The sequence below is a fragment of the Stegodyphus dumicola genome, chromosome 2 (genome assembly GCF_044657685.1).
Source record: "Stegodyphus dumicola isolate Sdum_Otavi_A_Nest chromosome 2, ASM4465768v1".
Lineage (NCBI taxonomy): Eukaryota > Metazoa > Arthropoda > Arachnida > Araneae > Eresidae > Stegodyphus > Stegodyphus dumicola.
Genome location: NC_140769.1, coordinates 144,718,975 through 144,791,063, shown reverse-complemented (window position 1 = coordinate 144,791,063; position 72,089 = coordinate 144,718,975). Strand labels below are relative to the sequence as shown.

Here is a 72,089-nt window from a genome sequence, read left to right as displayed (position 1 = left end):
ATAAAACAGGTCGCTGAGCATTTTGAAATCGGACGATACGGAGGGAGAAGGGGTTGGTTTGGTTTTAATGTGTTCCAATTCCTTTTGCAAGTGGGCTTTTTCGTCCAGACATCGATCTAAAGCGTGTTTGGCATCTTGTAAATCCAATGACAGACCTCTTACATAGTCTTCGTCGACCGTCGATACGTGCTTTCGTTTATATTTCGAAGTATCGGACATTTCTACATCCTGCGGAGCTACGAGAGCTTTAGCCAGTTGGTTTTCTAAAGTTTGGTTTCGAGACCGAGACACTTCCAGTTGGTTTTGTAAATCTTTCACTTCCCGCTGTAATTCCTCCACTTGATCCGTAGGATACGTAATGGCCGGTACAGTAGTGGGTTCTTTCACTTCGGTGATGTGAGGACGTTCCTCCAACTGCCGTCGATATAGGTCTCGTTCCTGCTCGAAATATATAATCACCGAATTCGCCAATTCTTCAATGGGATCCGGTATGTTCGGAAACTGGGCTCGAAGCGTGACAATTTGTTTATAAACGAGATCTTGAAATTGTCGATGCTCGTGAATCACGTTTTGGAGTTGATGGACAACGGCTTGCGGCCAATCTTCTCTTTCATCACTAGGGTCATTCTGAAGGATCGTTTTTAGGAACGTGGTTAATTTCGTTTTGGCGTAGAGGCGTTCGTTTTGGCGTACTCATTACATTTCGTATAATTACTTTCGACTTGATCGAGTTTCTGTTTCAATTCGAAACGTTGTTCTTTGGTTTTACGGAGCTCGACTTCACAATCGTTGCGATTCTCGACCTGTCGAGCCCATTCGATCATGCTCGACGCCAAATTATCGAATTGAACGACCGGTATTTCGGGAAAATGACCTTTCAGTTGCGCCAATTGCGTTTCGAGGGTCCTCTCTAGATTTTCTTTGAAATGGAATACTTTTTCGAGTTCCGAGAGAATCTGATCGTAATCCGTGGCCCCAAAATACACATTCCATTTAGTCCGTATCAGAGTTACCAAATTCGTTTTCAGGACCTCCAGTTTCTTTTCCAAAGCGATGCGTTGCCGTTTTTCATGTTCTAGACTCTGCTGTAATTTTTTATGTTCTTGGCTACGATCCCGATGGAGTTGAGCTTGGATTTGTTGTAGGACCTCCTTCGCTTCGTTCTGGTTCTCAATCGATTGTTGAAGATCGTGCAATCGTTGCAAGAGGGTCGTGTCTTCCATCATGCTTTTAGAGGAAGAAGGGAGACTGTGAAGAACGGAATGAGCTAAATTGTCGGGCGTTAGCGATTGATTTAAAGCATTCCCGAGAAGTGTTAATTGGTTCAAAAGCTGGGTTTGCCAATTTTGTAAATACTGGATATACGTTTGAATTTGCTGGAAGAAAAACGTTTTCCAATCTTGGTTCGCACCTAAAGGTTTCCAAAATGAGGGGGGAAGGATCGTCTGTAAAAACGTCATAAACTGCGTTTCGTGGAACTCCTTCATTTGTTTAGCCATTTCGTCTCGAAGAATCGTCTCGATATGAGGATTTTTCTTTTGCAGCGTGTCAAGAACGCGTTGAATACCTTCCTGGAAATGTGTTTCGGACTCGATTTTCCATTTTTGCAGGAGGTCGGTTCGTTCTTTCTGACCCTGCTCCAACTGCTTTTCCAATATCCGTTTTTCGTTTTGACAAAGGGTCAATTGTCCTTTCAGTTCCTCGTTCAATTGCTGGACGTGCTGTTTTTGTTCCGATTGATACGATGTTAAAAACTGGTCGAGGGTTTCTTGTAATTGCTCTAATTTAGATCGCGACGACTCGATCATGAGCTGCTGAGAAGGAGGCGATTCGAGCGGTAAAGTTTCAATGACCGTAGTCGTAGAAGAAGGAGGAAGTTTCAGTTGCTCGATCGTTTCTTGTAAAGCCATTTGCAAAGGGCGGATTAAACTTTCCGTTCGTTGCATCCATTCTTCAAGTCCCGCTTCGTAGCGTTGGTGGAGCATTTGCCATTCGTTCATCAAACGGTTTGGAAACTCGATATTATTATTATTATTATTATTCAATTGTTGTTGTTGTTGTTGTTCTACTATTTGCCTCTGCCATTGTATTTTTTCAGACTCGTGCGTTCTAATTTGTGTCTGTAAGGTTTCATGATCTCGTCTCAATTGCTCCCACTGAGTTTGTAAGGTTTCGTGATTCCGTTTCAGCTGCTCCAACTCAGTCTGCAGGGTTTCTTTCTCCCATGTAAGGCGTTCCAATTGTCGTTGCAAATCCACGACTGAATGCTCTTTTCCGAATCGAGCGGTATTCACGTATTGTTCTTTTTCCGCTAGAAAATAACGCATTTCGTTCCTGTGCTCTTGTTGGAGCGTCTCGATTTGTTTCTCAAAAGCTTTCCGATCTGCCTCCAATTGAGTTTCCAAAGAAGCGATTTTGTTTTCCAGGTCCTGCGATTCCATCGGAACAATCTCTTCCAAATGCAAGCCCAAAATGCGAAACAAGAAATCGATGATGCTCGAACTCTTTTTATACAGTTGAGGATAGAGATGGAGTAAAGGTCGACTCAGGAGAAAAGCATCGATCACGTCGTCTCGAAGATTTTGTTTGAGACCATCGACAACATTTAAAGATATAAAGTGGGATCGGACTGGTATTGAATAAGACATCGAACCAGTTCTCGTAACATTCTTTTCTTTTTGCTTTTTTTAAATCATTAAAAGGTAGGCTACTCTGTTCAAATCGAGCAACATATATTGATATTTTTCTTCGGAGCGGGACGATAACCAAATCATGACTTCTTTCAAGTAGCGACGATTCTTTCTAAAGTGGGAAACGTATATTTTAAATCCTTCTCGGGTCCATAATTCATTCTTTCGGTAAAACGGTAGCCAATAATTACATTGTTCACGATTCACGTCGAGGAACGTTTCATGATGGAATGACGCAATCATGGGCGAAACATACATCACTAAAGACATATTCAAAACGACAAACCAAACACCGGTTAATTTCGTGTCATCAAAAGTAATTTCACAAGTATAAAAGTCCGATGGAATAGAATCCGTATGCAGGTAAGGTGGAAGGGAGCGTTTCCACAATTTATGAAGTTTGGCAGCCAATTGATCACTCGCAGCTTGTCCCGTTAAATGTATGAAGTGGAGGATGAGCATGGGATGTAAATAGTGATACCAGTTGGACCACGATTCCCAGACGTGCGTATTTCGTTTGAAAAATCCGAGGCGCATGCAATGCTCTAACTGGAAAGGTTCTCTTTTTATGTAGGTCATCGTCAGATCGCTTAAGGCGCGAAAAGCCATATTGCGAGGAAGTACTTTCCAGAACAAGGAAAACGGATTGATGGTCGAACAAACAAATAAGGTATTATTTTCATAGGAGACCTTGATAAAATCTCGAGAGGGAAATAAACTTTGTAAAAACTGATCGGTCGTATGTCTAGAGACGTTAATCCAACGAGGATCCTCTTTTGTTCCATGCACGCAAAAGACTAAAGACCCACGAGGAAACGGATAGTCTTTGTCTAAATTTTCTCCTTGGAAAATGAGTCGATTTTCACTGACCACGAGAATGCAAGGTGCTCGAACGAGACCCGGGCTAAAATGTTTCAAAGTATCGACATGGAAGATGGGTAGTTTGAAACGAACAGCTATAAAATAATATTGTCTATAAACATTTCCATACGCTTCCACATAATCCGAAACATTGTAGTACTTTTCATTATCCATGACAGAGCTTACTTTATCTCGCCTTCTTCCTCGAAAGGAATAAGTCTACAGAGCCAACTTACACGCTTTATATATACATGAGAGATGACGTCATTCAAGGACATAAACAAGGACGTTTATGTCTAGAAAAGTAAAAGCTGGCTGGGAAAAATTTCTCAGATAATCTGAAATGTATATTTAAAAAAAAAAAAAAAAAAAAAAAAAAAAAAAAAAAAAAAAAACTTTTTGTTAATTTTTATCATGTCTTTTGGACATGATAAAAATTAACTGTCCCCTCTTTTTGTCAGGGAAGGATGTCTCACTCTCTAAAAAATATACCTTGACCCATTCTTTTATTGGAGTTCTATTTTTAGAAAGGATGAGTCATGTTCTATTTTCCGAAAGTGTGAGACAACATTCCCAGACAAAAGGGGAAGGTAGTTAATTTTTATCATGTCTAAAGACATGATAAAAATTAAATCTAAAATAAAATTTTATCATGTCTAAAGACATGATAAAAATTAAATCATGTCTAAAGACAATTTTATCATGTCTAAAGACATAATAAAAATTAACAAAAAGTTTTTTTTTTTTTTTTTTTTTTTTTAATATCTACTTTAGAATTTTTTTCTGAGTTCTGGCTAGAAAGAACACTGGTTTATCTATTTAAGACGTGCGAAACGAATTTCACTTTAAATCATTCTGTGCCGTGAATTCAACAGTATATAGGAACAGACTTTATGAAGGTAAAAGTGCTCAGTTTATTTATTCTTTAGAGGAGCACGTGGAGATTTTATAGGATATTTACTTACAAAGCATTGCTTGTATTTTTTTAAGAAATATTAATCAAGTTAAAGATATATAATCATGTCGCAGAGCCTCCATTATTTAACAAGGATTAATTCGGTTGGAGATGCGCGCAACGATGCTTACATTTTCTACCAGATGTCGGGAGGAATCTTTTACTGTAACCGAAAAGACTACGCACAATTTTCTCGATTTTATACTCGAACGTCTGCCGAAAATCTTTTTTTAACAATGGATCTTTGCTCGACGACCCATCATTCCCTTATCCTAGATATTGATATTAAAACCGAATGCGATGCATTCCTTCCTTCATCTATGCTCTACGATTATGTAGATTCTGTTATTCTCTCAACCTTAAATTTTACTTTTTATCCCTTAAGCATTTTACTTTTATTGTGGCTATTCGTCCAGGAGGTGGTATTCATGTCCATTTGCCGGAAATTTTGATCGCTCATGATGATTATATTCAATTCTGCAGCCAACTTCAACCCCGGTTCTATCACGAAACATCTGAATTTATTTTCCAGTTGGACGTTTTAGCGAATGCGACGCTTGTGAATTCGTCCAAGCCCTATACGAATAAATACGAACCCATGCTGATTATTTATGTAGACGAACAAACTACCTGGCGTTTAGATTTGACCAATCCCAATGCTTTCAGCATGCGATTGTTAGGCATTCAATCAAAATTTAAACGTCGCAAGGATAATACCAATTCCTTTTTTCGTAAACTGCTCCACCTCCAGCCAATGGATATTCAAAAACAACTTTATGAATATATGATGCCTGTGGTGACACTGTACGATCCTTTGTATCGAGTATCGTATCCCACGCTTATTAGCAAAGATGAGGAAGCTGGACCCGACGATGAAAAAGTGGCTACGTTTGTGTATAAACTAAAAACCCCGATGTATATTTACAAAGGGAAGGATTTTGGAACCGAAGGTCATCATTGGTTAAAAACGTTTTACTTTATCAAGTTTAACGGGTTTGTGATTTCAGACTTTGAATCGAATAACCGGGCTCTAAAACGATGGTACCGGGAAAGTCAAAATTCTATCGTCATCGAAAACGATGTATTCCAGACGGTGAATCAAGCTCTTAAGTTAGACAATCCTAGTTTGCATTCCGATCCCAATCCCCTTCGTACGATTATGCAGTACAATCAAGGTTACTATTTTTTACCTGTCTTTTGTGCCTTGTGTCAACATTTACGAATGTCCTCCCATACACTCGCATCCCATTTGCGTACGATATTAGAATCTCACGAACTCATAGATTCTGTGGAAAAAATCAACAGTAAAATTATAGATATCATTTCCCAAGATTTTACTCTCGACACGATCCTCTTTTGTGGTTCGAATCTCAATCTTAAAATTTACAAATTTAAAGATAAACTGGAAGCTATTATCAAAACCATGAAAGGCGTTATTTTATATTCGGTGTCTGGAGATCAGCTCGTGGAACAAATTCATCGAATTCAAGAGCGATATTTTCCGATTCTCGTCATTACCATGCACAATTCCTGTAAGAAACCTCAACGCTATATGTGGAATAATATCCACGAGTACTGGCAAGAAGTGCCCCACCAGATAGAAATTCTAAACCTGATGAATGCCATCTGGTCCTCCATTCAGGCCTATGCTCGGAATCAGTTTGCCGATAAAACTAAAAACATGTGTCCTTTCACAGACATTATGAAACAGGTCAACATTAATTATGTGGTCTCGTCCATTCTGAGTCGAACCAACATTCATCGTAAAATCATTCAAATGGATCGACATAAATGGCATATTCGAACCCACGATGGGGTTCTGAATCTCTTGACGGGTCATGTAGGAGGGACGGCTCCGGAATTTTACCTATCGGATCGACGTCTGGGCATCAATTTTAGTCGACACGAGTTGATGCAATTTCGTCACGATCCGGATTTGATAGCCATCTATCGTTTATTAACCGACCGGAAATTTTTTCTACAATACCTGAAAAGCTGTTTTCTCGACCTCACGGACGATTTACTGGATACGCTGCGGGAAAAAGTGCGCGAGTTTCATGACAAACTGGAAACCAACCCGCTCATTCAAAGCATGCTTCATTTTTATGTGCACATGTGTAAATATACGTGTTTCGAATACGATCTGTTCATGTACCTTTTAGATGTCCCGGCCAGTCTTCTCATTGCGACCAATTACGGTCGCAAATTTTTTATTTTGAAAGGCAACACGCGCAATGGAAAAAGTAAATTCTTTCAAATGATCTCGAAGGTCTTTGGAGGCTATAGTCATGGTATTCGAGCCGTCAATTTACAAACGACGAGTGGTCAAGGACTATCAGCCCAACCCGAACTGGCCTCTCCTTTTAAGAGGTTGGAATGACCCTGACATTTAGATGGGGTCGCGATCCCGACAGATGTCGCGCGAGTATAAAAGTGTGTATCCTCCGCGAGATTTCTTCAGAGAACAGAAGAAGACGTGAACTGAGCTTGTAAGTCCCTTTGGTCCTATGAATACGGTTTAATCATAACTTCATTTAAAAAGACCTTTGAAACTTTGAAACTTCTTAACCCTTTGAAAAGAAAAATGTCTGTTTCAAGACGAAGACTCTAAAACGTTTTATTGTTTTTTTTTCCTTTCTAGATCTTCCCTGTTATACATATATACCTTTTCGATTCTCTTTTTTGCTCCTGTTTGTGGAAGACATCACCGTATTCATCGCCATGGCGTGTTCAGAAAACTTTATCGTGCTCGATCTAGAGGGTTTCCAGTCCTACAACCACAAGAAGGGTGAATTTACCTACGTTTTAAAAGAATTGGGCTATGCGACAAAAGATTTTTTGACCGTGGGATCGTTGACGTTTGCTCCTCCTCACCCCTTCCACCAACTGAGTGAAAAAAACCAAAAGACGAATGCCTGGCTGACGAGAAACCGGCACGGACTTCGTTGAAACGAGGGTCATATTCCCTACAATTATTTAGGACGCATTTTCCAATCGCTCACTCACAGCTTCTCCACGATTTATGTCGTGCGATGCCAGAAAGCTAAATTCTTTGCTAAAGCCTTGGATTATCAAAAACCCGTGACGGAAATTTATGTGCCAGATGGAATCATTTGGAAGTATCGGGGAAAATGTGCCCGACATCATCAAAGGAGGAAATATTTCCATTGTGCCGAAAACAAAGTGCGCAACTATCGATGGCATATTACGGAAGGAGATTTTCATATCAATCACGTCTATCCAGACGGAACGGAGAAAGAGGAGAGGATTCAGGAGGAAGCAGACAATCCTCTGCAAGCTTTTGATAAGGCCTACGATCAGTTAGAGAAGGATCCGTACCAAAAGCGTACGATAACCTCATCCAGAAATGGGATAATCTGTCCTGTTTCCAAGTGATGGAACATCCGGATGAGCATACGCCTTTCCACTTGATGGGCTCTTCTACTTCGTCAACTTCCTCCAATAACTCGAGCAAGACGGAGGGTTGGGGAGACATACCTGAAAATATTCCCCATTACAATCCAGCAGCCAGCTGGGACGAACCTTCCAAAGAATCTCATTAGACCCCCAAAATAACTTCAGAGGATCCAAAGACAAAATCCACTGAGTGTTGGGACAATGAACGGACGACTCATGCTCCAAAATCCACTAAGACTATGTCCACTGAGTGTTGGGACAATGAAACCGAAAAGACGACAGAGAATTGGGATGACCATTCTCAAAAGTATTTGAATTGATATATACATAAACTCAGGAGAAAAAAAAATAAAGAAAAGATTTTTAGAAATAAGTAAGGAAAGGTTCTCCGCTTTCGCTATATTTATGGAAATGGACTAAGAAGAGAGAGAGACGAATCAGAAGACCAAAAAAATGGGTCTTGGAAGGAATGAGTGCAAATGCATTCGATTCCTTCCGAGACCCATTTTTTTGGGTCCCTCTCTCATCCAATCTTGGAAAAGAACTTTGTCCTATTTTTCTAGGTCCATTCAAAGAGAAATGAATCTATCCATAAATTTTCTTAAAAGAAAAAAAAAACAAAAAGATTCTTTACCTCTTGACGGTCCAAAGTCGAGAATCTTGAAAAACGTCATCCACTCTCCATCCAGTCAAGCTTCTCTGTAGAAAATCTAGTAGGTGCATCTGCATTCTTGAACACCCGGCAGTTATTATTGGACGCGAAACGTCGAATGCTGAAATAGTTAACAGTGAACCCATTCTTAAAGAAACGGGAATGTTTTATTCATCCAGTCGAGTGCGGAAAAATTTCTGAGAGCCGGAGAAAAATTTCTCTAGCTGAAAAAAAAAAAAAAAAAAAAAAAAAAAAAAAAAAAAAAATACCCCCCTTTTAGTCTGAAAATTGATATCTTCAATTTTTCAAAAATTGAAGACATCAATTTTCAAATTTTCAGACTAAAAAGGGGGGTAATTTATTTTTCAGAAACTTTTCCCAGCCGACTCGATGTGAATAAAACTTTACTGTTTGTTAAGAATGTTATTTCATGGATCGATTTCAACCTATCGAGTTTCGCTTGAGTTCCGGCCGTGCTGTGGGCCCACCTGGATACAAGTTTTCCCCTTTTGGAATAGAATAAAACTTTACTGTTTTTTAAGAATGTTATTTAATGGATCGATTTCAACCTATCGAGTTTCGCTTGAGTTCCGGCCGTGCTGTGGGCCCACCTGGATACAAGTTTTCCCCTTTTGGAATAGAATTTCCGTCAAGGTAGGCTACTTTTCCTCTTTTTGCATTTTTCATGTCATTTCATTTGTATTACAATATACTGAATACGGGCGTTCGAATTGATTTCTAGGCTATTTCTATACAAATGGAGCTCGATCCAAGAAAGAAATGATGTCTTTTTTTTATTTTGTGGACTGCCAATTTGTATTGGAATATACTGAAAACGGGTGTTTGAGTCGGTTTTCAGTATATTTCAATACAAATAGAGCTCGATCCAAGAAAGAAATGATGTCGTTTTTTTTTATTTTGTGGACTGCCAATTTGTATTGGAATATACTGAAAACGGGCGTTTGAGTCGGTTTTCAGTATATTTCAATAGAAATGGAGCTCGATCCAAGAAAGAAATGATGTCTTTTTTTTTATTTTGTGGACTGCCAATTTGTATTGGAATATACTGAAAACGGGTGTTTGAGTCGGTTTTCAGTATATTTCAATACAAATAGAGCTCGATCCAAGAAAGAAATGATGTCTTTTTTTTTATTTTGTGGACTGCCAATTTGTATTGGAATATACTGAAAACGGGTGTTTGAGTCGGTTTTCAGTGTATTTCAATACAAATAGAGCTCGATCCAAGAAAGAAATGATGTCTTTTTTTTTATTTTGTGGACTGCCAATTTGTATTGGAATATACTGAAAACGGGCGTTTGAGTCGGTTTTCAGTATATTTCAATACAAGTGGAGCTCGATCCAAGAAAGAAATGATGTCTTTTTTTTATTTTGTGGACTGCCAATTTGTATTGGAATATACTGAAAACGGGCGTTTGAGTCGGTTTTCAGTATATTTCAATACAAATGGAGCTCGATCCAAGAAAGAAATGATGTCTTTTTTTTTATTTTGTGGACTGCCAATTTGTATTGGAATATACTGAAAACGGGTGTTTGAGTCGGTTTTCAGTATATTCCAATACAAATAGAGCTCGATCCAAGAAAAAAATGATGTCTGTTTTTTTATTTTGTGGATTGCCAATTTTGTATTGGAATATACTGAAAACGGGTGTTTGAGTCGGTTTTCAGTATATTCCAATACAAGTGGAGCTCGATCCAAGAAAAAAATGATGTCTTTTTTTTATTTTGTGGATTGCCAATTTTGTATTGGAATATACTGAAAAGGGGTGTTCACGTCGGTTTTCAGTATATTCCAATACAAGTGGAGCTCGATCCAAGAAAAAAATGATGTCTTTTTTTTATTTTGTGGACAGCCAATTTTGTATTGGAATATACTGAAAACGGGCGTTCACGTCGGTTTTCAGTATATTCCAATACAAGTGGAGCTCGATCCAAGAAAAAAATGATGTCTTTTTTTTATTTTGTAAACAGCCAATTTTGTATTGGAATATACTGAAAACGGGCGTTCACGTTGGTTTTCAGTATATTTCAATACAAATGGAGCTCCATCCAAGAAAAGAATGATGTCTTTTTTTTTATGTTGTGGACAGCCAATTTTGTATTGGAGTATACTGAAAACGGGCGTTCGAGTCGGTTTTCAGTATATTCTAATACAAATGGAGCTCCATCCAAGAAAAAAATGATGTCTTTTTTTTATGTTGTGGACTGTCCTATTTTGTATTGGAATATACTGAAAATGGGCGTTCGAGTCGGTTTTCAGTATATTCTAATACAAATGGAGCTCCATCCAAGAAAAAAATGATGTCTTTTTTTTATGTTGTGGACTGTCCTATTTTGTATTGGAATATACTGAAAATGGGCGTTCGAGTCCTTTTTCCGACTATTTCTATACACATTCCACTATATTAAAATGACGTCATGGTTGAGACCAAACAGAGTCGTCCCCGGACAGAGTCGTCTCCGGACAAAGTCGTCCCCGGACAATTTTATACCGAATTTGTATAGAAATATACTTAAAATGGGCTTGGAGGGGGGGCGCTTTCTAATATATTCCTATATACATTCGGTTGCATTCAGAAACAAAAAGAATGTCTTTTTGAGTGGACAGGATGACTATGGAAACTGGATCTCTCTCTCCCAAGATTGGATGAGAGAGTGCCTCCTATTTGTATTGCAATATACTGAAAACGGGCTTTCGAGTCAATTTCTAGACTATTTCTATACAAATGGAGCTCTATTTACGAAAAAAATTATGTCTTTTTTATTGTGTGGACAGCCCTATTTGTATTGCAATATACTGAAAACAGGCGTTCGAGTCGGTATCTAAAGTCTTCCTATACAAATTCCACCATCTATATAGAAATGATGTCATCGTTGAGTCCAAACAAAGTCGTCCCCGAACCATCTTGATGACCAGACATATTGCCTTTTCAACAGCCCGTATTATTCTGAACAAAAACGTGGAATACTTTTATAGAAAAGAGAAGAATTGAAAGTGAAAGTCAAAAAACAAAATGGGATCGGCTGGGAAAAATTTCTGAGAGCCGAGAAAAAATTCTGAGTCAGAAAAAAAGAAAAAATATATAATATATATATTATATAATATATATATTATATAATATATATTATATAATATATATTATAAATACTTTTTGTTAATTTTTATCATGTCTTCTAGACATGATAAAAATTAACTCATCCCCCTTTTGTCTGGGTATGTTGTCTCACCGTTTCTAAAAATAGACCAGAACCCAGTCTTTTCTTGGAATTCTATTCTTTAAAAGGATGAGTCATGGTCTATTTTTAGAAAGTGGGAGACAACATTCCCAGACAAAAGGGGGGTGAGTTAATTTTTATCATGTCTAGAAGACATGATAAAAATTAACAAAATTTTTTTTTTTTTTTTAACATCTCAGAATTTTTTTCTGAGCTCTGAGAAATTTTTCCTAGCCGATCCCATTTCGTTTTTCGACTTTCACTTTCAACTCTTCACTTTTCTATAAAAGCATTCCACGTTTCTGTTCAGAACAGTGTCTCTCTCTACCCAAATCTGGAACCCTAGTCACGAGAGAATATGAGACTAGAAAAATAGTTTAGCTTATTGATCTAAAAAATGTCCCATGCTAGAACTCAGAATTATAATCAGAGCGGGGCTTTCCAGTATCCACTTCCAAGATTTTAGATTTGCCTCTCCCAAGATTGGAGGAGAGAGTGGCCCAAAAAAATGGGTCTCGGAAGGAATCGAATGCATCTTGAAATGCACTCATTCCTTCCAAGACCCATTTTTTTCGTCTCCTGATTCAACTCTCCAGTCTATGGTATAGGGAAAGCGGAGAACTTTTCCCCTTCTTTAAGCGACTGGAGACCATATCGCATCATCATCATCATCATCACCATCATCCTCTTTCTGATACTTTTCAACGAAGGCTTGATGTCTCTGGATGATTTTGGGGAGATGATGGATCCCGAATTGAGTGATGAAAAAGAGAGGACTCTTTTTCCTTTCTTGTTCGTCTTGCACAGTCTCTCGGAGGGTGATATACGTTTCCCCGTCATCCTCAATTTTCGTCAGAGGTCTCATGAATATTTTACACATCCAAGGGAAGAGCGACTTGTTATGCAGGGATTTCGAAGCGACGAAGGCCGCTTCATTCGAAGTGAGGACAATCTGGTTCGGTTGACCCCATTCTTTGGAGTAGTTGTCCAAATCGCCTAGTCGAAGAAAATGGTGTCGATTAGGGAAAAAGACTTGGAGAACACTTGTCGTATGCGAGACGTTCGTAGGCAAGAGAGTCAAGATATCTTTGGCATTCCAGTACAGGAATCCTAGATCCACATACGCGTGCACGTAATAGTCATCGTTATATTCCAGTTTGAGCAGCATGGCTTTTGTGTTTTTTTTTCCGTTCTCAAGGCAAAACACTCGTCTGATATGAACAAGAGCTCGCTGGCGATCCGTTTATATAGACTCCTCAGAGAGAGAGAGAGAGAGGGAGAGGGGAGGAGGAACAAGGTTGATGAATTCTAAAATAAAAAAAATGATAAAACATGAGTGTTTGTAAAGGTCATAGAGAGATGATTATAAAGTTGTTTTATTTTTTATTTCCTCAAAAGAAAAAACCAAAAGGGTCCCATTCCATACGACATAACCTTTGAGAAGGTGACGGGGTCATGTGTCTACAAAGTTGATAAACTCTAGAATAAAACAAAAGCTTTCATCACGTAGCTCTCGAGAAGAAAATGACAGGGGTCTCTAGGAGAAGGTCATAGGTAGTATACAAAGGATGGTTGTTTTTTTCTTTCGTTCCTCTCAATCCCATGACCTTTGAAAAGGTGACGGGGTGTCCTTTAGAAAAAAAAAATAGAAAGTCATAGAGAGAGAGAGGTAGACAAAGTTGATTTTTTTTCTAGAAGTCAACCGTCACGTCACCCATCACGTGGTCTTCTCGTATATATAGAGAGGCGAGTGGAAGACAGACTCTATTTCCCAGAGAGAGAGACTGCTGTGCGTATCCATATTTCTACTCAAGATGATGATCTGCGTCTTATATAATGAGTTTGTGAGCATTCGCTGTTATGTGCATGACGGAAGATTGTTTTGGAACGCTACGGACATTTTGCCTCAGATTCATACTTCCAGTAAAAGAACCTGGGACATTCTCTCCGTGTTTTTCGACGAACACCACGTCTTCAGGAAAATAAAAGATCTTGAGAGTCTCGGCAGTTCTCAAGAGGGATATGTCCTCTCCAGCGAAGAAATGTTACATCTGGCCGAAAATAATCCTAAAAATAATCAGCTTCTGGCCTGGGTGTATAGCATTTTAACTCAGCCGCTGGTTCGAGTTGTACCCAATCAACCCGTTTACCGACTGCTCTATCCGGGGGAGAAATTTCCCTTCATCACCCTCTTTAATCTGGGAGTGCGCTACATACCGCCTCATCCAGGCATGACGGATTCTTCTACTTACCCTAAACAATATGCCAGCGCTTATTGCCAGACAGACCCCCGTCAAGAAAAGGTCGTCGAGACTCAAACGGATCTTCTGGTGGTCTCTTTAAATGTCACTAAAGTTATCACCTTCTAAAAAAAACCACCACCACCACCCAAAAAAAATTTGCTCCTCCTCCAAATTTTTTTTATCTTCTCGAAAGAAAAAAAAAGAAACTTTTCCATCTAGCCTCTTTCTTTCAATCCCTCTTAAGAGAGAGAGGGAGGAGAAAAGAAAGAGAGTTCTGAGGAGGCAAAAGAAATGGGTCTGGAAGGAAACGGGTGCATTGCGAGAAAAAGAGGGTCCTCTTTTCTTTTCTCGAAATGCACTCTTTTCCTTCCAGACCCATTTTTTTTATCACTTCTTCAAACCAATCTTGGAAAGGGGGGGATACATTAAATTGTGCGTAAAGTCCACTTCGACCAAGACTGGATTTTGTTTTAGAAAAGAAAACATAATGTTATATATAGATAGCTAAATCTTTATCATGATATTCTTTAAGAATTTCTTAGCCATTTGTCAAAGAAGGGGACTATAATTGAAGAATTTATGAATTTGGGAACATGTCACCCATGGCAAATCTAAAATCTTGGAAGTGGATACTGGAAAGCCCCGCTCTGATTATAATTCTGATTTCTAGCATGGGACATTTTTTAGATCAATAAGCTAAACTATTTTTCTAGTCTCATATTCTCTCGTGACTAGGGTTTCAGATTTGGGTAGAGAGAGACACTGTTCTGAACAGAAACGTGGAATGCTTTTAGCTTTTATAGAAAAGTGAAGAGTTGAAAGTGAAAGTCGAAAATCGAAATGGGATCGGCTAGGAAAAATTTCTCAGAGCTCAAAAAAAAAAAAAAAACTTTTTGTTAATTTTTATCATGTCTTCTAGACATGATAAAAATTAACTCACCCCCCCTTTTGTCTGGGAATGTTGTCTCCCACTTTCTAAAAATAGACCATGACTCATCCTTTTAAAGAATAGAATTCCAAGAAAAGACTGGGTTCTGGTCTATTTTTAGAAACGGTGAGACAACATACCCAGACAAAAGGGGGGTGAGTTAATTTTTATCATGTCTAGAAGACATGATAAAAATTAACAAAAAGTTTTTTTTTTTTTTTTTTTTACATCTCAGAATTTTTTTCTGAGCTCTGAAAATATTTTGCCAGCCGATCTCATTTCGTTTTTCGACTTTCAACTCTTCTCTTTTCTATAAAAGCATTCCACGTTTCAGAACACTGTGGGCTGTTCAAAAGGCAACACGCCTCCCTCTCTACCCTAATCGGGAATCCTGATCCAGGTGTTCCCCGCTTCACGCTACCTATCTTCACCCATTTCTAAAGAATCTTAGAGAAAACTAAAAGCGAGATTGCAAAAAAAGAAATAGCCTCCAGTGAACACAATTCCAACGACAGTGGATAGCTTTTTGGGGTCCTTCCAGATATATTACCGGTGACCGATAGGTTGTTCAGGGTCTACAGCACAGACTCAATGTTTCTAAAAATAGACCAGAACCCATTCTTTTCTTGGAATTCTATTCTTTAGAAAAGATGAGTCATGGTCTATTTTTAGAAACATTCCTAGACAGCAATCCTAGACAAAAGGGGATAGTTAATTGACAACATTCCTAGACAAAAGGGGATAGTTAATTTTTATCATGTCTAGAAGACATGATAAAAATTAACAAAAAGTTTTTTTTTTTTTTTGACTTGGAATTTTTTTCTCGGCTCTCAGAAATTTTTCCCAGCCGATCACAAACACTCATGTTTTATCATTTTTTTTATTTTAGAATTCATCAACCTTGTTCCTCCTCCCCTCTCACTCTCTCTTTGAGAAGACTATATAAACGGATCGCCAGCGAGCTCTTGTTCATATCAGACGAGTGTTTCGCCTTGAGAACGGAAAAAAAAAAACACAAAAGCCATGCTGCTCAAACTGGAATATAACGATGACTATTACGTGCACGCGTATGTGGATCTAGGATTCCTGTACTGGAATGCCAAAGATATCTTGACTCTCTTGCCTACGAACGTCTCGCATACGACGAGTGTTCTCCAAGTCTTTTTTCCTAATCGACACCATTTTCTTCGACTAGGCGATTTGGACAACTACTCCAAAGAATGGGGTCAACCGAACCAGATTGTCCTCACTTCGAATGAAGCGGCCTTCGTCGCTTCGAAATCCCTGCATAACAAGTCGCTCTTCCCTTGGATGTGTAAAATATTCATGAGACCTCTGACGAGAATTGAGGAGGACGGGGAAACGTATATCACCCTCCGAGAGACTGTGCAAGACGAACAAGAAAGGAAAAAGAGTCCTCTCTTTTTCATCACTCAATTCGGGATCCATCATCTCCCCAAAATCATTCAGAGACATCAAGCCTTCGTTGAAAAGTATCAGAAAGAGGATGATGGTGATGATGATGATGATGATGATGATGATGATGCGATATGGTCTCCAGTCGCTTAAAGAAGGGGAAACGTTCTCCGCTTTCCCTATACCATAGACTGGAGAGTTGAATCAGGAGACGAAAAAAATGGGTCTTGGAAGGAATGAGTGCATTTCAAGATGCATTCGATTCCTTCCGAGACCCATTTTTTTGGGCCACTCTCTCCTCCAATATTGGGAGAGAGAGAAAAGAAATTTATCATCTCCTGTCCACCCAAAAAGAAACTATGTATTTTTGTTTTTCTGGATGCGGCCGAATTTGTAGATGAATCGTCCAGAAACCAGCCCTCAAGCCCATTTTCAGACTATTTCTATACATATTCGGTCACCAAGATGGTCCGGGGACGACTTTGTTTGGACATCATCTCTATATAGATGGTGAAATTTGTATAGCCATTTCTAAAGAATCTCAGAGAAAACTAAAAGCGAGATTGCAAAAAAAGAAATAGCCTCCAGTGAACACAATTCCAACGACAGTGGATAGGAAAAGTGAAGAGTTGAAAGTGAAAGTCGAAAAACGAAATGGGATCGGCTAGGAAAAATTTCTCAGAGCTCAGAAAAAAATTCTAAGATGAAAAAAAAAAAAAAAACTTTTTGTTAATTTTTATCATGTCTTCTAGACATGATAAAAATTAACTCACCCCCCCCCCTTTTGTCTGGGAAAGTTGTCTCCCACTTTCTAAAAATAGACCATGACTCATCCTTTTAAAGAATAGAATTCCAAGAAAAGAGGGGACGACTTTGTCCGGAGACGACTCTGTCCGGGGACGACTCTGTTTGGACTCAACCATAACGTCATTTTAATATAGTGGAATGTGTGTAGAAATAGTCGGAAAAAGGACTCGAACGCCCGTTTTCAGTATATTCCAATACAAAATTGATTGTCCACAACATAAAAAAAGACATCATTTTTTTCTTGGATAGAGCTCCATTTGTATTAGAATATACTGAAAACCGACTCGAACGCCCGTTTTCAGTATATTCCAATACAAAATAGGGCAGTCCACAACATAAATAAAAGACATCATTTTTTTCTTGGATGAAGCTCCATTTGTATTAGAATATAGTGAAAACCAACTCGAACGCCCGTTTTCAGTATACTCTAATACAAAATTGGCTGTCCACAACATAAAAAAAGACATCATTTTTTTCTTGGATGGAGCTCCATTTGTATTGAAACATACTGAAAACCAACGTGAACGCCCGTTTTCAGTATACTCCAATACAAAATTGGCTGTCCACAACATAAAAAAAAGACATCATTTTTTTCTTGGATCGAGCTCCATTTGTATTGTAATATACTGAAAACCGATGTGGACGCCCGTTTTCAGTATATTCCAATACAAAATTGGCAGTCCACAAAATAAAAAAAGACATCATTTTTTTCTTGGATCGAGCTCCACTTGTATTGGAATATACTGAAAACCGACGTAAACGCCCGTTTTCAGTATATTCCAATACAAAATTGGCAGTCCACAAAATAAAAAAAAGACATCATTTTTTTCTTGGATCGAGCTCCACTTGTATTGGAATATACTGAAAACCGACGTGAACACCCGTTTTCAGTATATTCCTATACAAATAGGGCAGTCCACAAAAAAAAAAGACACCATTTCTTTCTTGGATCGAGCTCCATTTGTATTGAAATATACTGAAAACCGACGTGAACGCCCGTTTTCAGTATATTCCAACGAACGCCCGTTTTCAGTATACTCCAATACAAAATTGGCTGTCCACAACATAAAAAAAGACATCATTTTTTTTCTGGGATGGAGCTCCATTTGTATTGAAATATACTGAAAACCAACGTGAACGCCCGTTTTCAGTATATTCCAATACAAAATTGGCAGTCCACAAAATAAAAAAAAAGACATCATTTTTTTCTTTGATCTAGCTCTATTTGTATTGAAATATACTGAAAACCGACGTGAACGCCCGTTTTCAGTATATTCCAATACAAAATTGGCAGTCCACAAAATAAAAAAAGACATCATTTCTTTCTTGGATCGAGCTCTATTTGTATTGAAATATACAGAAAACCGACGTGAACGCCCGTTTTCAGTATATTCCAATACAAATTGGCAGTCCATAAAATAAAAAAAAGACATCATTTCTTTCTTGGATCGAGCTCTATTTGTATTGAAATATACTGAAAACCGACTCAAACACCCGTTTTCAGTATATTCCAATACAAATTGGCAGTCCATAAAATAAAAAAAAGACATCATTTCTCTCTTGGATCGAGCTCTATTTGTATTGGAATATACTGAAAACCGACTCAAACACCCGTTTTCAGTATATTCCAATACAAATTGGCAGTCCACAAAATAAAAAAAAAGACATCATTTCTTTCTTGGATCGAGCTCTATTTGTATTGAAATATACTGAAAACCGACTCAAACACCCGTTTTCAGTATATTCCAATACAAATTGGCAGTCCACAAAATAAAAAAAAGACATCATTTCTTTCTTGGATTGAGCTCCATTTGTATAGAAATAGCCTAGAAATCAGTTCGAACGCCCGTTTTCAGTATATTGTAATACAAATGAAATGACATGAAAAATGCAAAAAGAGGAAAAGTAGCCTACCTTGACGGAAATTCTATTCCAAAAGGGGAAAACTTGTATCCAGGTGGACCCACAGCACGGCCGGAACTCAAGCGAAACTCGATAGGTTGAAATCGATCCATTAAATAACATTCTTAACAAACAGTAAAGTTTTATTCACATCGAGTCGGCTGGGAAAAGTTTCTGAAAAATAAATTACCCCCCTTTTTAGTCTGAAAATTTGAAAATTGATGTCTTCAATTTTTGAAAATTGAAGACATCAATTTTCAGACTAAAAGAGGGTTTTTTTTTTTTTTTTTTTTTTTTTTTTTTTTTTTTTTTTTTTTTTTTTTTTTTTTTCCAGCTAGAGAAATTTTTCTCCGGCTCTCAGAAATTTTTCCGCACTCGATTGGATGAATAAAACATCCCCGTTTCTTTAAGAATGGGATCACTGTTAACTATTTCAGCATTAGACGTTTCGCGTCCAATAATAACTGCCGGGTGTTCAAGAATGCAGATGCACCTACTATATTTTCTACAGAGAAGCTTGACTGGATGGAGAGTGGATGACTTTTTCCAAGATTCTCGACTTTGGACCGTCAAGAGGTAAAGGATCTTTTTGTTTTTTTTTCTTTTAAGAAAATTTATGGATAGATTCATTTCTTTTTGAATGGACCTAGAAAAATAGGACAAAGTTCTTTTCCAAGATTGGATGAGAGAGGGACCCAAAAAAATGGGTCTCGGAAGGAATCGAATGCATTTGCACTCATTCCTTCCAAGACCCATTTTTTTTTGTCTCCTGATTCGTCTCTCTCTCTTCTCAGTCCATTTCCATAAATATAGGGAAAGCGGAGAACCTTTCCCTACTTATTTCTAAAAAATCTTTTCTTTATTTTTTTTCTCCTGAGTTTATGTATATATCAATTCAAATACTTTTGAGAACGGTCATCCCAATTCTCTGTCGTCTTTTCGGTTTCATCGTCCCAACACTAAGTGGACATAGTCTCAGTAGATTTTGGAGCATGGGTCGTTAGTTCATTGTCCCAACATTCAGTGGACATAGTCTCAGTAGATTTTGGAGCATGAGTCGTCTGTTCATTGTCCCAACATTTAGTGGACATAGTCTTAGTGGATTTTGGAGCATGAGTCGTCCGTTCATTGTCCCAACACTCAGTGGATTTTGTCTTTGGATCCTCTGAAGATATTTTGGGGGTATCATGAGATTCTTTGGAAGGTTCGTCCCAACAGGCTGCTGGATCGTAATGGGGAATATTTTCAGGTATGTCTCCCCAACCCTCCGTCTTCCTCGAGTTATTGGAGGAAGTTGACGACAAAGAAGAAGAAGTAGAAGAGCCCATCAATTGGAAAGGCGTATGCTCATCCGGATGTTCCATCACTTGGAAACGGGACAGATTATCCCATTTCTGGATGAGGTTATCGTAAGCTTTTGGGGACGGATCCTTCTCTAACTGATCGTAGGCCTTATCAAAAGCTTGCAGAGGATTGTCTGCTTCCTCCTGAATCCTCTCCTCTTTCTCCGTTCCGTCTGGATAGACGTGATTGATATGAAAATCTCCTTCCATAATATGCCATCGATAGTTGCGCACTTTGTTTTCGGCACAATGGAAATATTTCCTCCTTTGATGATGTCGGGCACATTTTTCTCGATACTTCCAAATGATTCCATCTGGCACATAAATTTCCGTCACGGGTTTTTGATAATCCAAGGCTTTAGCAAAGAATTTAGCTTTCTGGCATCCCACCACATAAATCGTGGAGAAGCTGTGAGTGAGCGATTGGAGAATGCGTCCTAAATGGTTGTAGGGAATATGACCCTCGTTCCAACGAAGTCCATGCCGGTTTCTCGTCAGCCAGGCATTCGTCTTTTGGTTTTTTTCATTCAGTTGGTGGAAGGGGTGAGGAGGAGCAAACGTCAACGATCCCACGGTCAAAAAGTCTTTTGTAGCATAGCCCAATTCTTTTAAAACGTAGGTAAATTCACCCTTCTTGTGGTTGTAGGACTGGAAACCCTCTAGATCGAGCACGATAAAGTTTTCTGAACACGCCATGGCGATGAATACGGTGATGTCTCCCACAAACAGGAGCAAAAAAGAGAATCGAAAAGGTATATATGTATAACAGGAAAGATCTAGAAAGGGAAGAAAAAAAACAATAAAACGTTTTAGAGTCGTCGTCTTGAAAGAGACATTTTTCTTTTCAAAGGGTTAAGAAGTTTCAAAGTTTCAAAGGTCTTTTTTAATGAAGATATGATTAAACCATATTCATAGGACCAAAGGCACTTACCAGCTCAGTTCACGTCTTCTTCTGTTCTCTGAAGAAATCTCGCGGAGGATACACACTTTTATACTCGCGCGACATCTGTCGGGATCGCGACCCCATCTAAATGTCAGGGTCATTCCAACCTCTTAATAGGATCGGAATGAAAGAAACACTTTGATAAAAAATATATTTATGAAAAGATATCTGAGGGTCGTGAGAACATTTTCTCTCTCCCCCCGCCTATTTCAAAAAAAAATAAAAAGTCTTTCTTGGATCGCGTCAAGATTACAAAACAACTCACAGGACTTGTTTATCTCTATCTCGTCAGGGTCACCGTTTCACATAAGAAGATGGATGGACCCTGAACTTTAGACATGATAAAAATTAACTCTACCCGCCTTTTGTCTGGTAATAGGGTCTCACCGTTTCTAAAAATAGACCAGATCCCATTCTTGGAATTCTATTCTTTAGGAAAGGAGGAGTGATGGTCTATTTTTAGAAAGTGTGAGACAACATTCCCAGACAAAAGGGGGGTAGAGTTAACTTTTATCATGTCTAAGACATGATAAAAATTAACAAAAAGTTTTTTTTTTTTTTTTTTTTTTTTTTTTTTAAGGTTGAAAATTTTTCTGAGAGAGCTGAGAAAGATTTTTTCCTCCCAATCTTTTTCGACGATGAAAAAGGAAAAACTACTGATCCGATCTCCCTACGCTTTAGGGAAAAAACACAAAAAATACTTATGAAATATTCATGTGTTGAAATTGGCTATTCAAATAAGTGACATTTTGTTTCTCATTGGAACTGTTCAACGGCGAGTCCACTCGTCTCATTCTTTGGGGTAGGGGATGAAAGTACAGCGGTTTGTTGAAATCGATGATAGTTTCCTCTTTAGTCGGCGGAACTGTAAATCTATCCCGTCTTAACTCTTCTAATCTCTTTGAAAGTCTTTCCACTTGCTCTGCTAAGGTTTCCTCGGTACTCATGATCTCTCTTAGTTTAGGGAAGTCTTGACGTATTGGCTAGAGAACAGAGGGTCTTTTTCTCTCTATACATATATCATGTGGGAGCGTGTGATTTATAAATCCTTGTGAAATCTTTCTACGTCTTGTGTAACTTGGAAGATTCGTCTTGTGTAACTTGGAAAATTCGTCTTCTTCTCGTCGATTGGGCTGGAGTTATGGAAAAGAAATGGGATTGGAAAGAAATCAACACATTACAAAAAAAGGAACTTTTTTTTTCTATTTTTTTCTCTAGGGATTTACATACCATTTCATTCATGAACATTCAAGGGTTCTCTCCAAGACCAAATTTTAGAAGAGGACCACAAAGAGTACACTTGAGGATCCTCTTTCAGGTCTAGGTGAGATAAGGGTTGAGACCAATATTCTTGGGTCTCTAAAGCATCCCAACTCAGACATTTATTATTATTATTAGAAAGTTCATCCTCCTCCTCCTCCTCCTCATCGTCGCACGAGTTCTCCTGGGGAGATACTTCCGCCTCCTCTTCGTCTTCGACAGCTTTGCTCTCGGAGGGGTAACAATGTAATTTCCGGAAAACGTAACTAACCTCCATCAAATGGTATCTAAAATTTCTCACCTTGTTCTCGGCACAATGAATCATCTTTTGGAAATATTGGTGTCGCGTGCATTTCGACTTGTTCCGCCACTCGGTTTTCCCTGGGATGTAAAACTCGTAAACGGATCGCTGGCAGAGCTTGCTGAAAAATTCGGCTTTATCGTATCCATTGACGTAGATCACCTCCACATTTTCGGTCAGTATTTTCAGGATCGTAGGAAGATGCTCGTAGGAAAGACGACCCTCGGTCCATTGCAGGCCGTGTCGGTTATTTGTAGTCTGGTTGACCACAGCTTGATTGCGGGACGATAAGTCATCGTAATGGACAGGAGGGAGAAAAATCATGGATCCGCATAAGGTTAAATCACAATTGATGTAGCCCAATTCTTTCAAGATGAAACATATATCTCCCGTCTTTGGATCATAACAGTGAAAGTATTCCATGTCCAGAACAATGTAGGAATCTTTGAGAGGTTTGGCACTCAAAATGTCCATCTTCTTCAATTGAGGAAAAAAAGAAAACAAAATTATCTCTCTCTCTCGCTGTGTGTCCTGAAGGAAGAAATGGATAGCGTTCTCTCGCCGTCTCCTCTTTTATATATAGAGAGAGAAGGTTGCACGTGACAGGTCGTATGAATTCTGGGAAAGGTCACATTCGTATATATATTTGTTTTTTGAATAATGTCGTGCGTATCTCAGTACACATCCATCATAATAATAATAAAGGTCACCTTGGAAAAAAAAGAAATAAAAAACATGGAACTCGTGCTCGACTTTGAAGGTTTCTACGATTCTCAAGGAGCCTTTATTGTGAAAGAATTGACTTACGTCACATTGGACGGTACTTCTCGAGGGGTATTTGTTTTTAAACCCCCGTTTCCATGGCAAATGCTCACCGAGAAAGAAAAACGAACCGCTGTGTGGGCGAGTGATTATTATCACGGCTTGTCGTGGTACGAAGGAGAAATTCCGTACAGTTATTTTCCATGGGTGTTAACGATGTTGACGGAACCCTTTTCCATGATTTGGGTGCGAGGAGAAATGAAACGGCGGTTTTTAGAGAAATGGTTGCAAAGATCCATTTATTGCATTTCGGGATCGACGCAAGAGATTCTCAAATACAATGGGATCGAACACATGAATTGTCCTAACCATACGAAAGGTTTTTTCCATTGCGCTCTACAAAAAGCGGTTCGATATCATTATTATTTAAAGACACAGAGAAGAAATTCGCAAGGTCGATCCTGCACAATTCAATCTTGACAGAACTCATTAAAAAAATACATATATCATGTTACTTCTTCAAAAGCACAGATGGTTCTGAAGCGAAACTTGGAATTTTGAAATAATAGATCAGGGAGAAATCATTCTTAAAAACAAATGGGTAAAGTCTCGAATCGGCTGGGAGAAAAAAAATTTCTCAGAGCTGAAATAAAATTCTCTAATGAAAAAAAAAAAAAAAAAAAACTTTTGGTTAATTTTTATCATGTCTTAGACATGATAAAAATTAATGACCCTCCCTTTTTGTCTGGGAAGGATGTCTCACCCTTTCTAAAAATAGACCATGACTCATCCTTTCGCTAATGGCAATCATTCCATGAATGAATCACGATTTGTTTTTCAAAAGAGTGAGACAACATTCCCAGACGAAAAGGGAAAAGGGTCGTGAATTTTTATCATGTCTAAGACATGATAAAAATTAACAAAAAGTTTTTTTTTTTTTTTTTTTTTGAGTTGGAAAAATTTTCTCAGCTCTGAAAATTTTTTTCCAGCCGACTCGAGACTTTACCATTTATATTTACGAATAGTCTTTGGATTATTTATTTATTTTCTTTTAAAAAGAAAAATTCTGAGCTAGACCTATCTATTGGCTTAACATTCTGGTCATAGAAACAGTCTAGAATCTCATTTTTTTTTTCGAGGCTAATGCACGGGTTCTCCAATCAAAAGCGTTACTATAAAGGGATTGGTTTGAATGCATTTATCTTCAAATGTTGTAGGATTCTGTTGTTGAGAAGGGGGTATATTATTATTATTATTATTATGATGATGATTGTGGCAGATTCGTTTTCTACATGGAAGTCTAATCTCCTCCGAAGACCTTTTCTGGGGATCGTCGATAGATGGTTTTTCAATAGGAATCGTTTCCCTCGGATCCTCAAGAGATAGAGGGGGGTCCTGTCTTGAGACATGGAGCGGTCTCTCCTCCTCCTCCTCCTCCTCGAGAAGTCTTGAGAAAGGGAGAGGATTTTCGGTTCCCTTATTCTCGAGGGGTCTTGACAAATTGAGAGGTCCCTCCTCTTCGAAAGAGAGAGAAGTTTTGGTTCCCTTATCCTCGAGGGGTCTTGACAAATTGAGAGGTCCCTCCTCTTCGAAAGAGAGAGAAGTTTTGGTTCCCTTATCCTCGAGGGGTTTTGACAAATCGAGAGGTCTCTCATTTTCGAGGGGTCTTGATAAATGGAGAGGTTTTTCATCTTCGAGGGGGTTTGATAAAGGAAGAGGTCCCTCCTTCTCGAGGGGTCTTGAGAAAGGGAGAGGTTTTTCATCTTCGAGGAGGTTTGACAATGGGAGAGATCTCTCCTTCTCGAGGGGTCTCTCTTCCTCAAGGGGTCTTGAGAAAGGGAGAGGTTTTTCATCCTCGACGGGTTTTGACAAACTGAGAGGAATCTGAACAGGCTTCTCCTCATCCCCATCATTATCGAGGAGGATGAGGATAGGCTTTTGGAGAGGTTTTTTCTTTTTTTTTCTGAACAGGCTCCTCTTGATGCTCGGAGAGAGGGATGGGGTAGTTGTTCCACCATTCTATTTTTTCTTGCTCGAGGATTTTTTCAAAAGTCGTGGCCTCCTTAAGATGAGACGAAGGAGGAGAATCCTCGAGAAGAATATAATAGGTATTCTTCCCAGTCTTCTCGATCGAGAGAGGTTCGTGCAGACATTTGTGCAACCATTCACTAAAATGAACGAGAATCCCTTTTGTCTTCTCAAGACGATCCATAATCCTATTCATTTGCGAGACGGTTAGAAAGTGGGACGTGTAAAAATATTTGGCTCGTTTCATTAACAAAATTTGTGCATCCAAAGGTGGAATGTCACGAGCCATCAACACGTTTTCGTCGGATAAAAATTCGTCCCGCATCTTTTGATAACTCCCCACGGTATGATAACCCGCACATTTTGAAAAATCGGAGGTTTTCAAGTAAACGACTCCTTGGATGATATAAAAGGAAAGATCAACATATTTATATTTGAAAGGAATACACGTAGTGAGCTGGGGATGCCTCCTCATGATCCACTTGGACAAAAATACGACTTTGGGGCTCTCCCCTTTTATTTATAGAGAGAAAGAGAGTGTGACCTTCCCTTCCCTCCTCCTCCTCTCTCCCTGCTTCCTCTATCTCTGGACGTCCTTGGATTGGAAAGGGTGACTTTGAAAAAAAAAAAGAAGGTCATGGTTGGATAATTTTTTGTTTATTAAATTATTACTTTCACTTCCTCATTCCCACACACATTCATCTTTTAAGAAAAGAAAAAGAGGTCATGGAGATAAGATTTCTTGGAAAGACGAGAGAGAGAAACAAAAAAAACAAATAAAACGGCCGTCATAGAGCCTCTATGTGTGTCTGTGTGTGTCTATATAGATATATAAAAAGACGAGAGTACTGGGCGAGATCATTTCTTTTCCATTGGGAGCCATGTCGCTATTAGACGTTTTTCCAACTCAACGGATTTCGAACGGGGAGGATTTGAAGACGCTAAAGCAAATCTCCAACTTGAAAAATTTTTTGGCGTGTCATTGTGCGACATTTATTCCGCATTTACCACCTCATCCAGCGATCGTTTCTTTCAACCAAGATGTCGAATCCTCCAACCTGCTCGTTCAGAATATATACAGAAATTTATTCGAATCGCAACAAACGAAAGAGGAATCTCCCTTCTCTTGGAATCGGATGGATCGAGCTTTGAGACGGCCCATTCAAAAAGACCGGCGATATACGGATCCGCGAACGAGTTTTCGGTGGAAGAATATTTTTCTCACGAAACGATATTTTACGTTTGGAGTGAGAACGACGGCTGAGGACGAAGTTCATATTGTTCAAACCACAGCCGCTCCTCTCGCCTATTACGAATCATCGTCCCCCAATCTGAAGGAAAGAAGTTTTAAAGTCAGCGACAGGATGAAATATAAGAAATATATTCTAAGACCTTTTCAAAACTATGTCGTTTTTCCGAAAACGCAATATCTTATCGTCACAACCCAGAAGAGTCTCTTTCTCGTCGATCGGTGCTCGTACTCGCTTTGGAAACAATTGAAAGAGGAGATTTCTTTCCAATCGCCGATGATGTTTCAAGAAAAAGAAGAAGAAAACCCTCCGCCACCTTTACCCCTCCCTTTCTTAGATGATAAGAGGAGCTGGACCAAACCGTTATTTCCCGAAACAAAATCGACCCGGCAAAGGAATGAAATTGAAGTCATCACGATTGAAGATGAGGAGGAAGAAAAAAAATTACCTCTTAAAAAACGGTCGACTTACCGGAACCTACCTGGCGTGCAAGATCCGCTTCAGAATCCAGAAGCTTCTTCTTCTTCTTCTTCTTCCCCGACTTGTTCAAACAGGCAACCTCTTTCGGACTCCTCACAGACAGAACCTCTTCCAGTATCCTTTTCTTCTTCTTCTTCTTCTCTAACCTGTCCCGACATCGTAGAGGTAGAATGTCAGACGGGTCCACAAGCTTCAAAAAGTCCCGACATCGTAGAGGTAGAATGTCAGCCGGGTTCACAAGTTCCAACGGGTCAGAAATCATGGAGGCAGAATCACAGCCGGGTTCACGAGTTCCAACGGGTCCAGAAATCGTAGAGGCAGAATTTCAGCCGGATAAACAAGTTCCAACGGGTCCAGAAATCATGGAGGTAGAATCGCAGCCGGGTCCAGACATCATAGATCCCTCCACTCATCCCAAAGAGACTCCAAGTGTTTCAAGACAGCCTTGTGAGGATCCGGCCCTTCCCGTATGGAATGATTATATGGACTTACAAAATTTGGTGCAACAGGAAGGAGAAGAAAATAATCATACGGATGGGTGGGTCAAAGACTGTTTAGATCATTTAACCTCGAATGAAATTGAACTGTTATGGAATTGCATTTCTGAAATCACATCGGAAATGGGATAAAAACCAAAACAAAAAAAAACTTTTTTAATAACAAATTGGAGGAGGGTCATGATGTCAATTAAAAAAAAATATTATATAGAGCCCAATCTTGGTGGTTCACTTCAGTTTTCCAGCATGAGGTGATCCACGTTTCCCGAAATATGGATCCCATTCCAAGAGAGATTGTGTAGAGCTTTCACTTCAGTTCTTTTTTTTCTACCAAGAGGAGAGGGTCCCCAAAGGGCTACCCATGTCCAAAGAGAGAAAGTGTAGAGCGTTCATTTCAGTTTTTTTCCAAAGTTAGGGAGTTTTCAAATGACTACCCATTTCAGAGAAAGAGAGAAAGAGAGAGAGAGAGAGAGAAGGTGTAGAGCGTTCATTTCAGTTTTCCAAGGTTAGGATGGTGGTGGAGAATCCTCCAAAATGGCTACTCATCTCAAAGAGAGAGAGAGAGAGAGAGAGTCTATTTCAGTTTTCCAACATTAGAAGGTCCCAAAATACCGTCTGAATTCAAAGAAAGGTCGTCTAGAGCGTTCATTTCCAGTTCTCCAAGATCAGAAGAAGAGGGTCTGCTTTTCCCAAAATGGCTTTCCGCATTCAGAGACAGCGAAGTGCAGACTTCAGTTTTTCTCCCTCCCCAAGAATAGAGGGTCCCAAAATGGCTTTCCATTTCAAAGAGAGAGGGAGAGGCGTTCATTTCCATTCTCCAAGATAGGGTCGTCTGCTTTTTCCCAAAATGGCTTCCCAATTCAAAGAGAGAGAGAGAGAGTGAAAAGGTGTGTAGAGCGGTCATGTTCATTCTCCAAGATAGGGTCGTCAGCTTTTTCTCAAAATGGCATCTCCCCATTCAAAAAGAGATCGTAACCAATTTTTTCCAGTTTTTTTCCAAGATGGGGGGGAGAAGAAAACCTAGGATGGAATAACACGACACACAGAGAGAAAGAGAAAAAAACGCCGTCTTGTCATTTTCTGATAGGGTACCGGTGTTCGAATACTTTTGTGACCGACTGTACACTTTCCCGTAAACATTTGGCGTTTGTCTGTACCACGGAGTATAAATAAGGAAGGGAAACTGGTATTACAACTTTTCCCAAAAATGGTCCACTTTTGTCGCATTATTTATAGAGGGCGCTGCAATCGTTAGCTGTTCTACTTTTCGTAGGATTTGACATAGGCAGTGAGTAATTCTTATAGTGCAACCTGCTTCGCCCCTGGATGCAACACTGGTTATACATCTGTTAGGCAGAAGAATAAAAGCTTGGGAATCAAGAATCCAAGTATATTTAGAGCTCCAAAGGTGAGCAACATTAATATCATGCCTGATCACAGTCAGACGAATTTATATAACTTTACAGAACGTCTGGATTGCTAGTAAATAAGAGGGTATTTAAAAAGTAATAGACTGGAAATTAGTTAAATATTTCACAGAACTTTAAATTGGAAATTAGTTAAATATTTCACATAACTTATGTGCATTTGCATTTCGTGCATGAAAGCAGGCAATCCTGAGATTTTAAAGTTAAATAAATTTCTGGAATTATGCAAGAATGATGGAATATTTGCCTCTTTATTTCATTTACAGTAAAGAAGATTAACTCATTTCCCCTTCTTTTCCGTTTGAAGTAGGTTTTTATAATAAATGGAAATGAACACTGTGCTGCTTAAAATTAACTTCACTTGCATGGTTTAGTGTAAACATAACAGCAGATAAGTGTAATGAAAAATTGATTTTCCATGAGATAAATTCAGCATATTAAATAAGTTATGAATATTATAAAATCATGTCACCTAATCACATAATTGAATGACTGTTAAAAGTTAAGATTTAAATCTGGATACACTGCACAGTGAGAACTATTATGCAAAAGGATTTTAAATTTGAATGTGTAAAACTATTCAAGCATTAGTGCTGCAATTTAATTTTAATTTGCCATTACTATTTTCAAATTAAATTTTAATCATTAAGTATTAAATTTGCATCAAAGTCACGTTAAAAAAAATGCATACAACAAGAGTATTTTAATTTTGTATGTAACTGAATTCTGATATTTATACATACTTGTTGAAATATATTTTACAGGATCCTGTGCTGCTAGACAAATGGAGACATACAATTCCTCGGGCCGACCGAATACTTTCAGAGAAGGATGTTGTATGCGAGCATCATTTTGCAGAAGGGACGAAGCTACGAGACGAAGTTGTTCGATGAGACAATATTCAAGTTGGAAATGGGCCGCCCTAGACTCCAAGAAGGAGCAATACCCTCAATCTTTCCAAATCTGCCTTCATATTTATTCAAACCGTCACGTAAAAGAAAAGTACCTGCTGCAAGAAATGTGCCTGTGGAAAGAATGCTCCATTGGTTGCACATAATGTTGCCGCTACTAAAAAGGATTTTACATTTCTACTGTTGACAGAAAGTGTGCAAAAGATTTCCAAACTGCATTGTTTGTGGACTGTAAATTCTGTAGTTGAATTCATTGTATGTGCTCGATGGGCAACTAATTACATGTGTGAAAAAAAGGGTTTTAATTTATAAAGATATGACTGTTAAGGTTAGTTTTGTTTTGACATTTTTATAATTTCAGTATTGTGCGTCAAACTGCACTTGGTACTATTGTGCTACACATTCATTGCTTTTTTTTTCATGTGTAATTTATTCTTCACTTATTTATTGTTATTTTTTCAGATTTCTATGTTACCTTTTCTGAATTTTTGAGCTATGAAGAGATGAATTTTTTTTTTTTTTAATTAAGGAAATTGTCAGAGATGATACTTGTCTGTAGTGTCTTAGAAGGATTATTTTTCAATCAAAAACATGATCTGAGAGACATAACATGAAATTATGTCTCAATGGAAATGGATTAGGCATATTTCATTGTCATTGGTTTCATGCCTTAGGAAAGAAACCAACAAGTGTCTGGTTAAGAAGCATATGGCAGAGGAACCAATTATTAATACTGACAAATGGCAGGCATATTCCATAGGCAGGCATGGGTATTACGTGCATAAGATTGTTAATTGTCTCACAAATTTTGTTAAGTTGCAACTGATGCACTTAGTCTATAAAATCCTGCTGCCTCTGAAATTATGAGTACAAAATTGTGGTCTTGAAAAGTAGAATTAGCTAATCACCTACCGAATACCTGTTTCGACATGAAGTTAAGTGTAATGGCCAAGATCCATTGATTAAATCGCTATTAAAAATTTTCTCCTCGTAAAGTAATATCCATCTGTCAATTTCCTCGTGCACTGTGATCCAATAAAATATTGATCTTGCATTTCTAATTCATTGGTCAGTGTGTGTAATACTTTATAAGCAATGATATTAATTGTATATTATTTTATAGATAATATTTCTTGCTTTCTCATTGTTTTGATTTAATAATGGTATTTTGTTCCCATGTCTAAATAATTGGGTGCTAACTCGTCCAATTTTAATTTTTCAGCCAGTGTATATTGTTTGTCTTGCTGTTTTGTTTGTTTTTATCCAAACATGATGTGTTAATATGTACTAAAGATGCAATAGCTGAATTTAATAATTTTTATGTACCTTTAATTAATGTGGCTAATGTTATGCAAATGCTAATTGTTATACTATATCATTAGATTGCAATGCTTGTTTGAAACACAAATTCACTTAGATCCAAATGAATCAGCAATCTTGCTCAGCAAATTTCTGATCCATGTACTTCAGAAATTACCAACATTTTAAAAAATCCTGTCTTGCTTAATTCAGCAAAAGTACATAATTTTTTCATAAATGATTCAATAAGCTTCTGATGTTTGTTTTGAATAAATGAAATAATGCTGAATTAGTTGTTGTCCCACTAGCACTGAAATCCTGTGAAAATGAGAAATTTCTCATATATCCCATCATCCCATCTTGGAGTTCAGAAAATGTACGAAATCTTATTGAAAGATTCTTTTAGAAGGTATGTATAATGACACAAAGAATTTTGTTCTTCCGTATCATTTACGTAACAAATACAAATCTTTCACTCCTAAACAGGCTCCATTTAAAGCTATCAGAATACCTAAATATCCAAATGACTTTTTTCCGTGTATATTGGTTGTCCTGTACGAAATTGTGGACATGATCTCGTTATTCTAGATCATTTTTCTAAACATCTTCTTTTATGACCTCTCAAAAATCTCACTGCTGAAACTATTACAGCACATTTATTACAATATACAGTAAGACCCCGCTTAACGCGGGGGATATGTTCCATCAAAGTAGAGCGTAATGCGAAACAGCGCTAGACGAGGCTATCTTAACATGTAAATAATGGAGTTAGGGGAAGATGGATAGAAAATTGATTAGGTATTAAATTTAATAATGTTTTTTTAATAAAAATAAAACCAAACATTTATTTCTTACAAAAATAAAAACAATATAAACGAATATATTTATAAAAACAAATAAAATTCTAAGCCAGTCAGATCATTTAGTCTATTCTGTGTTTCCAATTTTCTGCCTTTTTTTTTTTTTTTTTTTTTTTCAAGAAGGCATTATGATAGATTGGCTTAATGGCATATTGCGTTCAATTTCGTCGTCAATCCATATAGACAGTCGTTTTTCCACTTCCTCTGTAATGTTATTTCTAGAACGGGTAATTCTAGTTGCAGAACTTGACGTAGTTGCAGTTGCCGATAACAAAGAATTGTCCTTATTGTTGAAGTTGCCAAATTCAATGCAGCACTAATTTGAGATTGACGCTTGCCAGAATCTAATCTTCTAATCACTTGCATTTTAGTTTCCAGTGAAATGCTTTTTCTGGTTGCTTTCTTTTCTTGTTTTTATTATCACCCGTGATAAAAACTAAAGATCATAATATTTATCACTGTATTAATCGTTATAGTATTATGTAAATTTATACTTACAATAATGTCAACAAATGTTTCAAATGATAAAAATGCTTCCGTACAGCACCTCACCGCACCAAACAAGAAACATAACTACAAAGTTTCGGATATGTTATTTGGAGACCTACCGCTGCGCACAATTTCGAGGAATCCCCGTAGTTCAAGTTTTTATCCTATTAGCTGAACCTCTCTTTTGATGATGATAAATTTTTAATCTTTGATGATGTGGAGATAAAGGCTTCGTGCTAAGTGCTCCATAAATTAAAATTGCTTGATCCTTGATATTTTCATTGGTTGAAATGTGTAACTGTGCTAGCTTATAAATAGTGGGAATTAGTGAATCTCTTAGTCTATTCATTGTTTTTTCGCTTCCCTCTGGATTTCTGCTGCGTGTACTCTTCTTGTTTCAAATATGTCGTAGTTGGTTTTTTCGTGGTTGGCATTTCTTCGCCTTCTTTTGCAGTTAGCGGAATAAGCCCTACTATATTATGGTATTAGTACTGGAGATGTTTTATGTACCAAAAAAAAGTGATGACAGCTGCCATTATTTTCCAAATTTGAGAGACAGCCCTTACACTTTTCTTTCTGGAGTATGTTTGACTTTTTGTTTTCACTTACCGTATGAGAAATGTTGAATGTTGTTAACGAAGGCTGTGAAACTACGCTCAGTGCACAGAAATACAAAATTTTTAGGCGCTAGGAGGGATTCTACTGTGGCGGACTTCATGCAATAAACATGGAGCAAAGTCTGACGAGAATTGATAAATAAACGATCTTTGAAAATGTATCCAGGACACTTCTTTTCCTTTTATTGGACAGCTCACCATGACATGGCAAATACCATGATCCTAAGCCACTGTACTACTGAAGTATTCTCTTAACACTACACACACTTCCTACAGCTCACCCTTGTGTGTAACAATATAAAACAATACTGCTAAGATTGTTTCGGGATTATTTCTATAATTACTGTTACATTTTTATTAAATTTTTGTTATTTAATTGAACTTGTTTCTTTCCTTACGAGTCTTTAATCGTTGAAAAAGAGCTATTAAATTGAGAATAAAAAAGTAAATAATTACTGCAAGAGAAAACAGACTTTCGTTTTATATAGTTAATGATGTTTTTAAATACCGCAGCAAGCATACATTAGGTATTCTGATATTAAACTGGTAGTTTTGCAACAAATGTAATTAGACTCTATTAGTAAATGATCAGTTCAACAAATGGAAAATAAAAAATAGGGGATCTTTTCCAGTAAAACATAACACATGCAAAACATTTTTTTCAAAAAAGCTACATGTACCAATTTGAAACTTAACAGCGAGAAAATATTATATCATTATAACTGTGATAAAATTTGTCTGAACATAAGAAATTCATCTTTTAGGCTATTGAATGGGATAGAATTTTCCTCCTTTGGAAAAAAAAATATAATGCAAATCTTTTAAAATAAAAAAGATCTGCATTGTATTTTTAGTTAAAATACTGCATTTATTGGTTAGAAGTTAGTTCAAGCAGGACAAAATTAAAGATAGATTGAATTAATCACTATTTTTTACTCTTTATATTTAATTATGAATAATATAGTTCAGCATAACCAAGCGTTCAGAATACTTAACTGAATTCAAATCAGAATTCTATTTAAAAATCTTTTGAAATCAATTTGAAACATACTTCTCAAATAACAAAGATATGGAAATTTTTAACAGAAAACGATAAAAATATCAAAATCAAAACTGACATCTAATTCATAAAAAAGAATAACTTATTATGATAGTACAGAAAATTTACTAACTGAAGCAAAAAATTCTATAAGCTTCATTAAAATTTCGCCGCAGTTTATATCAAGCTGTGTATCTAAGCATTTTACAAAATGAGAGACGCGAAGAAACTATTCTAATTACATTTAACATATATACAGCAAGTATTATTACTAGTAATATGATTATTTTTCTAAGGGGGAGGGACTGAAAAATAATCATTAAATTAATCATTCATAAAAAGTACTACAAGCCTTCAGTAGTACTTTTTATGAATACTACAAGCCTTTCATAAAAAGTACTACAAGCCTATTCATAAAAAGTACCTAACAGCATGAAAGCTGTAAATTAATTTTATAATTTGAGGAATAAAATACAATCATTAGTGAGCAGAATATTATAACGTTGATAATAACGCAATCCATGACATTAAAAACATAAAAATTTTTTCATTCGGTAGTAAGCTTCGCCGCCTGGCTACTCAATAAATGTTTACATTTGGAACCACTAAGATGGAACAACAGCGCCATCTAGTGAACGCGACATTTTAGGACCGTTTTTCTACTAGGCAGTTTCACCTCCTTCATTATACTCCATGGACTGTACATAATTGTTCAAACTCCCAGAGTAATGGAGATTTATATAAGTGGCGTCTATTTGAAGTGGCCATATGACTTCTTCTATCAACATACCTAATCTTGATTTTTCGTCCTTCGGGCAGAAAGATTTAGCAAGTGCAATCAAGACGTTTGTCTTCGCAAATTGTTCGTTTTGGATTTGAAGTTTTGCTTTCGGTTGTTGAATTTTTAGTAGTCTTTAAGGGGATAAGGGTTAAAAAGATATTTCTTTTTCCTAGAAAAGGAAACAGTACTTTTTCACTCTATGCTTAGTGTGTAGTTGTTTGAGCACATTTTAATAGTTTATATCAGGAAATAAAGTTATTAAAACAAATTAAGAATTCTTGTAAACTATGTGCTGAAAATACATGGTCCTTTTAGTTATCTTTCAGTTATGTCAGGGAATGGAAACGATGTTTACAATGCAATTTTTATGAGTGCGATAGCTAAATATCAAACTAGTGAAGTGTGACTGTATTCCATCATTGAATTACGGTGTTGCAGTGTGGTGATATATACGCTAGAGAGATAGGAAAAGTGTGATCAATTTGTCTGTAGATATGTCTTCTTCAAAGAAACACCTGAACATACATGCAAAAGAGAAACCTCATATATGTGATGTATGTAATAGAGCCTTTTTCCTAAAATGTCATTTAACAACACATCAGCGTATTCATAACAAAGAGATGAGTGATGAAAAACATGTGTGTATGACATGTAACAAATGTTTTATTAATAAGTCGAAGTTAAAAAGGCATATACATGTGCATGCAGGAATAAAGGCTTATGCTTGTGAAATATGTAACACTTCATTTGTGAACATGCCTAATTTAAAGAATCACATGCGTATTCACAGTGGGGAAAGGCCTTATGTATGTAAAGCATGTAATAAGTCATTTGTTGCAATGACTAATTTGAAGAATCACATACGCATTCACACTGGAGAAAGACCTTACGCATGCGAGGTGTGTAATAAGGCATTTGCAGAAAAATCTGGCTTAAACAGACATATGCGCATTCATACTGGAGAAAAACCTCACACATGTGATATATGTAAGAAATCATTTATGCAGAGGTCTTACTTAAGAATTCACATGCATTCTCATACTGGAGAAAAACCTCATGCCTGTGATGTATGTAGCCAGTCATTTGCTACGAAACTTTTATTAAAAATTCACGCACGTACGCATACAGGAGAGAAACCATATGTATGCGAGACATGTAACCAATCATTTGCAAACAAATCGTACTTTCGGAATCACGTGCGCATGCATGCAGGAGATAAGCTTTATGCATGTGATGTGTGCAACAAATCATTTATACAAAGTGCGAATTTAAAGAGTCACATGCGCACTCATTCAGGAGAGAAACCTCACAAATGTGAAGTATGTAACCAGTCTTTTGTTCAAAAGTCTGGTTTGAAAATTCACATGCGACTTCATACCGGGGAGAAACCTTATGTATGTGATGTATGCAATAAATCATTCATCCAAATGTCTAATTTAAATTATCACATGCATATACATACAGGAGAGAAACCTTTTAGATGTGAAGTATGTAGCAAAGCATTTTCAGACAAGTGGTGTTTGAAACATCACATGGCTATACATACAGGAGAAAAGCCATATGTGTGCAAGATATGCAAGAAATCATTTGTACAAAAGTGTAATTTAAAGAGTCATATGACGGTTCACACTGGTGAGAAACCTCATCTATGTGATATATGCAAAAAATCATTTAAGCAGAAAGCTCATTTAAAGAGTCATCAGCTGCTTCACACAGAAGAGAATTCTTACCCATGTAATGTGTGTAAAAAGATCTTTGTACAAAAGTCTCAGTTAAATAAGCATGTCTGCACTGAAGATTCTTGTATATCAGTTATATAGCTAAAGATTTCTCCAAAATTTGGTTTTATCCTAGGTATGTTGATACTATGAGAAAATCTGAATATGCATCCTGATGTACATGTATGCAGATGTCACTTATCATAATGTGATGATACATAATCTAATTATTTATATTGACCTGTATTTCATATGATACATAAGCATTTCTCAAATATACATTTTCCCCCTTTCCAGCATTTCTTGTAAATTTCCTGAGAATTTTTAAATGTTCTCAGAACTTTAGGAATAAATTTAGAAAGTGATTGTTTGTGTTTACATTGGTGAAAATTAGACATTTTGGAGCAAATAAAGTAGTATGTAGTAGACGGTTTTAGTCTAATAATTGCAGTTAAAATAAATTTGTGAAATAGTGGGGTAAAATTAAGTATGCTTTAAAATAGTTACCATTTTCTTGAAATTTAACAAATATGTGTAAACTTCTATAACTCTTAAAATAATTTTCAATTCACATAAGGTTTAAACTTATGTGTATTGGCAACAAGCTCATCATCGGCAAATAGTGTTAGTTGTAACTTTTGTTGTTGTTTGATAATGCAAAACAAACATGGATAAACCTTACTCTCTTTTAGACCATAACATGACAAGAAATCTTTGAATCTTGCATTCCATCAATAGAGAGATTATTTAAGCCCATATAGCAGAGCCATAGCTGGGCTTTTCAGTGCCCAGAAACAAATACAGATTTTGTTCCAAAATGTCTGTATGCCAAGAATGGAAAACATTTCATTCTAAATTTTGTTACAGGAATTTAGCGCCCTCTGGATGCTGTGCCCGAGGACAGGTGTCCTCCCTTATAAAAGTTTCACCATAGTTGGACTTTTCATCATGCTTGATTGTCATGTAATTATTTTTTCTGGGATTTACAGTCCTTCTTAAAAGTGACCCTTTTTACCACATTTATGTTGCTTTCTCTGTTAACAGGCCGATTTTGTCTTGAAAATGCTTGGAGTTTTTCCAACACTAATTTTAGCCATTAAAGCAACATATTTAGTGACCCTAGATAGCTCTGACATCCTTCTCAGCTTTTTCACATAAGTTGCACTTTTCTTGATGACAAGATGCCCTAATTCTGAAAATACTGTACTGCATGCTGTTCATTAAAGACAAGTCCAAAATTTTAATAATTTTTTTTTCAAAATACATTTGAAAAACAGATAAATAATTGTTATATTTTTCAATGAAAATTAAATGAATTTAACAAGAATTAATTTGATTTTCATTATAATGTTCCTCGCTACTTTATCTATGATAAAATGTCGATGAACATAGTGAACTAAGTAGTAGCGCCTTATCGCTGAGTTCAAGTACTTACAACGTGGGTTCGAGAAGGGTTAAAATACCCTTTTATTCACAAAGAAATAACAAATAGTGCCTTCTCGGGCTTAAGGGAAAACTTTCACTTGTGCTTTTAAATCAGGATCCGAAAATAAGAAACTAACCTAACTAAAACAGACTTAGCTAGACACAAATATCTAATATAGTTGGCCCTTGATTTAAACTAGCTGATGATTATCAACAGGCACATATAATATGGCCCAGCAAAATAGATTCAAGAATGAAATAGCCTGAAAGCAAACACGTGCCATTAAGGACCCCTAAGCACTCTCTCTATCGAAATAAGTAGAACTTCCTTTAAATACTACTTCTAACTCATTTGTATTTAACGTGTTTCTAAAAACTCATGCTGGTAGGAAGTTGTAAGTGGGAAGCAAGAATTGAAAGGAAAGGGTTTTAAAATACACCTTACAGCATAACAATGCATTATGCCATGCTTATCCATTATTGTCACTAAATTTCATTATTTAACGACAACTTTTGTTTCATCCGAATGCGAGTCCTATTTGTTGATTTAAGGGATTGAATATTCTGGATATTGAAGAACAAATTCCACTTCTGCAGCAACAATGTGGCTAGCATAGATTCGACACAACTTATCGCCTTCTAGGCATCCAGTGGTATCAAGGGAAACCGGGTTGTTCTTTGGATTATGGTAACTTGGCAATTTTTTGGCGACCAACTCTGCTACAGCAACCCTCTATTTTTTTTTCCGCCGCCAATGATTCTTTTCTTTATATTTACTGAACACTTTTTCCAACAATCTACTAGCCGAATTGCACTTATGCTAGAAATTTTATGTAACAAAACTGCTTAATCTTGACAAATATTAATTGCAAAATTGGGAAAAAGTGCACAATCGCAAACTCCTTGCGCATTTTTCAGAACAACACATACACGTAAACCATTTACACGTCGACTTATTTTTACTTAAAAAAACATCCCAGAATTGCACACACTCTTAACTTTATCCATCTACACAGCTATTTTCTCATAAATTACAAAAATTTGCACGAAAATGCAAAAAAATTCTGTGAATCTTTAACTCGGTAAAAAGCACATATATGAAATTACCTGATCGCGAAAAAGTATATACCCTTTCCAAGGATGAACATTTCCACGTATAAAATAAATAAAATATCCAATAACTTTTACCTCTAAATTATCTATTATATTATAAACGTCACCAACGAATTCATACCGCAAACATTACAAATGGTTACAAATACTTAGTGTCAAATATTTAAATTATTTCCATACACGTTTACTTCAACTGAAACGTATACCAAATTCCTACAAACATAAAATTCACAAAATAACTATCATTTATTTAAAATATCACTAAACCATGTACACATCGACTTATTTTTACTTAAAAAAAATCCCAGAATTGCACAAAAATGGTATTGTGCACACTCTTCACTATATCCATGTACACTGCTTTTTTCTCATAAATTTGAAAAATTTCACGAAAATGCATGACAATTTTGTGAATCTTTAAACCCAGTAAAAAGAACATATATGAAATTACCTGATCATGAAAAAGTATATACCCTTTCCAAATATGAACATTTCAACGTATAAAATAAATAAAATATCCAAAAACTTTTACCTCTACATTATCTATTATATTACAAACGTCACCAACTAATTCATACCGCAAACATTACAAATGGTTACAAATACTTAGTGTCAAATATTTAAATTATTTCCATACACGTTTACTTCAACTGAAACGTATACCAAATTCCTACAAACATAAAATTCACAAAATAACTATCATTTATTTAAAATATCACTAAACCATGTACACATCGACTTATTTTTACTTAAAAAAAATCCCAGAATTGCACAAAAATGGTATTGTGCACACTCTTCACTATATCCATGTACACTGCTTTTTTCTCATAAATTTGAAAAATTTCACGAAAATGCATGACAATTTTGTGAATCTTTAAACCCAGTAAAAAGAACATATATGAAATTACCTGATCATGAAAAAGTATGTACCCTTTCCAAGGATGAACATTTCCACGTATAAAATAAATAAAATATCCAAAAACTTTTACCTCTAAATTATCTATTATATTATAAACGTCACCAACGAATTCATACTGCAAACATTACAAATACTTAGTGTCAAATATTTAAATTATTTCCATGCACGTTTACTTCAACTAAAACGTATACCAAATTCCATGTACACTGCTTTTTTTCTCATAAATTAGAAAAATTTCACGAAAATGCATGAAAATACTCAACATATTCTACTCAAACGTATTCCAAAATACTACAAACATATAACTCACAAAATCACGATCATTAAATTAAAATATAATTAAATTAAAAAACACTACTTAAAATATAAATAAACACATACATTAAATTAATAAAAATTAGATTACAGTCCTAATTACTTTAAACTAAATCATTGCTAATAACAATTTTCCAATAATACCATATAAATTTATTTACTCCTTACATTTAGAACAATGCATAAAAATAATATCCTCAAATGATTAAAAATACTAACTTACCTAATCTTCAGAATCTTCATTACGTGGCACGCACACTTCCACTATTTTACACAACACACAATGAAGCTTAATACAAAATAATATAGTACTACAGTTTTCCAAATCCTTTTCCGATTAAAGAACTGTAATAAGTCCATTAATGTCACATGACATATCTCATGATCTCTCATTTCCCTCACACAAAATAATACGTAATCAGAACTGAGTACTTCTCACATTATTACCAAAGTCCTAGGTAGTGACCTTTATCGCCTCCAAAATGTCGCCAAACTACCAGTTACCATATTCCAAAGATCAGCCGGAAACCGTTTGGAGATGACTTGTCAAGGCTGGTATATGCTGCCGATGTCCATTAAGACGTCCACTACTGACCCAACATCATAGACAGTGTCTATTGGATTTTTGCTGAACTGGGGCAAGCTGGAGTGTGACCAACTGGAGGCATGTGATCTTTGGCAATGAATCCCAACCCAATCCCACTGATGATGACCAACGCACACGTGTTTGAAGGCAGTGAGGCCAACGGTCCGATCTGACATTTGTTGTCGAGTGACATACGATGATTACATAAGATGGGAAGCAATTTGTTGGGACACACGATCACTTCTAGTCATCCTTCAAGGCATTTATTCATTAAATTTGTCACTATAATTTCATATGTTTGCTCTTGATAACTGGTAACTTGATAACTTGATAACTCTTGATAACTTGTGCTGTCAGTTAACAATTTCTGCTAATTTGTGCAATTTACTTTGCTGTTTCATTTGAGTTTAAACTAACAGTTAAAAGTTTTTATGGCATCTTGCCTTTATGTGTCATTTTGTTACATACTCACTCAGACAGATTTGTCTCTTTTTTAATGTCCAAAGATTATGATTGGCAAGAGGCATACTATAAATTTAAAGGAAGAATCCTAACCACCTAGATAGTGAACTTTGGGCAAGTTTCAGGTGCTGCGTTTGTTCTGCCTCGTAAAACTGCTGTTCGAATGAGATTGTATTGTCAGTTGGGTAAATGAGTTTTGATACAGGTTAAAATGTCCCATCCAAAACTGGTTATAGCCTTAAATAGGAATACTTGTATTGTACTTTTGATTTATACATCCAGCCCTTTGCTGAAAAGTCAAGTGACACACTATGTTTTTTAATATTTTAATTTAGAACCTTAGAACTGACAATTTGTGCGGTAGATTAACAGTTTTTGCTTGTTTGTGTGTTTATTCTTTCACAGTCATTTTAAGCATTTAATGCTTAAAATGACTGTGTTGTGCCTGGCACCGCTTGCAATATAGCTTTACGGTAATGTTTGAGAAGGGAGAGTTAGATTTGAGGTACGTGCTCAGTGATGATTACAAGATGTACACAAACATCGTTTATTCTACATTACTCATCTAGTAGTTACAATTAAAGATAATAATAGATACAGTTACATATATAACATCTCCCTTTTTTATAAAAAATAATAATAGTAGTAAAATTAAACATATTCTTTTAAATAATAAGGTTTCTTAACAGTCCTACCAGATCGAGTGACGTAGTTATGTCCATTTGAAAAATTTGATGATACTATACCTCTTTCACTATTTGGTGACACAACACTTCTGTTAGATTTTGAAGGACTTACAGGCACATCTAAATTTGTAGTGCTTCTACTATTTTCATGTATCTCGGGTTCATCTATAACTTCATTCTCATAGTTGTTTTGTATTGTAAACTCTTCCTGATTAGTTCCTTTAAGAAGGTCTCTTCTGTTCCTTTCTACAATTCTTCCATCTGTTCTTATAATCCTATATGAACGTGGTCTTTCTGCTTCTTCTATAATTTTCCCTCTTTCATTTAGTTTTTTCCCTTTCTCTTTTATGTAAACATGATCTCCTGTTTTCAGTGGTTTTAATGGTCTTGCATTCCTATCATAATAACTTTTTTGTAAGGTTTGTCTCTTCAGTAAGTGTTATTTATGGTCTTCATATCGTTTAGCTTGGATGAAATTCTCTTTTATAGGCATCAATCCATTTACTTTTCTTCCAAACATCAATTCCGAAGGTGACTTGATTTCACCTGAAATAGGAGAGTTACGATATTCCAGTAAAACTAAATATGGATCCTTGTTGTCAACTACAGCCTTTTCTAACATTCGCTTGACAGTTTGAATATGTCTTTCAACCATTCCATTAGACTGCGGGTATTTTGGACTTGAAGTTCTGGTTTCAAAATTCCATCTTCTTGCAAAATCTTTATATTTCCTGCAATTATATTGTGGACCATTATCCGAATATACTATTTTGGGAATACCATGTCTTGCAAAAATTGATTTCAATTGCTTTATCACTGCTACACTTGACAAATCTTCCAAATGTCCAATTTCAACATATTTGCTAAAATAATCTATAACTATTAGATAATTCCTTCCTTGAAAGTAAAAGAGGTCTGTTCCCAATACTTCCCATGGACCATTAGGTATTTCTTTAGATATTATTGGTTCTTTAGTATTAGCTTTTTGTAAACTTAAACATGTTTGACAATTCAGTACCAAATCTTTAATTTCTTTCGACATTCCTGGCCAATATAATATTTCTCTTGCTTTGATCTTGCATTTTACTACTCCTAAATCACCATAATGAATTCTGCTTAACATATCTTTTCGTAAACTTCTTGGTACAACAACACAGAAATTTTTAAATATTAATCCATTTGCTTCTGATAGTTCTTCTCTGAAGTTAAAATATGGTTTTGCCAGTTCTGGAACCATACATTTTTCATCTGGCCATCCAGTTTTAATTAATTTTCTTAAAAATTGTAGTTCTTCATCTTTTTCTGTTTCCAGTTGAAAAACTTACATTTTACCATTAGACATTGGTATACATTCTACAACTAACCCAACATGAGCTTCTATTTCTCCTTCAAAGAAATCAGATCCTTTATCAGTGAATGATCTTGATAATGCATCCGCTATAAAAAGTTCTTTTCCTGGTTTATATTTTATCTCAAACTGATATGGCTGTAATCTTATACAAAGAATACGCATTCTTTGTAGTCTTACAGGGCATTTATTTAATGGCTTTTTAAAAATTGATTCCAGTGGTTTATGATCACTTTCCACAGTAATATTTTTTCCAAATATATACTGGTGAAATTTCTCACACGCAAATACAATAGCTAAAGTTTCCTTTTCAATTTGAACATAATTCTTCTGTGTATCTGTTAATGCCTTAGATGCATATGCCACTGGTAAATTATTCTGCAGTAAGACTGCTCCTAGTCCTTCTTGAGATACATCTACAGATAAAACTACTGGCATGTTTATATCATAATACTGTAAAACTGGTTTATTTACCAAGACATCTTTTAGTCTTCTAAACGCTTTTTCATGTGTTGCATTCCAGTTCCAGATAACTTGTTTTTTCAACAAATCTCTTAAACATGATGTCAATTCTGATACATTAGGTATAAATCTAGAAACATATGTAATCATTCCTAGGAAAGTTTCTAATTCTTTCACATTTTTTGGTGGTTTTATATCTAGAATAGCGTTAATTTTGTCTTCATCTGGTTTTAAACCATCTTTAGAAAGTATATGTCCCATATATTTCACTTAATTCAGCCCAAATTTACATTTATTTAAATTAAATTTAACATTCTTTTCTCTGGCTCTGTCCAACAACTTCTTTAATCTTGAATCATGTTCTTTTTTATCTTTACCCCAAACTAATAAGTCATCTATATATATTTGAACTCCTTCTAAATCACTAAAAATTTCAGAAAAACTTCTGGTGATGAACTCAGTCCATATGGCAACCTCAAAAAACAATATGTACCAAACGGAGTGTTAAATGTAGTAAATTCACAACTTGAATTTGACAGTTTAATTTGCCAAAATGCTTTGTTTGCATCTAAAATACTAAAGACCTTTGCATTTGTCATTTGAGATGAAATTTCTTCAAAGGTTGGTATGTGATAATGTTCTCTCAGTATATTTTGGTTAAGGTGCTGAGGATCTAAACACACTCTTAAATTTCCATCCTTTTCCATTAGTGGTAGTAATACCACTAATGAATTCACGAATTCTGTTGGTTGGTTAACTTTCATTATAATACCATCTTTTTCCATTCTTGCTAATTCCTTTTTTAATGATTTAATAAGCTAAGTGGAATTTTCCTACAGGGTTCTATTTTACCAACAGCTCCTGGTTTTAATTTAATATGCTATGTATATCCAGTTAAATTCCCAGTTCCTTTAAACAAATCTTGATATCCTTTAAAAAGTTCTGGTAACTTTTCATTAGAATCAGGATTTACTGTACAAATCCTTTGTATTAGGTTTAATTTTTGCAATGTAGGTAAACCTAAAATAGCTGGAACAGTATTATCACATGCTACAACTTGAAATTCTATTTCATCCTTGTCCCCTTTCGATGTTTCACATAATAATGTACATTTTCCAACTACATCAATGGTAGTACCACTGTAATTATTTAAAGTGACTTTTGATTTAGTCAAACATTTCTCTCTTAAATTTAATTGTTTAAATTTAGGCAATGGTAGCACATTACACTGAGCTCCAGTATCCAACTTAAAAAATAAATATTTAGATATGTTTACTTTTAGTTTTTCAAACCATTCGGTTTTATTTTTAGAAAATGGATTTATATCTTCTACTAACCCTAAAATATATTCATTACCATTATTATGTAAGTCATGCTCTAAATTATTCTGTACAACATTAACATTTTTAAAAGTGCACATTTTAGAAAAGTGATTTTTCTTTTTACAGTACAAGCAAATCTTATTATAAGCAGGACAGTTGTATAACTTATGAAAAGTTCCACATTTTCTACATGGTTTTGGATTATTGTACTTATTTCCTTGATAGTTTGAAGAAGATTTAGTACTTTGTTGCTTTTGTTTTACATGATAGTCTTTCTTACAAGAATGACTTTTTTCCTCTGAAGGTCGAAATTTATTACGTTTGATAGCTTCTATTTTATTTTCTTCAGTTAAAGTTTTCAGCTGAAGTTCTGCTAATTCAGAAGCTTTACACATTTTAATACATTTCTCCAATGTTAACTGATCTTCCCTTAATAATCTATCTTTGAGATTTTTATTTAGAATTCCACTTACTATTCTATCCCTTATTAAACGATCTTTTAATTCTGAAAATCCACAGTTGCTACTTAATTTCTTTAAATCGGTTAAGAAATCATCAAACGATTCACCTACATGTTGTGTTCAACAGAAAAATATATGTCTATCAACACTTTCGTTTGCTTTCGGTATGCAAAAATTTTCGAAAGCTTCAATTACTTTGTCAACATCCTTCTTATCTTCTTCACTTAAATTAAAAGTATTAAATTTTTCAAGTGCTTCTTCACCAATAATATGCAATAAAATAGCTACTTTAATTTCAGGTGATTTAGTAATACCACCAGACGCTAACATATAAATTTGGAATTTTTGTTTCCATTTCTTCCAATTTTCGCTTAAATTTCCGTCGAAACTTAGATTACTTGGTGGCTTTAATCCATCCATATTTAATTTAGGACTTTAAATAGTTTATATATATGTATTTTTAGCCACTTCCAATAAAAATAAACAACTCACTTACCAGCGATATAAGTTTCGATTTCACAGTAAACAACTTCCCATGATGTTTTTGTTTAGAACATCTTTACCGAGGCTGCATGGTTCTTCAAAAAAGATTTCCTTTTTTAATCAACGACGAGCTGCACCATGTGTTGTATTTTATATGTGTTGGGTACGTGCTCAGTGATGATTACAAGATGTACACAAACACCGTTTATTCTACATTACTCATCTAGTAGTTACAATTAAAGATAATAATAGATACAGTTACATATATAACAATACGTAGTTAGTTAGAAAGAGCTTTCAAGCATAACAACTTTACTGAATTTCAATTCATATTCAGAGGCTGCAATTTTATAAATATATGCAACAATTTGGTGGTCTTATTAAACACAGTTACACAATAGTTTGACATTTCTGAAAATATAAGGAAAACATTACAGTGTTGGCCTGATAGCTTTAATTTTGCCCCAAATTCTCACAGTGCTGTCGAGAAAGTTCATTTAAGTATATCATGTTTCTAATTTTTGTTTTGTAATAGTCTAAATCCATTTTTCCTGAAGTCTGAATACTTTTATTGGTACCTTCTAATTATTCACAAACGTCTCCCAAAAAGTCTCTAAGCGTTGATGTGCTGTTTTTGCAACAAACACAGCAATGTGTGTTAGCTTTAAAAAAAAATGAAAAAATTCCAGAAACTTGGCATCACAGTGAAGCTTGGCACTGCCCACTTTATCATTCTTTCCACATACACAACAATAACAGAAAAAAAATTACAGAACTGCACAAATTTCACATTGCACATGTCATTTTTTCTCGTGTATGCAATGAACTGTTTTCGCTTAAAAAAAAAAAAAAAGTCAGGGATAAGTTTGGAACACAAAGTTTTATGTATAAAATTCAAATATTTATAAAGTACAACTTCACGTAATGTGAGATTTTGTATTCTTTACTGTTCGGCAAAAGCCATATTTCTCAAGAAATGCAAAGCTTTCTTTTTCATTTTTTGCCAAACTCTACAGTCCCATTACATACAGGAAAAACAAGGGTATACGACAAATACTAATAACTGCTGCTCATCTGCTATGCATGTATTGCCTGAATTGCCACACAAATACAGCTTGGTGGCATAGAGCATTGCTTTCTGAGTACTATTCTGGGAAATGCCAATAATCAAAAAGCTCCTTTTTGTATTTTAATTCTTGTTCATAGAAAATAATGTTTTACTCCATTTGCCAATTCTTTAAAACTTTGGTTACTACCATTATTGGCTAACATTTTATTTTTATTTTTATTTTATTTATTTATTTTTGTGTGTGATGATGAGTTACCCCAATAAAGGGGGATCAGTGCCTGCAAAGATAGAGATTCAAGTCTATCTATCTCTTTTTTCCTTCATGGATAAAGAGACCAAAAATCTGCACTACTGGAAATTTGAGATCATGCAGATTTTTAGAGTTTTTGCGGATTTTTGAGTCATCAATGTTCAGTTTGGTTTATTTGATTATGACAAAGTTCACGAGGGCTATCTGCCATAGGAAAGGGAAATTGGCTCATATCCAAGTTACATATGAGGAAAACCATGAAAGGCCCATAAACCGTCATGTTGGTACGCGGTATTCGACCGTTTCACAGGCCTTTACCAAGCTATTTTTGTTCCCACATAAGCATTGAACATATGAAAAATAGATGCTCCTGAGTAATCAGGAGGGAGGGCACTGAAAAGTGCTTCATTTCCTGAGTTTTAGAGTCGTACTAAGCAGAACTGCTTGGCATAGGTGTTGCCATCTGTTGTTTTTTGAGAAGCTTTTTAAGAATATTCGGCACTGGTGCCGCCATCTGGAGTGAGTTTCAGCAATAGTTCTTTAAGCAGTTTTTGGAGGCGTAACTTTTATGGGATAAGCACTTTTGTCTGTGCAGTTTCTGATAGTAAATCTAGTCTTGGATAAATACGTGAACAATTTTTGATAATATATACATATGATCATAAATCTTTCCTATAAATACAGTACGTTTTTGCTAACAATGCGATACATAAGTTGTGTAAAAGATTTTTCAAAAATATACAATTTTTCCCTATAAGTATGAAGCACAATTTTTCTTTGAATAATAGTATAAGAATATTTTCTTGAATAAATGCGATTAAATAGAAGAATTTGAGATTGATATTTACAAGTCCTTTGCAGATTTAACGTTCGGCTGAGGATCGAACCGTGAATGCTTGGTCCATGCAGGAAAAAATTTGCCTAATCCCCCCCTTATATCAAGCCCTTGTTGGAATTATGATTTTTCACCAACTACTGCTGTGGTGTATCGTTCTAGCTCTATGAAAGCACCCGTGCAGCGAGCCCATTTATCTGGAATCGAATCCAGGCTTAGATACCTTTCCACTCAAATTAAATAGTCATTATTCCTTGATCAATCACATGATTTTTTTATTGTAAATTATTATAGCTCTTTCCTTATGAAAATATTTCTAATAAAATAAGTTGTTTAGAACTTGTTATTCTAATATGACCATACCCAACAGCAACAAAAATCTATGTTTTTCTAATAGTTGCAATAAAAGTTAAAACTTCCAGTATTTTTCCAATAAAGAGGCAACAGACACTACCAATTATTAATGGTGCAAAATATGTCATGAAATAGTAATAACCAGCCTAATGATGCATTCAAGATGTTTTGCGGTGAAAAAAAATTACTGTGATTATTTGTGTAGGGAATTCTTTTTCCTTGAAAATATTTAACATGTATGTAATGGATCATGTTTAAAAAAAAAGACCAGATGATTCTATTGTGAGATATGCAATATTTGGCATTAGAAACATATTTGGGTTATTGATTTGATGAATGAATTATAAATCAGTGTTTCTCAAACTTTTTACAAGTGGGACCAGTTTTATTAATTTGAATGTTCTACTAATCTTGTTTCCTTCGAAAGGAATTTTTTAGCATGTGTTAATGCCTGTATACTTATATTTTTTAAATAAATTTAGTTAGAATTAATTTAATTTTATATTGTTATTAAGAGAAGAAAATTTATATTTGTTTGAAATAATTTAAGGCTACTAAAGTTTGGAAATGATACTTGTATTAATGAGATGGATGAGGCTGCTTCTTGCATAATTGTTCCGTATTTATATGTGTACTGGTAAGAAGCACCACAGCCATTGTACTTTAAATCCCTCTTTTGTTGTTAAGACTTGAGGGGAAGAAGTGTATAGGTAAAGTAATGGGTAATACATTTTATAAAATGTCAGTCTTTGAAGAAAAAGTAATAAATTACCATGTGTAATTTCCAAACTCACAAAATATTAGCTAACAGTCAAAAGTCTTTAATCCAGACTCGTCGGGACTTCGGCGATTCCGAATTATCAGTTTTTCTGGATTATAGATCATCAATTTAAATCTGGTAAGATGGCATGCAGAAATTATAAAATTAATGAAACCGTTATTTATGAAATAAAGAACAATTATGATCTAAAGGGTATCAAAATTTACAAAAAAAGGGGCTTAATATTTATTTGTTTACTTTATTACACATTTCTTTCAATGCGCGCATGCGTAAAGCATACATTATGCATAGTCGAAATTAGAAAATTGCAACCAGAAAACTATTTGATGTGTATTCGTGATATTTATAATGACGAGGAATTTGATTTAAATCATATCAAAGACGGAGTACATTGAGATGAAATACTACATTTAGTAAGGAATTATAAGCCGAATAAAAAAAAATCCGCCCTGAAGACGAGGTTAGTGCTGACAGATCAACTTCCAGTTCATTGCGTGCTGCGACGTTCCTCCCCCCCCCATACAGAGCAGCGTGAAATTGATAAACAGATTTCGGAATGGTTGGAGAAACAAAGGATATGCTTTTATCCATTTTTTGCAGCAATTCCACTTTTTGTTTGATGGACATCGAAACATGCTTTCACTTTGTAGATTCTTTGGCAGCTCCAGAATCGGAAATTCTTTTTGACATAATCGAAAGTTCAAGTTTACTTTTATAAAATTGCTCTAACAGTCTGCAAAAAATAATAAGCCGGATCTAATTAGAAAATTAAGGAACAACGCAATCTGTAACATTAACTGAAATAGATAATTAGATAATTTTAGCTTAGCGTCCGTTATACATTAAATGCGCATGCGTAAACGTATTACGTGCATAGGTAAACACATATGCACAAGCGTAAAGGTATTATGTGCATGCAAAAATGCATATGCGCATGTGCAGAAAGTTTGTAGCTTTGAGGTTCGGATTATAGATCATTCCGGATTATGGACGTCCGGATTAAAGACTTTTGACTGTAGTATGGTATATGCAGTTAATTTGAATTTTATTTTTTATCTTTATCCATAATCCACAAGGACGACAACAGCAGACATGTATTTATTAAAAAACAAAATGAAGATTTATATTATCACGAAATATATTTATTGCTTTTAAATTGCTTAGTTTGTTAAACTGTTATAGACTGAAAGGTTCAATGGTATGTTGATGGCAAATCTCTAGAAGTTTGTTATCTGTAGGTCATATGGAAGATAAACATTTTATGCTAAATTACATGGGGGGTGAAAGTATAGTAACATAGCATATTATAATAGTGTAATAAGTTTAAAAAGATACATCTAAAGATTTTTTTTTAACGTCAAAGTAAAAATTTTCTTTTGTGTGTGTATGAGAGAAAAATATTATTTATTGTACATCAAATTTGTATGCAATTTCAATGTATCTGAATATCTTTGCATGTGAAAATTATATGAATATGGTGTCTGTAACAGGTATTATTACCCTGTATTTGGTGTAACATTAAAGCTTAATCAGCACACAAGTATATTTATTCAGATATGCAGATTAATACTTGTTCATTTCAAAAACTTGCATTTTTTATTTAGAATTATCATTTGGTTGGCAATAATAGTTGCTTGTGACTAGTTATATGTATTTAAGAATTAATAATTGATAAAAGAATTAATACTATTAATTTATAAATTGCATGTTTCAAATTTAAATACTGTACATTTAAGTAGTTTATCATCTACACAGCCTAAAATTTTGATGACTGAATGTTTCTTTCTTTTTTTTTTTTTTTTTTTGTGTGTGTGTGTGTGTGTGTTTGCATGTGTGATATTAATAAATAAATAGTAATTGATTTTAAAAGAAGAAAGTTTGAACTCTAGTGCATTGGACCATTTATTCAGTTCAGGAATTACTGACCAACTATTTTACTAGTAGTCTGATTATCCTTACTGGCTGTATATTAAATTCAGGATTTCGAACTAAACTTTTGCATTTGGTATGTAGGCATTAGCAGGACTTGATTTCTAAAATCAGAAATGCTGACCCTTACTATCAAAAAAGAAAAAGAAAATTAAAAATATAAATAAATAAATGAAACTTAATAATTTAAAGAAGTGAACTCAAACAACTGTAAAATTAAAAAGATTTTTAAAAATAAAAACAAAAACCTGAAATGATTCAGATTTAAATAGTCTCCCAAAAGGTTTTGTTAAGGGATTTTAGCCTCTAACTGAACTCGCACTCATGCCTGCAAATCAATTTCTTTTTGTCTTTTTAGCTTTATTATAAAAACATAATTTTCTTTTCACTTACAAATATACAATTCAACAACAAATTAAACAATTTTAAATGCAGCATATGTTTAGAATTCCCAATGCAGAGTTAAGTGTTGGCATACGTTTTCTTTCTTTCTTTTCTTTCCTTTAGTCTTTTTCTCAGTTTACCATATCAACATTCAGTTATATTAGCAAGATGCCTTGCAAAAAATTTTTTAAATTTTATTATTAATGTTTCGTCTGTTAAATTTATTAGTAATTGAATATCATGTTCTTCGCACTTATGCCACATAAAATTCAACTCAACAGCAAAATCACAAAACATCTAAAAATAGTATAGGTTTAGAATTTCTGATAGTTTCATGTGCTGAAGATAAAAATGTTTTATTCCACACAATGTTACCACTGCTCACTTTCAAATCATTGAGTTTGTTGATCAAAAATTCATTGAAGTTTTACAAAATATAAAATATGAAATTCAAAATTCTGGCTTCCAGGTGCACATGTTCGAGTGGAAGGCAATGTTATTCAAAATTTGATGGCTCTAGGTACCATCTTTTTGCAAAGAGTATCCATACATAACATGCAGATTCTTCATTACATATTTTCTTTCAAAATAATACAGGGTAATAATATTTGGTGGCAAAAATTTGAAAAGTGATACAGCTGTTAAAAGTGGCTGTAAACCTCATTTATGGTGGACAACACAAAATCCCATTTTGACTAAAAATAAAATAATTAAAATGTAATGAGATAAACAAGAGTTTAATAAATTATTAAATTTATGATGAGTAGTTCAATAATGAAATAAAATACTGGATCTCATCTTATTTGGGACTACAGTTGGAATTATAATTTCATAAGAAAAACTATGAACTAGTTTAACCCTTTCAGGACGGGCGTCCCATATACGCATTCCCTAAGAACGACTCTTACAGACGGGCGTCCCATCCACGCATCAGTAAAGATCGCATTCAGAGGACGGGTGATGCGTATACGCATTTTAAGGTGGAACGTTTTTCTGAAGGCCACTAGATGGCATTCTGTGTCCATTACTTTTTAAATGAACACAGTTTTAGGTTCCTGACCTTGAGTTTGATATATTCTACTTGAATTTGGTATTTTACTCAACAGCTGTTCGAGGGTGGGGGGCGGAGGGAAAGCGTAAACAGAGGTGGGCTCTTTAAATCGCTGCGTGCTAACGAAAACATTCTCGTATCTGATTTATATCCAATTCCTTTTTTTATTCTATTTTTTTTCCTCTACTATGTACGGTCTTTTAGGGTTACTGTGCAGAGTTTTTTTACGTTTTGCATTGCCTTCAGATATATTTCCGTTCCTTCTTTTTTTATTTAGGAAAGCCTCACCTCCAGTCTATTATGGCGGAAAGGTGCTATTTATCAGAGCAAGAATACCCTAGTACCGTTAGTGAACCATTTACTAATGCAAATGAGAGTACTGATTCATTTTCTAAAGAGTTAAAAAGTGATACTTTTTCTAAGAGTTACAAAGTTCTCTAAGCTTCGAGATTTACCACGCTCGTTTTCATTTTAAATTTTGTTACTTGTTACTGTAAATAGTCTTTATTATGTTCTTTTTTATAATTTTAAACTTTATTGATGGATTTTATCAATTAAAACTTTGGAATAATTTGAATAGTGCTTCCGAAAATTATTTTAGAAGATAAGCAATTTTTTAAGTATATTTTCAAGTAAAATAAAGAAAAAAATGTTTTAAGGGCTAATTTTAACATATATCAGAGCTCAAGTAATAATCTAAAATGATACCAAAAATTACGATGCTAGAAGCGAACGATGCTTTTGTTTTTCTGATTTTTGTTATAAAATTAGGCTTAGCGATGCAAAACCTCCGTCCTGTAAGGTGACTGCCTTCGATTCTCTTCCGTCCCGCACGAGCGTCTTAAAGGTGGGCCGTCGCGAAAAGGTTAACCAGGCTTCAGTTGAATATAAGTCCTGAATAATCAGTATTAAGAAAGTTTTCTGTAAAGCTTAATGAAGAGGGTGCTTAGATCACGGACACCTTGGCAGATTCTATTTCTGGTCTTGTTGCATTTGTTTATATTGATATTGTGAATTTTTTCAAAGTTTATTTATTTTTTTTATTCTGATAAATACAGAAAAATGCATAAAGGAAATCTAATCAATGTTGTATGGCTGAGAGTTATAGCATGAGAGCAAAAACTAATCTGCTGTCTAAAAAATGTTCTATTTTCTCAGAAAACCTTCATTTAGACACCTAGGAAGCTACCATTCGTAGATAAAACTGGACTACGAGCAATTAATCTACTCTCTACAAATAATTTTATTATGGGTAGGTAATATTTATAAGCATTTTATGTTCATATTAAGGGATATATAAACATACAACATAAGGATCTTTGACAAAAATTGTAAAGAATGTATCAGTGGTGTTTGATGATGCTTTGGCTATGATTTTTTGCCAATTTAGGTTATCTTATTATCTCTGGGGCATTACCGAGTCATTACATTGTAAGAATTCGATTTTTATGTATTCTTTAGATGGAATTTTTTTCAGCTCTATCACCGCTACACCGCTACATAAATCCAAAATAAGTCAAAGAATTGCACAAACTCACTCTCCATATACACATCGACCTATTTTCACTTAAAAAAACATCAGAGAATTGCACAAACTAGACATTGCACATTCCCTCGACTTTGTCCATGTACACATCGATCTACATTCACTTAAAGAGTCAAAAGAGCAGCCAACAAAAAATATATAATCTCAATAAACTGCATTTTAAATAAAACAATGAAATAACATAAAAAAGGAAATTCATCTTAGTACTACACAAAGGAAATATCCACTTACCTTATTTACAAATTTCTGTGTCTTCAATCAAACAAAATTCTTTAAAAGCATCCAAAAATTTTTTTAAATTAAATCTATATACTGGCGTCACCATATAAATTCACAAAAATAAGAGTAAAAAATATTCTCCATAGTGCCAGTATCCTCTGACGTTCGACCATAAGCATTTCCTTCCTACAAACAGGACACTTATAATGGCTACTAAGCAAACTTTCATTTACACACCAGTCAATTAATGTTTTGTTCCAAATCGTACAGAAACTTCAAACTAATCTTACCACATTCAGCCATTTTCCTGTGTAAACCACAAAATAACAATGTACTTCTTATCGAAAATCCAACACACAAAACAAGCCTTTCCAAATCTTTTCCCTTCATTCAAATTCACTGCTATCACACAAGTCAGTTATGTCATAATAGGGTTTCCATATCATTCAAGTACTCCGGTTACCATAAATGAAACAACAGCTTGGCGATAAATGGAACAACTTAGCGATAATCCAAGGAGCACCCTTAAATCTACTCTAACCATTTTTTTTTAATGTATAATATGGAGTAGAGCATTTTTCACAAATATGTAATTGTTTCAAAAACAGATGTACAGTAAAAGCTTGACTATTTGAAAAATACCGAATTTTGGATAACCGAAAATTACAGATAGTTGAGCATATAAAAAGTGGAATTCACAAAAGAAAAGTGAAATGAATGGGGAAAAATTATAAGAACAATCGTGTTATTTGTTAGCAACTTCAAAATCAAAAGCCTATATTTCATATTACAGTACAAAGTCTGTAATCCGGACTCGTCGGGACTTTCCGGATTAGGTGTTTTTCCGGATTATAGATCATCAATTTAAATCTGGTAACATGGCATGCAGAAATTATACAATTAAAAATATGAAACCGTAATTTATGAAATAAAGAGCAATTATGATCTAAAGGGTATCAAAATTTAAAAAAAAAAAAAAAAGCTTAATATTTATTTGTTTACTTCATTAAACATTTCTTTCAATGCAAGTTGTTTAAGTTGCTTCGTTTTTTATGCTAATACTTTCTCTTTAATTCTCTCTTCTATAAACAGACATAATTTTTTGTTCAGTTACAAAGTTCCACTGTTCAAATCCTGTAGTTGCTGTGTCGAGAATACTGACTAACTTGTCAATCGAAATTTTTTCGTATTTAATAACCTCTCTGTCACTTTCTTCACTATCAGAAGTGCGCATGTGTAAACACTTTACTGGCTTTATGTGCATGCGTAGCGGACGCGTAAGTTTGTGGCTTTGAGGTCCGGATTATAGATCATTCCGGATAATGGACGTCCGGATTACAGACTTTGTACTGTATATTGATTTCATGAAAAGAACAATTCTAGACAAAAAAGCTAGTATATTTTGTAAGTCTTAATCATTAAAGTAGAGTATCTGATCTGATTACAAAATCAAGCCTACCAGCAATTGATTGTTAAAGTCATTGAACACTGGAAGTTCATTGGATTGGATTCCGTGTGAATGAGCCGGTTGTATGGGCATTTCCAGGATTTTTTCATGTGTTATGTGGATATGAGCCAGTTTTTCTTAAAAAGTACTTCGTGAAGGAATCCTTCCTCTTAGGGCACTTTGACATAATCAAACAAAGTAAACTAAACTAATTATGAAATCCTATTGAACATGGAATTTGGTGGAGATGTTGCCAATCATTCTGTCAAAATCTTATTTTTTACTTAGTTCGATAATTCAATAAAGAGACACAAATTATGGATATAGCATATAAAAGAACTTGAATCATTTACAATATTTCACGTTATATTACCACTTTATATATTTTCATAGTCTCATATCGTGTCTTTTTTTTTGATGCCTGGATCCTGTAACTTCAAAAATATTCTAGCCCATGCAGTTTCAAATATTAATCATTTTTTTCAAAATGTAAGGGAAAAATATAACTTATATTCTTATGTACAAAAATTAAGCTGGTTAAGAATTAATGGAATTTACATTAAATCCATTTAAACCATTTGTTGTGATGCCATTATCGGTACTACATCACATTGTTTGCCAACAATTAATAGTATTGAACTCTATAATCGAATTAAAAATCTCTCATTTATTAAATTTTTTTCTAAATTTTAAAATAGTCTGGTTACTTGAATGCGAGATAGTCGAACTTTTACTGTATATGGACTTAAAATATGTGACTAGGCAAACTTTGTTATTTCTTCTATTTCGTTCTCCTATGCGGCAAGAATTTCATAAATGAGGAAAAATTTCTTGAGCAAATGATTCACCTTATTATTACTATTATTATTTTTACAAATGCCAAATTTTGTTAAAAATTTCCCATGATATTTTTATGTTGGAAATATGAATAACTACATTAATATTTAAAAGTGAAAAATCAAATTACTTTTAAATACTTAATATTTTAATAACAATTTTGCCACCACTGGAAAAATACCAAAATATTATCAAGAAGCAGATGGCTTGCAGTGCTTTAAAAATAATTTATGCTTGAAAGGTTTAATAATAACTGGCAAATGACAATCATAAACTTTTGGTGGCATTATTTGAATTTTTCTTCCTTCTTATTAATTAAATGGCTGTCTCAGGTTGAGTAATCAAAGGAAAAATTCAATCTTTGCATAATGTATGAATATATATAAATTAAATATATGTTTAAGATGTGCTCTTAAATAATTGATAATAAGCACAGTAATAAAATGTACTGTTTTCAGTGTTCATACATACAAGAAGCACTTAAATTTGCCTTATGTACTACTATTAAGAATCTGGAATTATGGATGGTAAATATTTACTTAACAGAGCAGACAATATCAACTTTTGAAAGTAAAATCCTTAAGAAAAATCTTTGGACCAGTAAAACAAAATGGTATGTAGATAATTCTTTATAATCATGAACTATATGGAAAATATTGGAAATATGGTGAAACCGATATTGTGAGAATTGTAAAGGCGTCACAAATCAGGTAGCTGGGCCATGTGTTTAGATATGATGATGCATTTCCAACCAAAAACGGTAACGATTTCGAGAATTGAGGGAGTAAGATGAAAACGAAGACCGCCCACTAGATGGATAGATGATGTCGAGCAAGATTTAAGAGGTTAATTGGAGTTAACCGATGGAAGACTGTTCCGCCGAATGGGATCAGGTGGAGGAAACTTGAAGAGACAGCCTTGCCCTGTAACAGGCTGAGGAGCTTATGAGGAATGAGAAATATTTACCGACATAAAAGTAATTATAATCAAATTTCATTCATTTTATCACATACTATTAGCCATCTATAGTTGTTCAAATAATATTACTATATTTCCTCACATATCCCCCTCCCCAACTGTTAGCACCATGTTTGGAAAATGTTTTAAATGTTTGCATAATTTCCCATTTATTAATGCCTTTATAGAACTAGCTCCCCTAAACTTTAGAGTGGTTTCCTACATACCATGATTGTTTTCATCTTACTAATAAAAGCAAACCCTTCTGCTATTGTTGTCAAACAAGTGAGATAAGTTAGAACAACAACAAGAAGATAAACCCTCACGAAGCACAAGTAATACCAATACCAATACCAATATTGAGATTACTTTCGAATTGAATGCACCATTCTTTACTCCATACTTTACACCACCTTTACCTCACACCATACTCTCATGTAAAACGGAGGTTATTCTCCGTTTTACATGAGACTGCACCAACTGATTTGCTAATGAAATCATGAAATCTTTTTGTTTCATTTTTGGAGCTATTGATAAGAATGAAATAATATAAATGCATTTACTGCAGAGATATTCAAGATTCTGAAGAATATTGCCATAAGCCAATGCTGGATTCGACGAGCAGTTGAATACATTAAACATTTCTCGTCAAATTCATCCAGACCTCCTTTGGTCAAGTTATACATGGCTATGATTTCAAATATGAAATTCTGCTCAACGGCAATCATATAGTGTGGATTTATAAGAGTTAACCTTTTCCTTCTAACAGTTCAACTTTATATCAAACTAATACAAGAACCTACCTATCACAGACTGACATTCAACAAACACAAACTGACATTCAGTCTGACTTCATTGCATCAGCTACATACTTACCTTCTCTAATTTATTTGAGGCCCAAGGAGTAGCAGAGAAAGTAGAAATGAAGCTATCTTATTAGATATTGTAAGTATATTGCTATGTAATTTTATTAGAATGTATGTTTCTTTTACAGAAATAATATCACGATAGATACCTGTAGTTTATCCAGGACTACTTTTCATTTATATTCTTACTGTAACAGCTTCTTTCAGAAATTAAATTATTTGCAAAATCACCTCTTCGATTTTAAGACGTTAGAATTAGTTAAAAAAAGGGGCAAATATACATGAGGAAATATGATATTTCTTGTTCCAAACAACTGCGAACATATTGCTATAATACTATTCTACATTAATGGGATAAGTTACTATATTCTGCAGAACATGTCATGCATAAAATGAAGGGATATTTCTTTTGTCCAGTGTTAATAAACCTATGCTGTTTCTTGTGGAGATTTATCGAGTGCAAGCAGAAACATGCATTAACCTTTAACTACTGTGACCTAAATTGTCACGTAACTACTGTGAGTGGTCTCTCCGACTGCTTCTGCTAAAAACATAATAAAATATTGTTTTATTTTTCTTATTTGACTAAATACTTTGTGTTGTAATTTAAATGTTATTTAATTTCATATATTCAACTTTTTTATGAAGATATAAAGCAATGTTTATATTTAAATCACTTCATTAAAACATATACTATACATAATAGTTCCTTCATTTAAAAACGTTTAATTTTCTTTGCTTACGTATTTGAATGCACAAAGTAAATTTTAAAATGCAACTTTTTTTATTTTACATTAAAATCTATGATAAGCATACTTTAATGAAATTACAGAAAATTAATTTTTATTCTAAGAGTTATAATTCGAGCTGCATTTTATACATACTTTTCTACTGCATTGTAGACACACTGGTTCTTAGCATGCTATATACATTTGTAAACTAGTTTTCTTTTTTTCGCTCGATGGACAGATATAGTGTGCTCTTTTTTTTATCTAATTTATCATCTTTGATCACAATGTTTCCTTCATCATGATTTATTCTGAAAATGCTTCTTATTGTAAGTTTGAGTTCTTTAAGTAAAAATGATGAGGTTATCCTCCGTTTTACATGAGACTGCACCACCTGATTTGCTAATGAAATCATTAAATCTTTTCGTTTCATTTTTGGAGCTATTGATAAGAATGAAATAATATAAATGCATTTACTGCAAAGATATTCAAGATTCTGAAGAATATTGCCATAAGCCAATGCTGGATTCGACGAGCAGTTGAATACATTAAACATTTCTCGTCAAATTCATCCAGACCACCTTTGGTCAAGTTATACATGGCTATGATTTCAGATTTTCCTGAAGATACATCATTTTCACAAGAATGGTGCATCGATGATAACAAAATCACATATTTTCTTTCTTTTGGCACATGAGAAATAAGCGTCATGTCTTTTGTAAAACCATACAGAGAACTACCCATTTTTCTTGACTTATTAGCTTGAAATTCCTTAGGGATTTCCTTTCTGTCTCTTTTCAGAGTTCCTACAAATGTAAGTCCTTTGGTGGTTGTGTGTGCTTAATGCATGATATAATTAAAGAAAATAAGAGTAGACAATCTCCTATAACAAAAGAATATATTAAATACTAAATTACAATTTAAATTACATTGCAGAGATCAACACAGAGCTCGGAACACAGTTCATGCCAGCGTCGCGTACCCTTGTCCGACGAGAAGTCTGAGTGAGTAAAGATGTCGCTTTGCTGCTCCGATTAAGAACTGGATTTTACACGTGGCGCCATCTCATGAATAGAAGTTGAAGTATCTGTCGGAATGCCACAGTACTCCCCCCCCCCAAGTACCATCGGTACGTTATAAGTACTTTGGGTTAAATTTAACCTTTCTTCCAGATCTGGTAGTTTTAGGTTGCTCTTTAACGGGATGTAAGCTTTCTTCCGGGAGTGATGTTGATGAGGAAGTTGTTGGATCTTGCATTAGAAATGCTGGTTTGAGACGATCGATTCCAATCACTGATTGTTTGCCATTGCAGATGATGGTGAAATGTTTCAGTGTTCGTTTGACAACTTTGAATGGACCATCGTATGAAGGTGTTAAAGTTGGCTTGATTGCATCGTTGCGCACGAATACGTGCGAAGATGTCTCAAGCGCAGGATGTACAAAATAGCTTGGCTGGTTATGCGAAGATGCTGGGGTTGGCGAGATATTGCTCATGGTCTCACGTAAACGTTGAAGGAATGTTGGAGGGTCGATTACTGGAGTAGATTCCGGGTGAAAGAATTCACCTGGCAGACGGAGGGTTGCACCATATAACATTTCAGCACAAGTGCTACTAATGTCTTCTTTGAATGCTGTGCGAAGACCAAGCAAGACTAGGGGTAAGGCTTCTGTCCAGTGTGTGCTACTGTGGCACTTCAGACCTTGTTTGAGAGATCGGTGAAAGCGTTCCACCATCCCATTTCCAGATGGATGGTATGGTGTTGTGCGAATATGGCGAATGCCAAGAAGAGAGGTGAGGGATGCGAACAAGTGACATTGAAATTGTCGGCCTTGGTCAGTAGTGATGGTGGTAGGCATGCCAAATCTTGAAAGCCACTGGGAGATGAATGCTCGAGCTACAGTTTCAGCGGATATATTTTCAATAGGAATGGCTTCAGGCCATCTTGTGTACCGATCAATACAAGTCCATTCTGTCATGTCTTGATTCATTGCTGGCCAGACAAATCTGTCTGCGATCAGCTTTTTGGTGGCACGGATTCCAGGATGTGCCAAATTGTGCAAGGCATTAAACACTTCACGTCTAAAATTGACAGGAATATAGGGACGTATTCTATTGTTCTCTATGTCACAGTAAATTTTAAGCGTTGGATCAATGTGCAGCGGTTGTAACTGAAGGGATGTTTGTGGATTTGAGATTAGGTTCTTGAGTTCCTCATCATGCAATTGAGCTTTTGCAATTTCAGAGAAATCTGGGGTAGTGAGGTTGATATTGTTTACCCGAGACAAGGCATCAGCGACACAATTATCAGTACCAGAGACATATCTGATATCTGTACTAAACTGGGCGATGAAATCCAGATGTCGAAACTGACGAGGAGAACATGAGTCAGAGTTTTTTCTAAAAGCGAAGGTTAATGGTCGATGATCGGTGAAAATGATGAAGTCGTGTCCTTCCAAGTTGTGCCGGAAGTATTTAACAGCACAGTACACAGCAAGTAGCTCTCTGTCATATGTGCTGTATTTCCTTTCTGCAGTAGTAAGTTTTCTGGAAAAGAATGCCATTGGGAAAAGTCCTTTAGTGGTATGGGCTTGAAGCACTGCTCCTATGGCCGTGTCAGATGCATCTACCATTATAGAGAGCTGATCACTAGGTGAGTGATAAGAAAGTGTGGCTGCATTTGCCAGATCGTGTTTGCATTGCACGAATGCTGCAGATGCAGATTCAGTCCAAGGGACAGCTCGTTGATAATTTTTTTTTGCTATTCTTCAGAAACTCATGTAGGCAGGCTTGTGTTTTTGCGGCATTTGGCAGAAAGCGTCGGTAGAAATTTAACATTGCTAGAAAACGCTTCAGTTCAGAGATGGTTTTGGGCTGGGGTAGGTCGTTAATTGCTTTGACTCTTTCCGGTAAAGGTTTAACAACGTTCTGGGTGATAAGACATCCAAGAAAGGAAACTGAGGGTTGACCAAGTACACATTTGGATGGATTTAGTTTTAATCCATGATCTTTAAGGCGAGTGAAAATCTGACGCAGATGTTGAAAATGTTCTTCCGCATCTGTAGATGCAACCAGGATATCATCAAAATATGGAATGCAGAAATCGAGGCCAGACAGTACTTGGTGTATGAAACGCTGAAATGTTTGGCCAGCATTGCGAAGGCCAAATGGCATATATAAGTACTCAAAGAGACCAAATGGTGTAGTCACTGCGGTCTTGGGCACATCTTCAGCATGCACTGGGATCTGATGATATGCTCTGGCAAGATCGAGGGTAGAAAATATGTTTGTTCCATGAAAAAGATGGGTACAGTCTTGGATATGTGGGACTGGATATCTGTCAGGGACTGTGACGGCATTAAGTCGACGATAATCTCCACACGGCCGCCAGTCACCATTAGACTTTTTAACCATGTGAAGTGGACTGGCCCATGGACTTTTAGATGGGCGAATGGTTCCCTGTGCTAGCATGAATTCAAATTCTTTGCGAGCAGCTTTTAGCATCTCTGGAGAAAGACGACGAGGCTTGGAAAATACAGGTGGGCCATGTGTTTCAATGTGATGATACACTTCTGGCTGATGAGTATGCTGCCCTGATTTGGATGGGTTTAAAATGTCAGGGAATTCTGCTAATAACCGATGAAACCGTGCGAGATAGTATCGAGTTGGTGTCTCGTCTAGCTAGTCAATCGAGGGCAGCGAGTGCCGAGTGGGTCGACGAGTTCACCGAAAGAGTCTCATAGTGTATCGCGGTTAGTGCATCATCAAGAGAGCGTGTTGAGCTCCGGGAATGACTGAACCGAAGAGTTGGGAGCCGGGCTCTGTGTGTCGTCGAGTGCATGAGTTGTAGCATGGAGAGTTTCGAGAGTATGTGGAGTTCCGAGAACGACCGAGCAGAGTTGGGAGCTGTACTCTGGTGCTTTGCAGTGAAGCTGTCTCTACCGTGTTAGCCTGATAACCTGAAGGCTGTGTCACTGATTGTTCCAGCGAGTGTATAGTATATCTTCGACGACTGTAAAAAGTGACTTTGGAGCTGTCCTGATTAATATTGGCTAAATAAAGTGTGTTTCGATACTTCATCAAGTGTCGTCGTTATTCACTCCAAATCCACACGAACATGAAGGAAGAAAATAACGTAACAACTGGTGCCAGAAGTGGGATTTGTGAGTGAATGCCGCCTGCAAAGGAAAGCTATTTTGGAGGAAACGAAGACTTTGATGGGTTTCTTAGCTGAGATGAGGGCTGAGATGAAAGCCGGGCAGGAGGAGATAAAGGCTGAAATTAAAGCTACACTAAAAGAGATGAAAGCGGGACTGGAAGATAAGAAAGCCCTGCGAGAAGAAATAAATGTTGGCCAAGAAAAGGTGCGAGAGCTACTCCAACAGCTGAATGTAAAGCTTGCAGAAGAAACTGAAGCCATAAAAGAAAATGCGAAAATGACAGTAGTGGCATCTGGAGAATCCAAGGATAAAGAAATGAAAGAAGTAGATAACGAACTTCCTGAGAAAGATCCAGAAATGATCGATGAAATATCTAATGGGATTAAAGAAAAAGAACGAAAACATGAAGAAATAAAAGACGGGAAGGAAGATTTTGATTCACACATGCCTGAAGTAGAGATAGAAGAAAGTGAAAATGTGACTGTCAAGTTCCTAGACTTAGTTATGTTATCTGTATGTTTTAAAGCATTTTGATTGTATCGAATTTGGCTTCTGACCAAGGGTTGTACTGCCCGGGACGTGCAGTCCTTGCGAGGGGGCAGTGTTACAAAATGTACAGATACGGCGGGATGCGTATTTCCAAACCCTACCCCACTTTTCGAATTTTTGACGTCACGGAAATATCGACTAGTTTCACCTGGCAAGACGCCTACCCCACTTTTGACTACTACCAAGGAGGTTAGAATAGATGGAGTAAGCATGAAGTCACAAAATTGAAGCCGAGGAAGGATCGACAGCGTGACATCACGACTGATGAGCATGGCTGCCGTATGGCGTACGGATAAGACGAAAGGTTTGTTTATAATTGTATTGAAACTGCGCAGCCAGAAAAAAATGGGTGAATGTAGTGAAGGATATAACAATCATTCCCGCTGCTACGCAGCTAATTTCATAAGTAAATGCCATAAACAGGTATTTTAGTATTTCTATTATTCTGACCTCCTTGATTTAAACTATTCCAACCGTTCAGGAAAAAGATAAACATTATGAACAGAAAAATCTGCCCTTTTTACTTCCTGGTATGAAGTAAAAAGGAAGTATTGTAATCGCGAAAAGTTTCAGGCATCATATTTCAACGAAAATATCCATTTTGAAACGATGTTTTTGCGTCATATCTGTACGTAAGGACAGAATAAAAGACTCGTTTCCTCAAAAAAAAATTATAAAACTGCTTTAAAATTAATTCTGAAGAGAATTTTTCGTGGCGTCTGTACGAACGTATGTGCGTACGTACGTATCTCGCATAACTCGAAAACGAGTAGCCTCAGAACATTGAAATTTTGTATATAGGACTGCTATAACATGTAGATATGCACCTCGTATTTTGGTTGCAATGGGCCGCAATTTATATATATATCCCCTCTGTTACTCGGCACAGTGATCTCAGTTTCTTTACTCTTATATGTTTGTAAATTGTACATTTTTTGCTTTAAAAATGATTGAATTATGTTGTTCTTATCTTCCAGTTAAGGTTTTTATGCCTTTCGGAATTCTGGATGCAATATTTGTACAATTATCAACAATTTAAAAGCTGTTTAAGTGCGGTTAAGTTTTAAATAACATGGCGGACATATTTGTTTACATTTGAAACAGCAGAATTGTAGATTTGTTGCCAATCTGGAGAGACTAAGCTTCGCAACAACAAAAATAACGCCTTCATTTATTATTGCGAATTAAATCCTGCTTAATCCTTTCTGGAATTTTTTCGAGGAAATAGGTGTTTAAGATTTACTTCGTAATTTTTAATACAGCTATTTTGAGTTTTTATGTATTTTTGCCTTGTCGCGAAGTGAGAACTGATATAATTGAATGAGAAATACTAAATCGTCTGTGCAAAACTGTTTCTTTTCTGTTTTGTTTGCTTAATTTCTTTCATACATCGTTCTAGCTTTATTATAATATTTGAATAGAACATGTGGCAACGATAAGATAATTCTTCAAATGATATAAATTTTGTGCATTCAGAGTATCGTTATAGTAAACAAATATAGTGGATTTTAAAGAGTGCATTTATTCTATTGTGGTTTATGCGCTGTCGACGAAGTAGATTTTATTCAATCCAATCAATTTAAATGAAATTCAAGATAAAAATGCGTATAATTTAATATTCCGTACAAGGAAGTCATGTGGTGTACACATCAGATTTTTTACTTCCTTGTACGAAGTAAAAAGGAAGTATTGTAATCGCGAAAAGTTTCAGGCAACATATTTCAACGAGAATATCCATTTTAACCGTTATCGAATGCAATTTAACGATGTTTTTGCTTGATTTATGTACGTAAGAACAGAATAAAAGACGCTTTTCCTCCAAAAAAATTATAAAACTGCTTTAAAATTAATTTTGAAGAGAATGTTTCGTGGCGTCTGTACGAACGTATGTACGTACGTATCTCGCATAACTCAAAAATGAGTAGCCTCAAAACGTTTAAATTTTGTATATAGGACTGCTATAACATGTAGATGTGCACCTCGAATTTTGGTTGCAATCGGCCGCACCAAACGTATATAAATATATTTATATATATATATCCACTCTGTTACCCGGTTCAGTGATCTCAGTTTCTTTACTCTTATATGTTTGTAAATTGTACATTTTTTGCTTTAAAAATGATTGAATTATGTTGTTTTTATCTCCCGGTTAAGGTTTTTATGCCTTAAGTAAATCTGTATGCAATATTTTTAGAATTATCAACAATTTTAAAGTTGTTTAAGTGCCGCTAAGCGTTTTTTTATGGCGGCCATTGATTGTTTACATTTGAAACAGCAGACTAGTGGATTTGTTGCCAATCCATAGAAATTTAGCTAAGATAACGTCTTCATTTATTATTGCCAATTAAATCATGCTTAATCCTTTCTGTAATTTTTTCGAGGAAATAAGTGTTTAAGATTTACTTTGTAATTTTTAATATAGATATTTTGAGTTTTTATATATTTTTGCCTTCTCGCGAAGTGAGAACTGAATTAATTGAATGAAAAATACTCAATCGTCTGTGAAAAACTGTTTCTTTTTTGTTTTGTTTGCTTAATTTCTTTTATACATCATTCTAGCTTTATTATAGTATTTGAATAGAACATGTGGCAACGATTAGATAATTCTATTCTTTAAATGATATAAATTTTGTGCATTATCAGTTATAATATGAACAAAAATAATACTGCTGAGTGAATCTAGCGCCAGAGTTTAAATGAAATGCAAGAAAAATTGCGTATAATTTAATATTCCGTACGAGGAAGTCATGTGGTGTACACATCAGATTTTTTATATATACTTTAATAAAAGGAAATGTGTTCCTTCTTTTAATATATACAAGAAATGGAACCCATTTTCCTTTCTAAACTTTTGAAAGTCGATAACGCTTAAAAAGTGCTAAACTACGTCAATATAAATATATAATATAATATATAAAATTTGCTTACAATTTTAAAAAAGTAACTTTTGATTCAGGAAAGCTTTAGAAACTTAAAAATTACTGAAGTTTTCTTCGTACAAATTTGTAGCCACAGCTTTAATGTTCTCTAAATAATTTAACGTGTAATGTAAATAAAAGTAATATGCTTAACTCCATCAGTACTGAAATGGCATAGTTAAGAATTATCATACAAGTACTGTATTGAAAGGCTTATAATTTTTATATAATACATGAAACTACCTTGAATTATAAAAGAAAAGTAGTTACATAAATAAGAAAACGTGATTTCAAACCCATTATAACCTCATGGAAATTAAGAATACAGCTGCGGGAAATCTCTTGTCAAAAAGTACATTTTGAGTTGTCTAACATTATGCATGTATTGTATGCATGTATGTAAAAGTATAAACTGAAAATTCAGAAGTAAGTTGACAAGAAAGTTTTTGTAACTTATATATGGATTTGAAATATATGTGAAAATGTTTTAAAAACGTATCATGAATCATATGAGAAATTCGTCATTTTAAAAAACTACGAGAGAGAAGTCACACATCTTTATATGAGTGCGAAAAATCGGAACTTAAGATTCTCTAAAAGGTCCTAAAATGTTAAATAATTAAAGTTTTAACTAATACCGCTAAAGAGCCAAAGATTGGCCCCCAACCGAAATTGCAACCCTAAAGCGTCGCAACAACATGGCTGACGACTCTCCCGTATCAGTCGTGACGTCACGCATCGTGACGTATCATGGCTTCATTTTCATTGCATGGGAACATACGTTGAAGGCTTACTCCATCTATTCTAACCTCCTTGACTACTACGGCGCGCTTTCGAAAGAATTGTGCTGCTGAATAGTGAGTTTAGGTGATAATTGTGAGATTTTCGCAATTTAAATTATTATAAGTGGGAGTTTACGCAAAATCTTTAGTGAATGGTTATTGTTTATCGCCGAGTGTATTTGAGGAAAGAGGAGAATAATTCACTGCTGATGTGTACATTAACACTATGAAAAATCTGGAAGGTGATACTCGGCAATAAATGAGCTGCATTTCATCGCAAAATTCAGCGACGCCAGTAAAACAAACGAAAGTGTTTGAAAAACTTATCCAAATCTGAAGCCACTATACAAAAATTGTATGTGTGCCAATACAGCAATTTAAATTTTAAAAAAAATTGCAGAAATCTTCAGATCAAGGAATAAGACTTGCAGTGCCTCTATGTGCTTAAAAACTACGAAGCATTCTGCAGACTTTCGTGCCAAAATCAAGGTTGACAAATAGATTAATACATTTTATTGTTTCTTTTAGTGTATATATTTCAAAATTATTAAAATAACTTGAACAGTTGTTTAATTGCTTAAAACAGCAATAAAGTTCATTTATAAAGATATACAAGGAACTTCATAATTCATTGCTTTGGTAAACAACTGAAATTTACCAAATTACCTAACTTTATAACATTAAATATCTTCGTAATGCTCTGTTTTATAAAAGCTTAACTACTTCTAAAAGCTAACTACTAACTAAAAGCTTAGCTACTTACTATTCATTTAAAATATTTTCTGATTTATTTACTAAATGCGTAATCAATCATCAGGATTATTAAATGTATTAAGAATTTCATACCTGCTTGTGCAGTGTGAATGCATGTTTGTGTAATGAACTTTGATTTTCATGAACGAAAAAGAAATACAATCTCCGAATAAATACTTTTTTTGTTTTCCAGTTCCTGTGTTTAGCTGTAAAAATAAATTCACTTCAAGTATGTGTCTGTGTAATTTTGACGATGTAAATGCTGAAATATATGTATAGTAAAAACTCAACAAAAAAATATCCAGAAAGCTCTTGAAATTTTGGATAGCTGAGCATATAAAAAATGAAATATTGGGGGATACTCAGATAACCGGCACTTGGCGAACTTCCAGAAATCGCGTTCACCTACTTGAGCGATAGGCGCCAAACAGTGGGAGGACAGTTCAGGTTGCAAGTTTAAACCTTCACTAAGCTAGGGAGAAAGGGAAAAGGAAAGGGATATTTTTACAATGGTTGTTATGTGGATTAAGATAGCAAGTTGAGACTTTAAATATGAACAATAGTAATCTGAAAATTTGAAGTAGTAATTTTATATCCAACAATCTCTGCCAAATAACTTCCATGTTTTAAGTAATTAAAAAATATAAGGTACATTCTATAATTTAAATTTTATTTACTTTCATCTATTTTTTAATGTTTGCCATTTAAATTTCATACTATGTACTTTTTTAAGATTTCATAGTTATTTTATGTAAGAAAGGGATTTATGTGCAACAGATATACAATGAAAATCATTTAACACAAAACTGAGGGGACTGAAATATTTTTTCGTGTTAAAAAATATTGAAGAGAAAAGAAATATATATATATATATATATATATTCAACAAAATTAAGCTTATTAGAGTACATTTTATTTACATAGATATGTATATATGCATGTATTTAATAAAAACCAATGAAACAAAAACTTCCACAGGAATTTAATGGAATTCAATACAAAATTTTCAAGTTTTTGAAAAACAAAACATTTTTTGAGTTTTGGGAAAATAATCTGATATTTTTCTTTGCATTGTCTTTTTTAGCATTTTCGCCTAGCACGGGTTTCTCCCCTATATCGGGCTCAAGAGGGAAATTTTGTAAAGCCTCTTTTCACGTCATTTCCCTTTTGGTGTCAAAAAAATCCTTCCGAGGATTTGGCGATTTTCGCCGATTCAAGATGGCGGAAAAAATTGCGCCAAGTGCCAGCTATCTGAGTCTTCCCAAATACAGATATATACGCATATATATACACTTTTATTCCGGAAAACTAAATGTACATTCAAAAAACGCACTTCGTAACTCTGAACAGTAGAATGTAAACAAACGTCAGAAATATGACGTCACTCATGTGGGCGGAGTTAATGAAACCCTCATCTGGACTGTCATTGGCCAAATTCAAGCCGTTGTCCTAGCAGTGTACATCAAAGCTGTATATATAATACAGCTTTGAAACAGCTTTGGTGTTCAGCTTTTTTTTGGTCACTCGGTGTCGTCTCCTGACTTCCGAGCGTGAAGGTGCTCCGTCCCCTCGCTCGTCTCGTGGAGTTACTAGGACTAACACGTGGCAGCTTTGGTATCGACGAAGCAATTGTGCCATATATGCTTATCGCACGGAATCACTCTGTGCAAATAATTTCTTGTGATTAACAAGAAATAACTTAAGAAATTTTGGTCGTTCTGCAACCAGAGTACCCTCCAAGCTTGCGTGTCGGCGCTTGACAGAGGCACTGGTTGTATTCATCGGAGATTCCACCTATTGCACACCCGGTGCGGTGCGGGCAAAGTGGCTCTTCGATTTTTTGTTTTTTTCTCCTGTTCCTGCGGTCGATACTCCTTTTGAGTATTACATGATACACAATGACAGATCATTTTAAGAATTCTGCTGCAATTCCACCAGATATCAGCCCAGAAAAGAATAGAGAAAAAATGTTGCACTCACCACCTAGCTCACCAATTTCAAAGATCATTGCTTATCCGGAAGAAAGAAAAAAGCTTTTCCAAAATGAAGCAGAAACTGATCAGATCATCACGTATCTGGAAAAACAATTACACATCCTCTCCACTGTTGAGGAATGCGCTAGACTCTCTGCACTAGCTCAAGACATATTAACTAGTGAAACAATTACTTATCATGCTTCACATAGACTGCAACACTTTCTAATATGCATCTTAAACAAAACACGTGTATTAGAAGAAAACCAAGCAATTACTGAAATTGAATATCGTGACCAAAAAATTAAAGAATTAGAACAAAAAGTCGACCACTTAATGAACGCCTTACATGGAGAACCATTTAAGGAGCAACGTAAAAGACATAGGCGCCGTTCTTCGGCTTCTACAAACTCCGACACAGAACAACTTGAACCTGCCATTAAAACCGCTAACAGATACAGTGGACTAGAAACAGAAATGAGCGAAATTAATATAGACAACAATGAGGAAAAAATGGATAATGAAAGTGAGGGTACACATAATCCGGCGGCCCCTGAGCCCTCGAACAGTAGAAAAATCAGAGTCCCGCCAATTATTATAGATGATGTCCCTCAAGCTGATAAATTCCTGGCTGAGCTTAGTGTTCAAACAGGGAAAACAATTACAGGCCAATTAAAAGGCACCAAATTGCATGTGACTCTCCCTGATGCAGATGCTCACAGATATGTGAGAGAAGTCATTAAGGAGAAAAAGTTAAAATCACACACTTACCAACTTCAAGATGAAAAGGTTTTAAAAATTGTCATACGAGGACTTCCTGTTACTATGGACCATCAGTACATAGTACAAGAATTAAGAAATCATGGATATGGAGCTACCTACATAACTAATCTTAGAAATAGACGCGAAAACAAACCAATGCCGCTCTTTCTAGTGCATTTGCCAAGAAACGAGCAAAACAAAACCATTTACAACCTCACTTACATTGGCTATCTCAGAGTTACCGTAGAG

The 72,089-nt window shown here is 35.3% G+C and overlaps 1 protein-coding gene across 1 annotated transcript; it reads left to right on the top strand.

Moving 5' to 3' along the window:
- The first annotated feature begins 35,423 nt into the window (after positions 1 to 35,423).
- LOC118179299 (uncharacterized) lies at positions 35,424 to 51,536 on the top strand. The gene has a single exon (XM_085811183.1). The coding sequence runs from the start codon at positions 35,887 to 35,889 to the stop codon at positions 37,210 to 37,212; it is 1,326 nt and encodes a 441-aa protein (XP_085667309.1). The 5' UTR covers positions 35,424 to 35,886; the 3' UTR covers positions 37,213 to 51,536.
- The last annotated feature ends 20,553 nt before the right edge of the window (positions 51,537 to 72,089 follow it).

What these genes read in the sequence shown, in the direction of transcription:
- LOC118179299 (XM_085811183.1), top strand. Translation starts at nt 35,887, where the DNA reads ATGTCTTCTTCAAAGAAACACCTGAACATACATGCAAAAGAGAAACCT.